This window comes from Borostomias antarcticus, assembly GCF_949987555.1.
Source record: "Borostomias antarcticus genome assembly, chromosome: 1".
Taxonomy (NCBI): Eukaryota; Metazoa; Chordata; class Actinopteri; order Stomiiformes; family Stomiidae; genus Borostomias; species Borostomias antarcticus.
Window position 1 is genome coordinate 53,047,697 of NC_140234.1, and position 72,089 is coordinate 53,119,785.

Here is a 72,089-nt window from a genome sequence, read left to right on the forward strand (position 1 = left end):
AAATTTGCCATGGAGGCATATATCCAGGCCTTGCTGGCTTAGAGAGATTTACCCAGGCAATGAGAGATACAGCCAGGGGTTCACAGTGGGCAAACCCACCCGTCATGTATCGCAAACACACATCGTCCAGAGAATTGTGTAAGATTCACTTTCCCTATCTCTCCGTCTGCCTGTTCTCACTCCCTGCTCCACCCTCTACTGTACCTGCTTTTGTTTGTACATACTGGTACCTACAGCACAGCACCCAGCTCCATTGTCATCCGATGTGTCATTATCAGGAAATAAGGGATAGTGCCTAATGGGGGGAAAGTAAGAGTTGACTAGTCTGGACAGGACCTGGATGTGTCGACAAGATTACACCTGAGAACCATCCAGGGGGCAAGTAATCAGGATGCTGCATGATGCACTGTAGGAATGAAATGAGTGGAACAACCAGACTCACAGCAATCAATAATGTAATGACATTACAGGTCCAGAAATGGGAGTAAAACCCCTTGTGAAATCATTGCAAAAACGTAGAGGCAGTCTCCAAAGCAATTTATCACATTATTTTGACATAAATAATGCAGAGCCAGATATTATTGAACATTTGAACTCCAATGAGATTCTACTGTATACAGTAATATAACGGTTATTCCATCGTTTTACTGAGAGCTGTAGAACTCACAGATGACTAAGAAATAAGAAACAGTGAGTTCTATGTTCAGATTCATGAGAATCAGTTCTATTGACACTGCCTTGGGGGATTTAAACATTGTTGAAACGAATGCGGGAGTTAATGAGCACCTTTGACATTTTTAAGATAATTTTAACACAATATTGTTTATCGCTTGTTGCCCTCTATTAAAAAAAGGGCGACACAAATGGTAAATGGACTGCACTTATATAGTGCCCACCTTAGCGGCACTCAAAGAGCTTTACAATGGCCTCTCATTCATCCATTCACACACACATTCACACACCAATGGCGGTAGCTGCCATGCAAGGTACTAACCTGCTCATCGGGAGCAATTTGGGGTTAGGTGTCTTGCTCAAGGACACTTCGACATGTGGACAGTCGGGGCTGGGATTCGAACCACTGACCCTTCGATCATTGAACGACCCGCTCTACCAACTGAGCTACAGCCGCCCCAAACACAAGACTTCAACATGGCAGAGTCGGACAGAGTTGAGACAGCACAGGGGCTTTACAAGAGTTCATAGTCCAGTGACAGAAGTCAGACTGGCAGAGAGGAGGGGAGAGAGGAGAGGAGAGGAGAGGAGAGGAGAGGAGAGGAGAGGAGAGGAGAGGAGAGGAGAGGAGAGGAGAGAGGAGAGAGGAGGAGAGAGGAGAGGAGAGGAGAGGAGAGGAGAGGAGAGGAGAGAGGAGGAGAGAGGAGAGAGGAGGAGAGAGGAGAGGAGAGGAAAGAGGAGGAGAGAGGAGAGGAGAGAGGAGGAGAGAGGAGGAGAGAGGAGAGAGGAGGAGAGAGGAGAGGAGAGAGGAGGAGAGAGGAGAGGAGAGAGGAGGAGAGGAGAGCGTGACAGAAAGATGGAAATCAGGATAGGGGCTCAACAGGTCAGCGGGACAGTGTGTGAAGTTGAACCCATCTGTAGAGCACCTCCACAGTGGCAAACTCAGTGAACTGACTGACGTGCTCCTCTAAGATCTGACGCAGGTCTGATTGCATGAAGAGCCAGAGCATGGGCAGAGAACAGGAGGGATTTTACTGCAGACTCGTCCACCTGCCCAAAGAAATCCCTTCAGCCGTGCTCTAATCCACATCCAGAAGGGTACTGTGCCGGCTGTAGGATTAGTGATGGTCTCACCCTGACGCTCTTAAAGGAGCAGATCATAAAGGTTTGACTCCAGGCCAAACACAGGGGACCCTAAAGGCGGGCTTGTGTGTGCGAGTGCACAACCAGAGTCATGGAGTTGAGTGACTTTTTTTCATATTTTTTTCTAACAAAAGTAGAGTACCGGTAGACAACATGTTTAAGATGACTTGAAGAAACATCTAATGAAATAACGTTTAGGATATCTATCCAGATACTAACATCTATCAGGATACTCTCACTTCAGCGTAGCTGGTACCCTCTGAGCTATTTCAGAATGTAATTAAATACCCCAAGTCATTGTTTCCCATTGTAAGTCATATACATACAGTAGGCTACTTGTCTACCCTTTGTCTACATGGCAACATCTTCCTGTAAATAGTGGATCAGCCTCCTCCTCTTCCATGTGAAATTAAACACCTCTATGCAGTGGTGTGGAGGTATACGAAGCTACACAGAGTATACCTGCTTCTTTATCCATGGACAGTATACCCACTACTTAAAACAATATAAAAACTGTAACATTTCAGTTACAGTATACCCACTTATTTAGTATTCCCTGCCTCTATGGTAACAAAAGCCCAGTGTTAGTCCCAGGTGAAAGCCTTAAGATCCTGTCTTGTAATGCAGCAAGACGCTCTGTTGGATTATGGTAATTGCCCTGTACAAACATGCAATATTGATGAAACAAATATGAGGCACCACAACAAATTTCATTCTGAATCGAAACTAGACGAAGATACGGCGTTTGTAAAATAAGCAACAGCAATGCATCCGTCAGATATTCATCCACTACATTACAAAAACCAGGTGTGCAAAATTAGACGATTAGATAATTAAATGTACAATGACAGCAGATATCCAAAAGCCCCCCCCCCCAAATATCAATAATAATAAATAAAAAAAATAAAATAAATATATATATGTTTTTTAATTAATAATAATAATATATATATTCACACAATCTATTATGAATTGTGCAACCGTAATATAGGGTATTCGCTTATGGTTCAGTTTGACCGAACACCATGTGGGCGAGTATGGAAACTTTCAGCACCACAAGGCGAGGACAGCTCCAGACGGATCAACTGTTGCGACACGACGCAGATTACAGCTTGTTGAGCTGCGTCGCTTACATCCTCTACAGGAAAATGACCAAAGGCATTACAATGACCCAAAACAGTCCAAACTGTTGCAAAATCACTAGTGGAGACACGATATCAAAATGATAACTTGCAAGGCGCTACATAAACTGTAGCGTGAAACGAAAACTAAACTAACGTCTTTTGACGTTGCCTTGAAGTTCTCAATACATGTATGGAGGCAGAAAGGAAAAGCCCTGAATGGACGGCACGCTGGCGCGAAAGAAAGGTGTTGCGCTTTTACGCAAAATAGCCGATACGGGCTCACTGCGCACCAAAGATCACGCGAACCCAATATCGGATATAATCTCTGTAATAAAAATAAAAGTCACCATCAAAAGCAGGGCCGTAAAATCCCGACAAAAGAGATAATTAGATAGGTCTATACGCCTTTATTTAGACAGGGAAGAATACACTATGACCAGGTCTCTTTTACAGATGTGCCCTGCTTACAAACAACATATTCAGTGGCAGAGCACAGAACAAAAGAGCATCATCACCCCACCAATGCACTGATAGCCTAGGCTATAATGTACCATGCATGCACTGTCACAGCTTTAAACCAATGTGGCGCAGTGCACATCACACTCTAAAGTAAATGACAACTTACCCAGTTCAGCAATCTCTTCTGTATTGTCCTTGTTTGCTCACCTCTGACTCAAAGGACGAATTGGTCCATGTTCAGTTATGAAGCTTAAGGAAACTTTTTTGCGACACACCTTATGCAGTGTGAATACCATAGAACTGGAGAAGAAAATACAACTGCAATTGAACGAGTTAAATTAAGTGGATAGTGTTATTCCCTCCCTGCAAAAACAAATGAGTGGGCACTCAAACCAAAGCAGAGTCCTTAACAGAAACCTAATCCTTCAGAAAATACGAATCCTGGACCGTATCTGTGGTGCGGTTAACGCAGCGATGGAGCTCCAGCGCATACAGATATCCATGCTTCTCGTGTCCCTCTCTGCGGCGGCCAGCCAGCCTCCCTGGGTCCTAAAGCTGCGCTAACTTCTAACACGTGCGCGAGAATTTGAATAGCGTCCTATTAAGCTATAATGTAGTAGGATATAGTAGTAGTAGGCTACTGTTAAAACTTTGTAATCAGCTATGACGATCCATAATCATGCATATCCGTCAAAAGCTAAATTTGATTGAGGGCTCAACTTTGAAAACCAAAACATGTTAGGTATCCACTTGCAGCGAGAGCTTCCAGGTACTCAGATTCGTTCCACAAGAAGGACTTCAGGACTTTACAGCTTGGCTAAGTTGGCCTTTGTGCATGTGAATAACTATGAAAGCTGCTGGGATATGCATCCAAGTCTTCTTGAAAGCTGATCTACCCTTGGGAAATTGGGAGCACAAGGCAACTGCTAGGAACAGAAGCTGAGGTGAATCCAGCCATATGTGGCCATTTCATATTGTCCATCTTTGAATACATCATGTATGAGTTACACAATTTCCTAAAGGTGCACTTCACCCATTAGCATTAAGCCTTGTATCATTCCCAAATGTGCAGTATTTTACAATAAATGTGTTTGTCCTTCCCTCTGTGTTTCCTGAGGCTATTTTTCTCACTTTCAAAAAAATAAAAAACTCTACAGATGATGTCAAGGTCAATTGTAGAGATTTGGTCCTTCCTGCTCAGAACCCACGCTCCGGCAAGAAAGCCACAACACCCTGTGGACGAAAACAGACAGGATCCGCTTATGACCAGGTGAATATTTTCCAGCTGATATGCATGAAGAGGATTTTGAATTGACAATTGGTCAATTGAAAGGTCAAATAATGCTTATTAAGGGGTTAAAAAGTAGTCATATTGTCACAATACTGAGGAAAGCTTGTGTGCAACGAGCGCAAGTATGCTCTCCTCTCACTTAAGAAACTGGGCTCAGCATCATGATCATGATCACAAGTTTATACTGTTTACATATTTTTAAGCAATGGTAGTGTTTACTTTTCATGTCAGTGAGTCTAACAAAATTGATCATGCATGGGTTGTGTCTTTTGTCTTTTCTCACGTGACCATCATTCCTGTCTGGGCTGATCATCGACCACTATGTTCCTGTGATCTGGAATAAATAAGTGTAGAGGTAGCGTTGTTTTCTCTTTCAATGTCTAGTTAATGGAGTAAACTGAACAATTCACCAAGGGGTGGATCAGGATCTGCTTCAATTAGGTCCTCAGAATTTTTACCAGAAGTGGGTATTACAAAAGGTTGAGAATCCCTGGTGTAATGCAATAGTCTGTTTTAAATAAATCATGTTTAGAATTTAAAGCATGCCTCGAATTAATGGGTACCTCGGAGCATGAAGGTGTCCCCTCCTCTCCCAACGTTCCTGTCCTTTTCTACTGTCGCTGTGCCAATAAAGCAGAAATGTGTTTCTGAGCTAATAACTTCTTTATCCCTCTTAGGGGCTACGTGGAAAAACCCAGTCACGAGGGGAACCACTGAGGAGGCACTGCAGCAGGAGGCTACCAAGTACCTGAAGAGGGCGTCAGACAGGGAGGGTGGCTGGAGGCAGCGCAAGAGGCTAGCAGAATCACTCCTAGCCCCACAGCAACTCAAAATACTGAACTGCTTAGGAGCACCTGGTTCCATGGCCCCAGACAATAGGCTGACTGTGATGTAAAACAAGTCTGCATGTTTTTTTTGTTTTTTTAAAAGGAAATGTACTGTACAGTCTGTTTTGCAGATTAATTAACTGTGTCAAACAGATCGCACAAATAAGTCCCATTGATATACTAGACTTGTGCTTACTGTTATGTTTCTATGTGTATGCAACTCTGTGTTTTGTTTTCTCCTCCTGTTCTCGGTCCCACTCCCAGATTCCTGAGTGGATCCAGTTATGATTAATATAATTCAAAACATTTTAATAAATATGAGCATTGTGATTTGTCATTTATGTTTGGCACTGTATGTTATAGAAGTTATGTAAAAATATGGTTACATGGTGGTGCTATGTCAGTTATTGAATTAATGTGCAGTAATTGAACATTTGAAATACTCCTGTTTTGAAATTACTATAGGTGTCTCAGTAATTAACCATTATATATTAGGATATACTTTGCATGTATTTACCAGATAAATGATTAGTAATTGGGGGACTATGAAAGGAAGGGTTACCCCCCAAAAAAATTCAGAGTAAGTTAATTTAGCAATAGAAATCCATAAGCCTAGGGCCAATGGGTCTAGGATATAGACAATAAACTACCGGTGGAATGGTGGTGGAGCAATAGCGGGAGCATTTCGGATTACTAGCGGACCGCTGTCCCTGACGCTAATAATTCGCCAGACGTCTGCTTGCCATTCAATGTGCAAATGGCCAGGAACCCTGTAGGAACGCTGTAGGTCCGCTAGCCTTGTGTTACAGTATATTCCGCTGGAGGTCTGCCAACTTGTCCATCGGGAACCCGCTGTAGGTCCACTAGCCTTGTGTTATCTGGGATCCCTTACCTTTGTCCAGAAACAGAAGTTGAACCAATTGCAGCAAAATAGCTAATGCTACAGGAATCATCAGTGTAACTGCTTTAGCTACTGACCGCTACCATTAATGTTATGGAAGCTGCTGCTAGTTGTTGTGAGCTCATGAGCTGACTGGCTATCCTGCTCTTATTGTGCTGGATTAGCAATGGAAGCATTGGAACTGGTGTGTCCAGGCGACAAGACCTATCTTAATTTATCAGACATTATGTCATGTCATTTAAATTCACAGCTTTTTCAGTGGCATGAATAGCTTCCGTCCTACCAGTCCTGAACAGAAACAAGCCAGCCACGCACATAAGCCAGGCTGGACCTGGCCTGATTTGTCGAGAGTTGGAGGGAACAGGGGCACGAAATTTGACGGAGGTGGCTGCCTTGTAATTCTCTATGCAGGAAAAACCCTGGGCATTTTGATAGGCCTTATTTGGCCTAGTTGCGCTGTCTATTTGAGCCAGATCAAGTGAATGATTCGTAATCGTAATTAATAGGCTATATTGGTTAGCCACATTTGTATACAAGTAGTGTAATACAGTATTCATACTGGTTTATATACAGTAGCCCACTCTAAACAATTTGATAGAAGCCTTCAAGGAATTCCCATATCCCCATCTTTGCTGAGCAATGGTTTTATGCGAAAGGAACTGGCCTGTTACGTTTACATGCACACCATAATCCTGTATTAATCGGAATATGCTCAATATTCCGGTTGGGCAAGAGTCATGTAAACATATGCCGAACCAGGCCATATTCCGATTAAATAATATTCCGAATAAGACCCCTGGCATATGCCTGTTTGAATCTGAATATTTTGACATGTATACACCTTAATCGGAAAATGACATTTACCGGAATATTCAGTTACGTCTGCGCATGCTTATTCGCAGGAAATCCTGGGTATTGTTGTTGTGGTGACAGCACAAGCGGCGACTAGCAAGAGCCAGTATTTCTGGAGTGAGGTAGGGGACTGCAGTCCTACTTCAGATAATGACAGATTTAAACATAATGGAGTACATAAGCTGGAGGGCGATAAACTTGTTTGCTATTTCTTCTCGCTCTTGTCTTCCATTGTTCAGGACAAAGTGGATCAACAAGAGTGTTGTAGCTAAATTGTGGTTCAAAAGAGCAAGTAGGAGAACACAATAATGGAGGACTATGTAGGAAACAAGCATTATGGCCTAGCTGGAGGACGCTCACTCAACGACCACAGCCTAGCTACCAACACTAACGTTACTATAGTAATTACTATTTTCCGGGCGGATTCATCAGATTTTCCAGCTGAACTGTGGGAATATGCCAATTAACATGTAAACGGAATATTCCAGTTGCTACAGCGCATATAAACACCTTATTCAGAATATTACATTAACCAGAATATTGACCTTAATGGGAATATGGTGTGCATGTAAACATAGTAATTATTCTGTAGGCAGGTTGAATTCAGCGCTTAAAGCAAGTTTGAGATTTTGAGCTGTATGCTTTCTGACCTGCTTTTGAAAGTAGCAGTCTATATTGAAAATCCCTAAAACGTTCCCCAAATGACATAGGCCTTCTTGTATTTGTGCTGCTAGTTCCAATATTCTATTCAGCAAATTCCAATTTCAACTCGAGCATGCAATCACCCTCAATTGCCATCGACAAAACTGTTTGCGCTTCTCACTCAAATCTGCTTCTCGCTAACATTAGCCACGTTGCCTATACAGCCACGTAGCCTATACAGTGCTTTATTTGGATTAAATAAAACAAACAAAACAAAAACATGGGGCTGGTTTGCCTGCAGATGACCATAGTTGGGAGTTATTAGCTTTAAAATAATGGGATCAAAACAGGCAAATGCGTTTTGCTTGAGGTTGCGCGCAAGACAGCCAGCAGCCGGTTCCTCATCTGGGTCGACATCCAGCCTGTTTTCACGGCTTCAACCTGCCACCCATTGGGTGTGGCCACGGAAGGCAGCGAGCGCAGTGCATTGTGGTAGATGTAGGTTTCTTTCATTTGAGAAAAAAAACAAAAACATTTTCTGTCTTTTCTCTGGCCATAAGGCACAAATTGTACAACAACTGCACATTTCTACAACATAGGTGATCCAATTTCAATTGACCTTTAGATTCCCGGCGGTGAAGTACTCCTTTAACTATTTGTGGATGACTATCCACACAAGTCCAAAATCATGATTACAAACACTACACTGAACACAGCAAAATCCAATAAATTGTCAATATTATGATGAAACAATCTTTTCTTTAGTTTAGCTTTCTGCTGAAAAGTGAAATCTTGTCAGGATAAAATTTTCTGTGAAATTGAATTTCACAATGCATTTTAGTATTTCATGATTCCCTCGGATCAGCCCATGAATTCATGCATCAGTCTTTCCGTTCCCCAGTGCTATAAGGGTAAGTAAGAATACGACCTCAGCCCCTGTCAATCAATTTGTGGGTTGACGTTTGGAAATGGATGGACCAGACACCCAGAGCCCAGACTACAAACCTGCTTCTGCTTGCATTTTAACAGGCCCATCTGGGCTGACCAGTGTGGGAGTGGGGTCATGTCCAGGGGGAATGGAGAACACCAATCAGTCCTTATTCTCCCCACGTACTCATCACACAATGCACAGCAACGCTTTATGGTCCGATTCTTCCTGAGGGTGCTTACAGTTTATTTATAAGGTTGTAGTCAATACTGGGTTGCTATTTGATGTTCAGACTGAATAGGTTCTCTGCAGTGCTTTAAAGGAGTAGTAAAGGGAAAATGCATGTTTAGCCCTGTTTTAAGGTTACTTATGATCATATACAATGGTTCAGATCAAAACGTTGACAAAACTAGCACTTTTGAGAAAGTCTGATAATTGTTCTACCACCGTTTTGGTCATACAATGGATGTGGGTGGGCACCTTGAAAAATCTTTTAAAAACATGTTAAACTCTCAATTTCATAGACGAGAAGCTCACCGAGGGGGTAATTGGTGTCCGTTGGTGTTCTGACATCAATGGATGTGGGTGGGCACCTTGAAAAATCTTTCAAACACCTGTTAAACTCTCAATTTCAAAGACGAGAAGCTCACCAAGGGGGTAATTGGTGTCCGTTGGTGTTCTGACATCAATGGATGTGGGTGGGCACCTTGAAAAATCTTTCAAAAACATGTTAAACTCTCAATTTCAAAGACGAGAAGCTCACCAAGGGGGTAATTGGTGTCCGTTGGTGTTCTGACATCAAATTCGCCGCAAAGTATGAATCCTGTAGGGTTTTATTGATCATTTCATGAAATCCATTGACTTGTATTGAAGCGACCGTTGTAGATGTGTAGATCAATCCGCAGAGGGGATTCAGGAAGCGGAACTACTTACGGTAGCTATTGTTGTTGTTTATGTTGCTAGGCTACCCAGTTTGCAGAAGTTTACACACGTATGTGCTGGCGAATTATATGTTAGAACGCCAACTAACACCTCGGTGAGTTTCTTGTCTTTGAAATTGAGAGTTTAACATGTTTTTTGAATGATTTTTCACGGTGCCCACCCACATCCATTGTATGACCAAAACGGTGGTAGAGCAATTATCAGACTTACTTAAAAGTGCTAGTTTTGTCAACGTTTTGATCTGAACCATTGTATATGATTATAAGTAACCTTAAAGGACAATGCTCGTTTTTGACAACCTGGACCTTATTTACGACATATTATAAGACGTTTTACTCACCGAGATCACTTTGGTGTAGTTTGGAGGCATGTAGTAGAAATTTAAAATCCAGCGCGAGCCAGTATATCCATGTAATGGCGGTGGTCGGGGCAACGAGAATGCAGTTTCTAAAAATCTATTTTCTGCCGCGAAACGGTTGTTTTCATCAATCTGTCTTGATGAATCGCTAGTTGTGCTTACATAGAGAGCATAGGCCTGTTCTGGTATTTCACATGCCTCTGTAATATGATCTTTAGAAACGTTGTTAGACACGAAATAGCTTCCTCACTTGCTCCAGCACGCATGCGCACAGCGTGCTGGAGCAACGATTGCGCGCTGTGCGCATTAGTGCTGGAGCAAGTGAGGAAGCTATTTCGTTTCGAAAGACGTTTCTAAAGATCATGGCATGTGAAAAACACAACATTCATTCATCAAGACAGATTGACAGGGCTAAACATGCATTTTCTCTTTACTTCTCCTTTAAGAAGTTCAGTCAGTTTGTTATTTAATAACAATTATGCCTGATTATGTTGAATAATCAGTTTCAAGGTCTCTGTCAAGGTAGCTGATGAATGACTGTTAGCATTTCTGATTGATGGTTGGTGATTAGTGGGCAGGAGTGCATCACACAGTCATGTTGACGTAAGTACTGAACAGGAGGATGACTAACAGCTAGGATGCTCCTCATCAAGTTCCAATGTACCTTTCTGGGGCAGGCAAGGTGAGCATGAAGCCTGATACTGTATGTTTGGAACAAAAAGACATAAAAGTTGGTCTCTCAGTTTACATACTGAGATAAATATACATGGATACATAGTTATCACCGATGTTGTAGTGCTGTGCCAGTTCTGTTGAATGCTGATCGGAGAGGCTGACCGATCAAATACATTTACATTCATCTGCTGTGCCTGGACCAGGGAGAAAACAGAGGCGTCAGCTGCTGCATCCGTGTTTGATATTCCGAGGACAAGTGTCTACATCTTCAACTCGCTAATCATATAAGATGGAGAATACAATGACTAATCATATAAGATGGAGAATACAATGACTAATCATATAAGATGGAGAATACAATTACTAATCATATAAGATGGAGAATACAATGACTAATCACATACGATGGAGAATACAATGACATGCAAAAGGGTCAAACATGGCAAATTGGTACATGGACAGCACTTATTACCCTTACTTAAGTATACAGGTGTTGTTTGAGAGCGCTTAGTTTAGCAAGACTAACGTACAATATTTCACCTGCTGGCCTCGTAGATCTCCAGTATTCTTAAAAGCGGTCAACACCACCCACTGAACAGATGACAGGGGGGGGGGGGCTGTCCTGGAGGGGGGGGGGCTGTCCTGGAGCTGTGTGACAACTGGCTGCTGGGAGAGTGTGATGGGGAGAGTGTGATGAGGAGCGTGAGCTTCTCACTGACGCTGACTGGACTTCCTGTGCTCCTCTAAAGCATGACTAGCGGCCTCACGTCAACAGCATCCCGAACAGCCTCCTGAGTTTGCCGGACGCTCTTAACTGAGGCACAGAGGACGCGCGCCGTACAGCTCTGAGCCTTCGCCTCTGCGTCGAACGGCCTGCAGAGGTGTTCCTGAGAAACGAAGGGGTGAACGTGAGGAGAGAGCAGGGGCGCAGTCATCCGGATGGGACTGACAGACCGGAAGCTAGTTCCACTAGCATAAACGACACCTCCTATTGGTCATCTTTGCTGTCACTGAATGGCACTTACTGTACTTCAGGACAGGACGCATGTTGTAAGACCAAGAGTTTATCGTTGCAGTACCGACCGTGTTACAGATGCCATTGTTTCGCCCATCGGTATTGCCACCTTCCCACCCTTTGCTCCTCGCTGGGTTCTTTCTCAGGTCCTCTGACTTAAGACTTAAGGCGTTTGTGTTTGTGTGAGTTTTAGTTAGTCGAGCGATCGCCTACTAAGGACATCATATTGGAGCTTCCACCCTTTTCTTTCTTTCCCTGAATTCAACAAGTGATGTTTTGGAGTGTGGTACTCTTCTTGCATGTACGAGTAGAATAGAAGCCGCGAGACCAGGCTCATGCCGTCGAGCTGGGGTTTAGACAAATTAATTTATTACAGAACACACCTGACCACCTCTCATAAACAACAGTACTGCAGCCTGATATGCCACAGAAAAGCTAACCATTCAATGGCGCGGGCGGGCGGTATTTATTCTGAGGAGTGAGTTTAACCAAATCAACACGGTTACATACTGTAATCAAGATTTTAAAAAAGAAAATACTTACAGAGGAAATTAAGCAGTGTCAATGGTGCATTTTCTGTAGCTTTATACAATTCCCCGAAAACTCCCCCATCTCCCCTCCCTGTCCTGCACTTCCTCCCCAGGTCTAAAGGAAGGACACACTCCTCAGTGAATGGAGAGCTATTAGGTACCTGGTGGCTTGGAGCGCCTTGGGATAAAGAGATGAAATGTGTGTCAGAGGTGCCAATCTACTGTACCTGGTATTCCCAACCACCCTCTCTCTCTCCCTCTCTCCCCCCTCTCCCTCTCTCCTGCTTTCTCTCCCCCTCTCTCTCTCCTGCTCTCTCCCGCCTCTCTCTCCCTCTCTCAGCTCTCTCTCTCCCCCCTCTCCCTCTCTCCTGCTTTCTCTCCCTCTCTCTCTCTCCTGCTCTCTCCCCCCTCTCTCTCCCTCTCTCAGCTCTCTCTCTCCCCCCTCTCCCTCTCTCCAGCTTTCTCTCCCACTCTCTCTCTCCTGCTCTCTCCCCCTCTTTCTCTCTCAGCTCTCTCTCTCCCCCCTCTCCCTCTCTCCTGCTTTCTCTCCCTCTCTCTCTCTCCTGCTCTCTCCCCCCTCTCTCTCCCTCTCTCAGCTCTCTCTCTCCCCCATCTCCCTCTCTCCAGCTTTCTCTCCCACTCTCTCTCTCCTGCTCTCTCCCCTCTCTCTCTCTCTCTCTCTCTCTCTCTCTCCACCCGACCTCTCTCTTTTTCACTCTCCCCCTCCCTCCCTCTCTCTCTCTCTCTCTCTCCCTCTCTCCCCTTGCCTGCGTAGCAGCTCTGAGTTCTAAGCCCCACCTGTGGCATTCCCTCTCTCTCCCCCAACAGCTAACATGATTACCAGGCATGGTTTGGGGCCTCGGAGACGATTTCCCACTCTCGGACTCCCTGCACCAGCACCTACGCCCCTAATTGCTTGTCCCGTTATCACTGTGAGGCTGTCGTCTCGCCTCACGCCAGGCTCCAGCGAATCCCATTCAGCCGGTGATGGCGTTTGATGGGGCACAGGAACGACGCCCTGTGATCGCTCCTCAATCTCCCAACCCCCTGGTACATGACCTCAATGATCCTAGTCTCGCATTCTACCACCTCACAGTACATCAACCAACAATTCAGGCCTTGGCTGTTCAATCATTTCCTTATTGATCGTCCTCTAAAAAGAACTTAGATCATACCATAAATAAATACAGGACACGAGGCAGTGTGAGCCTGTTCATTGAACCGTGCTTGTTTGAAGATCAGTGATTATATAGCCTGTATTAGATCTGGAACCCCACGGCTGCCATAATACTGTTTATGTGAAGGATCTTGTACTACATGCCTGTACTGTTTTCTAGATATGTGCTGCAGAGTGAGATATAATTTTACAGGTATAGTCCCTTCAAAATGACAGCGCCCTCTCACAAAACACACACACACGCACACACCTACCTCAGAGAAAAGATAATAGGCTACTTAGGAGTCTGAGCGCAGTCTTACTGGGGGGTGTGGACAGAGAAAGCACTTTCCATTCTCGTTAGTCATTAGCAAAAACTGTAAAATAAAGCAAGCCCGACAGGGGAGGGGAAATTATACTGCATCATATTCTTATCACAAATTCTCCTCAAACTCATTTTTTGGGTTGGGTATTCACTGCCGTTTTCCACAGTGCAAAATCCATCGGTCTCTTTACACGACAGGACGCTTTACCATTCACCTGGGATCATGGCACCATCTCCCCGGCTAATAGCTTCTAGTATTGGAAGTTAATTCTGCAATGGAATTAAATTATAAACCATGTCCAAACAAATGAACGTCAAGCCGCAAGCAGGTGCTTTTTTGACAGGCCGAGGGCATAGCAATCTAGCGCAGGAGCCCTTTCTAGTCTTGGCTAGGGGCCCCAGCTTGGATGTAATATGCCACCATTGCCCCCCCCCTCCAGTTCCCATTTCAGAAACCATCAGGGTGGAGACACGTGGGGGACAGAGGTAGGCAGCAGTAGTGAAGCAGATTAATGTGCTATTTGAACCTGAATACATACAGGGAAGGTTTCATCCACATCCCCTGAATTAAATCAGAAGATAGGATCAAACACATTTCACAGGATGATTAAGCTATTAAAACATTAATTCTCACTTTCAATTAAGTTTTTTTTTTTCTTTAGAGAGGATAAATCATTTATGTTTTATATTACTGGGGGACATGGAGACCAATTGAGCTTGATATGACTGAGCAAATAATTCACATACTGTAAAATGTTTAACCTAGACACGTCTGTGAGCTGGATCTGTATGGTATATCTTCCATACTGCAAAGAGAGAGAGGGAGAGAGAGAGAGAGAGAGAGAGAGAGAGACAAGAGAGGAAGAGAGAGAGAAGAGAGGGAGGGAGAGACAGGAGACAGGACTCAGATAGAGAGAGAAAGAGAGCGAGAGATTGGGGGGACTGAGAGAGAGAGCGAGAGAGAGAGGGACTGACAGAGAGAGAGAGAGAGAGAGAGAGAGAGAGAGAGAGAGAGGGGGGGGACTGAGAGATACTCTCCCGGGGTCTGCTCCTCTGGGACCAGGCAGTGTCCAGCTATTGATCCACCAGGGGGAAAGCAGGGGAATATAAGTGTTTAACTGATAGTCAATAGGACAGGACTCTGTGGGACTGCTATCACAGGTGTTGGAATGAGATATTTTAATCAAATTCTCACACTTGGCCGCAGGTCACTCAGCTCCCAAACAAGCGCTGTGTATGCCTCAGAGTGACCAGAGGGGTTAAGTTATCATCACAGTGTTCAGGTTATGAAATAATTATTCTGATGACAGATCGGCGATAATCGACCTGCTCAAGAGGGGATTTGAAGGAAGTCCCGTCACAGTCTTCTCTCCCCCTGATTCATCAAAAAAAAAAAAAGCTATTATAAAACCCGATCACAAACTGCCCGTCGGGAAAACGCAACAGGCAGCGGTGTGTTGTAAACTCAACAGTGAAGGTCACTAGTGCCCCCCGCCCCCATTCTATTCTTCTCTTAGAAGGGAGACGTGGGGGTGCAGGGAGACACATGCATACTAACAGACGCCCTGGTGGAGGGGGTTGGGGTCAAAAGAGGCTTTCCATTACCGTCAGCAGAAGAAAAGCACAGCTTGTTAAGTAAATAAGGCCTAATGAACATGGCAACGGGAGAGTTGTGCTAGCAGGCCTGCTGGCCCACGGGAGGTTGGGGGCTTTACACATTTAAACAGGCAAATGAGCCTCTTTGGGAGGACTTTTTTGTGGGGGGGGGGGCATTTGTGCTTTATTATAAAGGACAGTGTAGAGTGACAGGAAAGGTGGGAGAGAGAAAGGCGAGGACATGCAGCACAGGGCCCAGGCCGGATTCGAACCCAGGCCGCTGTGATAAGGACTAGCCTTAACATGGTAAGCCCCTTAAGCAATGAGCCACCGGGGCTCCTCCTCTTTGGGAGGATTTCTAAACTAGAATACATTAGCAATTGATGGTTATGGAGCATGAAGGCAGAAAAATCCACTCGGTCTATCTTCTCTTTGTGTATCAACTGTTTGTCCAGCTCTGAATATGCTCTGTTTCCTCAAACAAGAGGCAGATGTTGGTCCCACTCCCATGTAAATAACCAGGCTAGCTAAGCTGGCTTACATTTGCAGCCTCACAGCCTCCCCATGCACTGCAGGGCAACGGTAGTGAGTTAAAAGTTGAAGCACGAACTGTATGTGGCATGGCATTAAAGGCGAGAGGATTCTGGTGAAATGACAATAGACAAATATTTTTCAGGAGCTTTCTCGATCGTCTCATTGAGAGAGGTCAGGGAAGAATTTTTACAGCTCACCTTTCTGGCGCCTGGGTGAAACTGTTTTTTGCTTCCCTCTGGAATATGTAGGGGTGGGACCTCTGCCCCCCCCCCCCCCCCCCCAATTGCTCTCTGTAAAGCACATTGTGTTTCCTCTGTGTATGAAACGTGGCATACAAATAAAGTTTTATTTGATTTCATTGATATGAATCCTGAGTTGCTGGGGTAGAGACTGCTGCAGGACAAGACAGAACCTGGACGGATGGGTGCTTCTCTGTGGCAGGATCACGTGTGAAAAGGAGATTTTACTCTTTGATAAAGAGCAGATGAAGGGTGAGGATAAGAAATGGTTATTGATCGACACTCACTCTATCTGGCTCAGCCCTGACGACTAGACGACGCAATCAAGCTGGGTTGAGAGGCCACAAGGGTGCCAATGGCTTTTCAGAGCACTCCATTTTCATTTATACTACCAGTTTGTGATCCTCCATGGCAAAATGCTCAGCTCTGCTCCAGGTCTGCCTGCCTCCTCCTCCCCTCCATCCCTGTACGGAGTCCGGCCTTCAGGGGCTACAGCTTTTTAAAGGAGCACTTCATCAAAAATTCATCCAACCAAATCCAAAATCAATACTACAGATATTGTGTTTTATTTTGATTGCATTGGATCGATTCATTAAAATTAATATGTCTGAGGTTCTGAGTACAGAGACGGCCCAATCCACAGTTTTATACTGGAGCTCCATGAGAATGTATATCATCATTACTGATTAAGCAGCGCAGGATTGGATCTACACACATCTATGCAGCCTGCACTTATCTAAAGCATGTTAATGCGCTTGCATGGATGCTCTTCTTGGAGAGGATCTCATATCCTCTAAAACAGCACTATTCAATAAACAGAGAGCATAGCCACCAGGGGAGCAGTATGCTTTATAATGAGCAGCCATTCTACTGTTCCTCAAAAATCCCCAAGCTCACACAAAAGCATAAAATAATACTGGAACACACACACACACACACACACGCGCATGCACACCTTTCTCTCTCTCTCTCTCTCTCTCTCTCTCTCTCTCTCTCTAACACACACAAACACGCACGCATGCAAGCATGCATGAACACCTTTCTCTCTCTCTCTCTCTCTCTCTCTCTCTCTCTCTCTCTCTCTCACACACACACACACACACACACACACACACACAAACACACACACACACACACACGCACTTACATACACCTTGAAGTCGATGAGAGAGTTTCAATAAAATGACTTTACTCTCACCTCAGAGTTCCGCCAGCAAAGATGATTTTGGGAACTGATGGAACAGTGAGCCCGTGTGACACGAGGGGGATATCAATTACCATGATGTATGGGCACAGTGGTTTCTAATTGGGACATGACAATGTATTTAATAACCCTAATTGGAAGTAAATGGATCTGCATCCTATTGTCTGCTAATCAACACGGTGGACAGAGTAGATAAACAGCAGGATATTTTAAAAACCTTTTACTTTAAGAGGAAGATATTTGCTTTCTGTTTCCCATCTCAAGTCAGTCTTTTTAATTAGTATGGTAAACCTACAGGGTGATATGACTAAATTAAAAGCAGTGCTGCAATGAACAATCAATGAAGCGCTCAGAATACTTCCTCAGATCCTTTATGCCTGGTTTCCCAAACCTTACAGCTTACTGTGGGTACAGTCATCATCACTGTTCATTTTAGGAATAGGCCTACAGTACATAAATGCCACCGAAATATCATATTCCTCTCCCTGATACGTAGGTTATCTGTTGGTAACCAGTCATCTCTTCACCAAGGAGAGTGGAGAATATTCAAATCAATCACACTGGTGATGACAACAAAGCAGCACAACCTTTCCACTTGACAGGAAGAGGCCAGCGTCCACATTAATTGGATGGTGCTTAAAAAGGATATACAAGTGAAAAGGGTCTCCATTACCTTTTTACTGGATACAAATATAAATATATTACCCCAGTGCTGTCTGAAAGTTGAGCACCCATGCAAAGGGACTTAACAAAATTGCATGTCAAATCGAATATGGCTGAACAAGCTATTTAAACAAATCAAACAGAATTATATCAGAGATAAATAAGTTATAAGTTGAAGAGAGTGTAATGCAACCAAGGCTTTGTTCTATTCCCATATGTGCATTAACTATCAACATTGATATATCCGTACTGTAGATCTCAGTACTTTAGGTGCCATTAAAATGTTATTGTGCAATATGTTTCTGTGAAACTCACATTGTTGCTTTGGGTTGTTACATTCACACAAAAATAAAAGCCTTCTGACAGTATAAAGGATTGTGTGTTTTATGAAGTTAAGTTCAAGCATCAACACACACACAACACAACTACAATTCAGCCCAAAGCCATGGACTGGAAAGGTTATCCAATCTTATGATCTTTCTCTAACAATGAATGAATCTGGTGCAGCTCCAATGTACTGTAAACAGTAGCAGACAACAGAACGGCGCAGACGTCTGTCGCCAAACAGCTGCATGTCTGTCAAAGAATTGACAATACTGCTGTTGGTTTATAAAGCACTGAATGGTTTAGGGCCAAACCCAAAATATATTTCGGATCTTCTGCTACGTTATGAACAGGCCTGCTTTATGTCCCCAGAGTTAAAACAAAACATGGAGAAGCAGCGTTTTTTGTTTTTTTTGTTTTTATGCTCCACATATCTGGAACAAACTTCCAGAAAACTGCAGGTCTGCTGCAACTCTGTTTTAAAAAAAATCAAGACTGAAGACTTTTCTTTTTGTCGCTGCTCTTTATTAAATCAAATAAGTATTCATTCATACACTGCACTATAACTTTTATTCCTGTATTTTATTTTTCCTGTATTTTGTTTTAAATACCCTTTTTTACATTTCATTTTATATGACCTTTTATGTGTTTCTTGCACTTTGTCTTGATGCGTTTAATGTCTCATGTAAAGCACTTTGAATTGCCTTGTTGCTGAAATGTGCTATACAAATAAACTTGCCTTGCCTTGCCTCAAACAGACACAAAATCCATCAGCATTTATGAAAAATGCATTTTGTGATGCATCAAAATGTGCGTCTTCTATTTAGCTCATCTATTTTATTTTATCATGCACAAAACACACACACACATTCGCTTGTATCTTACTAGTAATTTACACAGTAATATAGGAGTCTTATTTTCTTATTTCCTCTTCTCTGTCTTCTCATTGCAACCTTTTGGACCTGTGAACATACTCTGTACTGTATATAGAAAAGGCTATTTCAATGGATTACACATTCTACACACAACCGATGGTTATCTGCAAGCACACTGGCATTCATCATTACACTTCTTTAGTCTGTAACGTGGTTAGACTGACCACCCAAAACATTAACTCAAAATAATCCATCTGTACTGTAGATGTTTCAGTATGGAATTGTAAGTTCCTGCATTATACCCATGTCAGATAGTGAACCGTTTCCTCAGGCCATCACTAAAACCCTTGCTTATACATACTGCTCAGACACGGAGGTAGCCTGGGAGGAAACCTGGTCCCTTTGTGTTGGACAGCATAGAAGCTATAGCTTCTAAAGTACCCCTCTGCAAACTGCAGTGTAATCACAGCTGGGATATTCACTGACTGCCCGCACATTGATCCCAGCTCTGACCTCTCTTTCTCTCCCCCTCCCTCCCTCTTTCTCTCTCCCTCCCTCCCTCCCTCCCTCCCTCCCTCCCTCCCTCCCTCTGTCTCTCGTTATGTCCCTCAATACATCTTCAACTTACCAAAGCTCCACTGACGCCTGCTTAAATGGCATGGAAGGCTCACCTGTGTGAGTGTATACAATTTGATTTATTTTTTTCTTAAAAAGCCATGTTGACAAGAGTGTGTGGGAATTTTTTTTCTAATCCTCAAGGTCCTAAGGCTCTAATCCTAAAATGCCATCATAACCCAGTGGTTCTAATACAATATACTGTAGATATCAACAGCCCATCAAATTCAGCATACTATGTCCATTACACACTACTGCATATTACTAGATGAATGTCCACACTCAAATACGTGCATGTGTTGTTGTAGGTCTCTCCAGAGGAGTGTGACGCAGCCACACTGTACTATGCTGCAGGCCCTGTGCTAGCGGAGGTATATACAGCTAATTACATCCTCTTTATCTAAACTCAGCACGTCACAGCACAGCCCACCCAGCACTTCATTACCCCGCTCCGAGCCACAGCAGAGGCTGTCTATTCTAACCGCCCTCTCAAATTGCCTTAAAACACTCCGCTGCTCACTCCAAGTACATACTGTCGTAGGCAATGAGTTGCATGTTTTCATCTGTTTAAAAAAAATAAATGTCCTTAATCCAGGTCCCTTGGTTGGATTGATGCATAGTTGAAAATCAACATGGAAGAGTGAAATGAATGGCCACATGACTCTTGGAAACGGCACACCTACAAGCCTATAAATCATAGATCAATTTCCCTCTTGAATCAAATCCAAGGCAGAGCACACCTGACATTTCAACAACGCCACAATCTACCCACCAGCCAAGCCGACATTTAATCAGCTGGCTATATGTGTGCATTTGTAAGCATGCATATTTAAATTAATCATACAAATCTGGAATGCTTTATATTTCATCATTCATGGGCCGGCAGTAAACCATTAATCACATTACAAGAATAATCTAATTATGTTTGGCAGGGGGACTTGCAATCTATAATGCCTGTGGCCTGGAGCTGTGTGGATGTAAAGGTCATTTGTAAGCCCACTGCCTCCAGATGCAGAACACTCTGTCCTGACACTGAAGCCTGTTAGGCTAGCCCAATCAGAGCTGACTGGACAACATAGTCTGGACACTCAGTCCACAGCCTGGTAAGACCAACACATCTGACAAAACAGAACGTACTGCAGGCCATCGCTTGGAATGAGAACACAGACGCTCCGTTGAAACATACAGTAGATAAACCCAAACATGTACACATTTGAGAAAAGGTTAATCTGCAACAGGAGCTAAATGGATGGAAAAACATGTTGGGATTAAATAGGCAACTAAGGCCGGTGGCGAAATAACGAATGGGCACATTTGTACTCAATGTGCAAAATCTCCTCATCCCTGCCACTCCCCACACCTTCCACAGTCCTCTCCTCCTCCTCCAGCTCATTCACATTCCACACACACACGCACACACACACACACGGCTCCAACCCTCCATATCCCTCCTCTTCTTTCTTCTCATTTTCCCCCTCAGTCATCCGGGCTCCCTGTGGAAAGTGGAGGTCAGTGGAGGTATGGGGGTGGGGTGGTGGAGGTATAGGGGGGTGGGTGGCGGAGGGAGGTGGTCTGTGCTGGGGAGAGAGAGTGTGGAGATACAGGTTCTGACCTCCGTGAATCTCATCTAGACTCACGATTCCGCTCATCTCTCCGCTACTTCACATCTTCCCCCCGGAGCCCCCCCCCCCCTGCAGAGACCCATCTACAGACATGAACACCTCTCCATTTCAGTTTCTCCCTCTCCCTCTCTCTCTCCCTCCTTCTACTGTATCATGAACCACTCACATATTCTTCTTTCCTCTTTCATTCCGTTTCAAACAGCAGTGCAGCAGTAGATAGCACTTTTAAATTGCCTCTGAAGTACGTAATGAACATAAATCATTCTCCCAGGCCTACATTATTGTGCTATGCATGGTTGTGTTGCCCCCTTGACAAACCAGACGACACTGCTGTCTTCTCTTGGCAACTTGCTCCAGTTGTTTATTTTTTCAACAACTCAGTAATACACATGGACAAACCGACTTGACTGTTTTGGACACGCTTCGGACTCATTCATCAACTTTTTCCTTCTTTTTCACTTTCACTGAGCGCAAAATGATATCATCGCATCAGCCACATTCTTAAAGCTACAGTGTACCAATAGAGCAATCAATGGGAGCACCAATAAAACAAACATTCATCCAGATTATGAACAAAACAAAAGACTCCCGCTCCTTCTGCACTATACTACAACCATTACAATGCTCACACAAATTCTAGATTGCAACACCCTCCCCCACTAAAAAAAAATAAATGTTGCCATACATTTTCTTTTATAACCATAACTAACAGCATAGCTCAAAGTATTAGAACATTCAGAAAAGGTGAACATACAGGTATTCTATACAGTATTCTAGTACAAGTTACTCTATAATTTTCTCTTCAGTCTTTTCTCTTTTCTTTGTCCATAAACTTAATTGGCACTCATACAAGACTACATCCTAATAGTCCATCTGTATTTAGAGATGAGTTGTCCATCAGAGTGCTGATGGGCCCAATCAAACCTCCTGTAATGACAAGGTAACTACCACATACAATACACCTCACATAATGTCTGCACATTCTCTGTGCCATGCATTCAACTTAAGGGTACCCAACGAAACGTGAATCAAAACAATCCGTTCTTTGTTTATTTTCGAAATTCCTCGATTATATGGTTCCTTGTAGTCTAATAAACATGTTGAATCACTTTAATGTATTTAATACCTTGTAATTTCTTCGCAAAATGATATTTAGCTAATGTTTTGAAAACAACAAAGATGTGTGAAACGTCACTATTATGTGCTCCGCGTATTGACGGGGACCACCTACTCAAATTTGCTCTAGAGCGCATACTAGTGGTCAAAAACTGCATTGGGTACCTTTAACTGACACCCTAAGATGGGTACACCCTCTATCTAGTGTTGATCGTTACCATGTAAGCCTCAATGTCTTTGCTCAATTAGTAACTGTTCTTGTGCCTCCCCTAATTTAAATAAAATGGTCAGAGTTTCTTAACTGTAATCTTACCATATCACCATGAACTAAGTTATACTCAATATGGACACATTTTATCACCTTATCATCATCTTTCCTATTTCTATCTATGATGTAGCCTATTAGAACTGCAAGGATATAGGAATGAAGATCCGCTGGCAGGATCACCACTGGTTACTGGGGATCTCCTACGAGTTACTTCCCCTCTACCCACACTGTAGACATCCAGCAGCTCGTAGGTCGACTGACCTAACTGGTCATATGTGTATCTGCGTGTTTCGGCCATCTGACTCTTGCTGATCTCTCTCTCTCTCTCCCAATAGCTACGCAGCTTTCCTGGCCCTCCTCTAGGTGTGAGGACGTGATCATCAGGACGTGATCATCAGGCTTGAGGTCGGAGCTCCATGCATACTGTTTATAGATTTTCTGTCCTCTCACTGCTGCCTTTTTCATGTTCCCCATTGCTATATCATAGGCTTCTTGCATGGCTTCACTCCATTTCTCTGCGTATCCAGCCGGTGATTGTCTTGCTCTTGTTTCTTGTCGTTGGAACAGCAGGTCGACTGGCAAGGTTGGCTCTCTCCCTAAGATGAGGAAAAATTGAGAAAACCTTGTTGACTCATGCACAGTTGAGTTGTTGGCATGGACCACTCTATTAAGGTGCTCCTTCCAGCTTGTCTTTTGCGTCTCTTCCAGTGTGCGCAGCATATTCAACAGCGTCAGATTGAAGCGTTCAGCTGGATCTCCTTGGGGATGGTAAGGCGATGTGTGAGAGTGCTTGATTCCACTGTAGGTCTGTAGCTTGTGGAAAAGATGGTTCTCAAATTCTTTTCCCTGGCCGTGGTGTATCTTGGATGGGAACCCAAAGCGCATGATGAAATCATCAAAGATCTTTCTACAGATGTGGGAACATAAGAATGTAACTTGACCCGCGGTATTCTAACAGGCGCTTTACGTCATTCCGCACCACCGCTCGCCTGCCCATAGGGGCGCAGTAATACCACTCATTGACCCATTGCTGGCTCGCACATTAGATGAGCCTACCGTTCTCAAACTCCTTGTTGTCTGTCTGGTTGTAATTTAATTATTACGAACAAAGCCTATCTATTTATAGTTTCTATCTCTGTAACTGTCGCCGGGTCTATATCTGTTAACTGTCGGGACAAGTAGAAGTTTAATACATTAGGCTGAGTGTTCTCATATGGAACATGGCATCAGGACGAGGAAGATGGCTAACGGAGATGACCAGAGATGTGTTTGAAATGGTTCACTCACTCCCTCCCTATTACCATGGATGTATTGAGTGCGACTCATAGTGAACTACATGGGGAATGATTTAACAGTTTTGGGACACATGGAATGTAACTGCGTAAGATATTCATGACTCAAACAAGCAGACGCGCCGATCACTGATGGCAGCAGGTTGAAATATCAGGTAGTATTCAGGTTCCATGTTTAGTTGAATGATAAATCCCATATAAATGGTTGGAATTCTAATGATGTGCAAGTGTGATTTTGTCAACTTAATGCTGTCTGCTAATAGCAGGCTGTGAAGCTGCACGATGAGACCGTGATAGCACGTTAGCTCACGACAGCAGCTTCCATAATATTAACGGTAGCTGTCGGTGGCTAAAAAGCAGATAGATAACTTTACAACGTTGATTCCTGTAGCTATTTTGATGCTATAAGTTCAACTTCTGTTTCTCGGGCAGGAACGGAGACGAACTCGCATTAGCAGCAAAGCAGCTAGAGGAATGATCGCGCGGTCTCTTTAGCCCTGAGACCATCAGGCAGGCAGCAGGAGGTCGTTGAAGGCTTTATATATTATTATGATATTATGTCTAATAATACATTCGTTGAAAGTAGGCTACACAGGCTGATCTACTATACGGAATTGGACCGAGGAGTGTTCTCATATGGAACTATGCTGCACACGCCCGCCCGCGACAAGAGCTGAATTGTAGTCAGCTTTCCCCGCTGCGCGCAGGACGCGTGCGTCCCCCGCTCCGAGCAGAACGCAGGCGGAATGTCGCTCCCCGTCTGAAACGGCCTTGACTCCTGGAATCCCAAGGTCTTTCATATTGAAATTATCTTGATGGCCTGGGAAGAGACGTGTTAAGGGAGTGCATCAGTCGTGAGCCTTGACAGTAGGCTACCAGCCTGCGCTGCGCTCAGAACAAAGTTGGATGAATGGATGGACTTTTTGGAATCCTGCAAAAATGTTTATTGCGCTCTAAAATCATGAAAGCATAAATGTAAAAATGCAGCAACAGAAGTAGGCCTAGTCTAGATGAGATGGTGGTTTAAATGAATGGCAACACATAAATTCAATGGCCGGTCATGGCAAAGCACCCGCTAACGCAGGCTACCCCCCTCCCACGATCCAGGGAAACCGGTTCCTCCAGTTTATTTGAATATAAAAGAATTTTTGGGGGGGGGGGGGGTTACAATAGTCTAGTCCAGGTTCGCTGGAGGACCTGTATTTTCAGTGTTTGCTGGTAGCGGACTGCATCGATCAATGCAATGACTCTTCAGTTTTACCCTTTTCATCAATAAAACATCATTTTTACAACCATGTCTCATTGATTGGGAAGGCATTTAGAGCTGCCGGTCTATTAGCCTACATTCGGACTCAGAGGATGACATAACTGTTTATTGAGAAACAATTGGCTATATAAAGAAATACCACAATGCATGTAGTCTAGATATATTAGGCTACATTATGGTTATACACTTTATGGTAGACTGCCCTCTCGCTCGCTAAGCAGGCTACATTGTGGCTGTTTTGTTCATCGCCTATAGGCTACACATTAGAAAAATGTTTTTTTTTATATAGACCTAGAAGGAATCATTTCCTATTTTAATACAATTCAAATTCTGCTTAGAGGGAATTATTTTCAACGGACATTATGACCTGAGCATAATTAATAATTATCTAAGTTAATATAGGCCTATGAGAACGCAACGCTTTTTACGATAGGCTAGGCCTATGCGTCTTGTGATTGTAGGCTACTGTAGCCTAGGCTACAACTTAAGGCTTGCCCTATTGAATTCATTTTATAGCCTACTAGGCTACTCATTATTATCGAATTATCTAGTTGATATATGAATAAAACAATAAGCCGTTTTAATGGCTATGGGCTACTAGTTGTAGCGATGCGCTCTGCTCTTACGCACGGTTGAGGCGGCAGCTCAAATACACAGCCAACTGGAGATGTCGCGTCTGGGGAGGCTCTGTGTCTCTCCACCAGTCCCCAGCGAGTCCAAGCTATTCCCAATGAATAATACTTAGGCCTATTTATAATAGCCTACATAGCGCGAAACTGTTCATATAATAGGCTGTAGCCAGCGCGAAACTGCGCATTCCCTATAGCCGTTCATTGAACAGCTGGCGGCCGGTATAAATAAATTAAAACATACACGATATTTTGTTATTTGAATGATCTTGAATATATATATTCAAGATCATTCAAATAACAACATATTGTGTAGCCTATGTTTTTTTCATTTATAATTTAACAATAGGGGGTGCAACAGAACACAATTTTAGGGAAAGTCATTGACAGGCGGACTTCAATGTTTTATTAAAATATAGTTATGTGCAAATGAAAACCCACAATCGTCCTATGGACCTTACCCCGATTTTGGAAATCAGATAAAGGCGTTCACAAGACCATTTCAATAATCGCATTATTACAATTATCGGTTGATGTCTCACTGTCAAACCTGCCGCTATGCACAAGATAGTTAATGTCCGGATATGATTGGCAATGAGTGATCTTTACTCATGGCGACTATTTCAATTTTGTATGGATCCACAAGTCGATCAAGCTTATTTTTTCTTTGTATCGTGCTGAAGCCATATAGCCTACTGCGCTCAGACTTGGCTACATTATGCCCTGTCTTCAAATTTACTTCCGGGGTTTACGAGTAGCCTAACAGTTGAATGCGTTCCAGAAACAAAACGCAAAACCCTCACGTTCACCATATCTTTACTAACAAATATATTTACAATACTGTTATTTTGCGCATTTGACCAAACAGCCTCCACGTCTTGACCCGACGTCAGTTGCCGAGATAGATAGGCTACTGTAGGCCTAGATATATTATAGGTGTTCGTAATAATTAAATTACATCGAGGTGGATAAAACATGTGTTTGAGAACAAGGTAATAATAACAATTAAACGTTATTTGTATAGCCCCTTTCATACAGATACCTTCAGCTCAAAGTGCTTTACAACAGAGCATTTAAATTAAAGAATGTGAAATTTAATGATGCTTCATTCGTAGACTATAGGAGAAAAACAGAGCCCAGCCTGCTAAATCTACTCAAAGACACCACCTGGCGGTAGTGCATCACTAAAACGAGATAACACCCGTCTGAAATCCCACGAGATTTCCAACGGGATTTCCCTGCCAAATACCGCGACGTGAAATGCTGCAGCAAGTTACATTCTTATGTTCCCACATCTGTAGCTGCCGTGTTGCCAGACTTGTTTCTGGTTGCATATGCCTGGGCGTACTTGGTGAAATGATCTACCACTACGAGGATATATTCTTCACCCCCTCTGCTTTTCTCTAAGTGGATGTAATCTATGGAGATCATTTCAAATGGCGCAGATGTCTCAATGCTCTGGAGAGGTGTTCTGGTTATTCTGTTAGGCTTTTTCTGTTTAACACAGCGGCATACCTTGGTTACAGGGTGTTCCATTTCCTCTCTCATCTTGGGCCAGAAGAACCGCTCTCTCGCCAGTGCAACCATTCGATCAGCTCCAAGGTGTCCCAACTCTTCATGCAGGTGCTTGTAGATGACATGCTTGAGTGACTCAGGGATGACCAGCTGTCTCCTGGAGGCTGTTCCTCTCCACAGGATCCCATCTCCATCTACCTGCAGGCGGGACCACTTTCAAAGGAGCTGTCTTACAGTTGCTGTGCCTCATGTGATCATGGTCTTTTTTCAGGGTTAACACTCTCCTAAGTACTGGGTCAGCGTCTTGTGCACATCTGATGTCTTCCACAGTTAAGGGTTGGATTGGCACGGAGACACTGTCCTCTGTAGGCAGCAGGTCACCACAGAGATCCAGTTGATTTCTCCCCTTTTTGCTACATCCAGAGCTTCACCCACCGACTGCAAGATATCTCATTGACACTCCTCTGTGCATTTCTGCATCACATCTTCAATGGGTTTCGGCCTCCTTGATAGGAAATCTGCATCTACATTTGCTGATCCAGGTCTGTACTTGAGTGTGAATCTATAATCTGCTAGTTCAACCACCCAGTGGTGACCTGTGGTGTTTAGTTTTGCTGTCTTGTTGACATATGTAGCATCCGCACCGAAAGATGGTCAAGTTTCTTGTACAAATGGTGTTGATTTATTGAAGCCTTTGGTTTACATACATACAACGACCACCGTGAAAGCTTGTGCCGATACGGCGGGTGCTAAATAAACTGAACGGTAACGTTTCAATGACTGACTGTGTCTTCTGTCTTCTTCGTTGGACATAACTGCGCGGCAGGAAATATCTAAGTAAACTTCACAATAAAGGTCCCGAAAATAGGTAGAATATAAAATCCTAAGAAACTAACTTAAATTCACACAGACATTTAAATTGACTATATACTGTATCACAGTCAACATACGTCTATATACTAATGACAGAATATACTTAGAAAATATACATTAATAAAAGTATACTAAGAAAAATGGAAATTGGGTCAGCTACACTCCCACCAAAATTAAGAGTATTTCGTTACTTAACATGAACTATGAATAATTTTCACAATAGAGATGACATTCACATTGAACTTGAAATCTTCAAAGTCTCTCGAAGTCTCTAAGACTTACACAGCCTCTAACAACAGAACTAGTTTCTGTACTGGTCGCTCTAATATGGAGAGCTTACTCAAGCGTTCACCTTTCTTATTCAGTCTCTTATCTCCTACTGAGATTTTCACTCTTCTTACAAGTCCATCTTTTCCTTTGACAGTCTCTTCAACCCTAGCCAGTTTCCACTCACCTCGAGGTGACAGCTCATCAACGTCTATGACAACGTCACCTACTTGCAGGTTCCTCTTAGGTGCATGCCACTTCTGTCTTACCATGATGCCCTGCAGGTATTCTCGTTTCCAGCGGCTCCAGAACTGCTCCGCCAGATGCTGAACTCGTCGCCATCTCCTGGCTCCATAAAGATCTTCTCTCGGGAACGTGCCAGGTGGGGGCAGTGCTGGGCTGGTCTTCATTTGGACGAGGTGATTGGGGGTCAACGGTTCCAGGCTGTCGGGACTGTGCAGGTTGTCCACAGTAAGGGGTCTGCTGTTGACTATGGCCATAACTTCATACAGCAGTGTTCGTAGTGCAGAGTCGTTGAGTCTACTGTGGGCCAATGACAGTGTGGAGTTGAGGACACTTCTGACGGTTCTGATCTGGCGCTCCCACACACCGCCGGCATGACTTGAGTGGGGCGCGTTCATCACAAAGTCACACTGCTTTTGAGACAGAAACGTGGTCAATCTCTCAACATTGAGCTCTTGGAGGGCAGCCTTGAATTCATTCTTGGCTCCAACGAAATTGGTACCTTGGTCGCATTGGATTTGACGGACAGCCCCTCTAATGGAGATGAAGCATCGCAAGCTGTTGATGAATGCATCAGTGGACATGTCCTCTAGCATTTCCAGATGAATGGCCCGTGAACAAAAGCAAGTGAGGAGTAGGCCGTACCGTTTATGCTGTTTCCTTCCTTCGGTGGTGACGAACGGACCGAAGCAGTCCATCCCACAGTATGTGAATGGAGGAGAGGGCTCTAAGCGTTCTTGCGGCAAGTTACTCATTCTTTGACCTTCTGGTTGTCTCCTTAGTCTGCGACAGGTGATGCACTGGCGAATGAATGAAGACACGGCTCTACTCATACTTGGTATCCAATAGCCACTGGATCTGATTTCGTTGGCTGTAAAGCCCTTGCCTTGATGTTTGGTCTTTTCATGGTTGTGGCCTATAATCAGCTTAGTGACGTGATGCTCTTTAGGAATGACCATGGGATGTTTCAGGGAGTCGCAGAGAGACGAGTCGTGGAGTCTCCCTCCCACCTTCACAATATTGTCCGTGTCGATGTAAACATCAAGTTGGTAGAGTTTGTTGCCTTTTGTTAATTGATTTCCTTTCTTTAACTGTTCAATTTCCTTTTCATATGTTTGTTTCTGCAGGTCTCTGATGATGACACATTCTGCATTTTTCCTTTCACTCACTGTGGTAGCCGCGTTTGACTTGATCTGCTTAGCTCGTCGGACGAGGCGGGCCACTGCTTTGATGGCTCCGGACCACGATGAGAACTTGACTAGACGATCTGCGATGCTGAATGGCTCTGATGTCTGTGATGCAGATGTCTGCAGTGCTTGAACCTTTCTGATCTCTGGATCTCCAATCTCAAGATCCGGTGTCGCATCTTCTGGTGTAGGTATTTCATTTTCCCACAGGAACAGCGGACCGGAGAACCAGTCGGAGGCGAGTAGCTCTCTCACCGTTCTTCCCCGGGATGCTCCATCTGCCGGGTTCTTGTCCGTAGGTACATAATGCCATAGCTGAGGGTCAGTACTGTTGCGGATCTTCTGGACCCTGTTGGCTACGAATGTGTGAAAACGTCTTGAATCATTGTTAATGTAACTCAGCACGACTTTAGAGTCCGTCCAGAAGTGCTCCTTAGCCTTAGCACAACTGAGCTCTTCTCTCAGCATGTTGCTGACCGAGACTGAGACTACTGCCGCTGTCAATTCGAGCCTTGGTATTGTTGTCAGCTTCGTGGGGGAGACGCGTGCCTTTCCGATGACCAGGGAGCAGTGAATCTCACCTTTCAGATTTTTGAGCCTCAGGTAAGAGCACTGTCCGTATCCGCTAGTGCTGGCGTCAGAGAAATGGTGCAACTCTGATTCAATCACTTCTCCAAAATTGATGGGCACGTAACATCGAGGTATCTTTATCTCTTCAAGATTGGCGAAGTCACGTGACCAGCTCTCCCACCGTGGTTCCAGCGTCTCAGGTAGGGGATCGTCCCAGCCAACACCTTGACGGCACATTTCCTGCAGGATCTTCTTCCCGGTGAGGACGTATGGGGCCAGGAAGCCAAGAGGGTCGTAGATGGAAGCGACAGTTGCCAGTATGCCTCTCCGCGTGCCTGGCTGGTTGGCCAAAGTGTTGCTGAATCTGAATGTATCTCCTTCTATGCTCCAGTTGATTCCTAGAGCACGCTCAAGCTGTGAGTCTGAGAAGGTCAAGTCCTTTGTTTTTGTATCTGTGGCTCGTTCTGTTTGAGGTATACTGTGGAGAACGGCTTCGTTGTTTGAGACGAATTTGTGGAGGCGGAGACCCCCTTTCGCACATATTTCTCTTGCTTCGTGGGCCAACTGAATGGCTCTCTCCACTGTGTCTGCACTGGTGACTCCGTCGTCAACATAGAAGTCTCTTGCGACAAACTGTGATCCTATTGGGTGCGTAGATTTGTTCTCATTGGCCAGATATTTCAATCCATAATTGGCGCAGCCAGGTGACGACACTGCACCGAAAAGATGGACTTTCATTCTATAGACCTGAGGTTGCAGGCTCACATCTCCGTCTTTCCACCACAGGAATCTTAAGTAGTCACGATCCTGCTCTGGCACTTGAAATTGGTGGAACATTTTCTCGATATCGCACATGAGTGCTATCTGGTGCTGTCTAAATCGCAGGAGCACACCTGTGAGGTTGTTTATCATATCCGGCCCTGGGAGGAGGTGTTCGTTCAGGCTTGTGCCACCACTCTTTGCAGAACAGTCGAATACAACTCGCAGTTTGTCAGGTTTTTTAGGGTGATATATTCCATGGTGCGGAATGTACCATTGTTCTCCTGAGACTCCATTTTCTTGTACTTCCTCTACATCACCTCTCTCTATGATGTCCTTTATGTATGTTGTGTAGTCCTTCTTATATTTGTCGTCTCTGTTGAATTTCCTTCGCAGATGTTCGAGTCTTATTTCAGCGAGCCGCCTACTGTCAGGTAAACATGGTCGTTGTCTGAAGGGGAGTGGCATCTCATAATGTCCCTGTTCGTTTTGCCTTATTCCTTCCTTGAGCTTCTCTAAGAAGACAAGATCCTCTTGAGACACGGCCTTGTCATCCCTTTTCGTGTCTTGAAAGTCTGACTCTAGGGCGCTGATCACATCCATTGGGGTTACTGGGGGGAGTTCTTTTACAGCCACTTTGTGACACAGGCTGGTGTCTGTCCTGTTTAGCCCTGGTGTCGAGCTGCCTACGACACTCCATCCTAGATCAGTGCAAATGGCGTAGGGCTCGTTGCCTTTTCCTGTTAGCACCTGTCTGGGTGTTAATGCTCTGGGACAGTTGTATCCGATAAGGAGTCCAATATTACAGGAGAGGATGGGAGGTACCTTGTCAGCGATGGATTTCAGGTGAGGCCATCTGCTTGCAGTATCGTGAGTTGGTATGTGCTCACGGTTTCCTGGAATGCAGTGTTTCGTATATGCAGGAGGAAGGTCGATGTAGATGCCTGAGTTGTAGCCTCTCACTCGCAGTCCAGAGACCCTTTCACACTGCACAATGATGTTCTCTCCAAGCATAGTGGTTAGTTTCAACTTCACAGGCTGGGTATTTGCTTGTAGCTCGTTGCTTACCTCACTGTCTATGAACGTGCTGTCGCTCTGTGTATCCAGTAATGCGTAGACAAGCTGTTCTTTAGCTGGATCTGTAGTCACGGACACCCATACTGGAACAATCATAGAGGTGTTGCATGACTGATCTCCTCTGGTGACGTTGAGTGCCATGGCTGGTGTGGATTCGTCTGGAGTGCTCACTGATACTTTTCTTCCTTCATAAGCTTTGTAGTTCTCGTCATGGAGGCAGGTGGGGTGTCGACCTTTACATACATCACAGGTTAGGCGGTGACGGCAGTCTTTGGCATGGTGGTTTGGTTTAAGACACCCGTAACATAGCTTATTTTCCTTTACATGTTTCCGTTTTTCATCTAACAACTGTTCTTTGAAGTCTGGGCATTTGGGGAGTTGATGTTTATCGTTTTTGCACCACATGCATGGGGGTTTTGATTTGTTATTATTTGCTGAGTTATCACTTTTTGTAAAGGTTTGCGTAGTGAAAACACTGACTTTATTTCCCTTTGATTCTCTTATGCCTTTCCTTTCACTGCCTGTGTTAGAGTAAAGCGCATGTAATGAGGTGACAGGATTGCACGCTATTTCTGCTTCTAGAGACACCAAGCGAGCGAAATCCCTGAAGTCGGGAAATTCTTTGCCGTCCATGAGTGCTACTGTGACCTGGCGGTTCCAGCGTGAGGCAAGCCAGTCGGGGACTTTGAGCATCAGCTTCTGGTTTTCTTCACAGTCGTTTAATATGTCTAAGCCTCTTACATGGGGCATCGCTTGTAGGCATGCGTTTAGGAAATCAGAGAATGTTCTTAGTCCCTCCGCATCCTTAGGCTGTATTTTTGGCCATTTTGACAGTTTGTCCCTGAAGGCGCGCTGTATCACAAACGGCTGACCGTATCGCTGGTTAAGCTTAGCCCATGCATCTCTGTATGCCTCTTCGTCATTTCTGTAAAAGTTGCCCTCAATGCATTTTTGTGCTGTCCCACTGACATATTGCTTTAAGTAGAACAGTTTGTCCGCAGGGGCAATGTTCTTTTGGTCAATGAGAGACTGGAATGAGGCTCGCCACTCAATGTAGTGGATTGGATCGCCACTAAAGACTGTGGGAGTTGGCATTGGTAGTCTATTTGTAGCTATGCTCTGTAGAATGGCTTGGGCTAGATAGGTAACATCAGTAGGGGGCGCCAGATTATCATTTAAAGAGAACTGTCCGTGTGGCTGTATAAGCTGAGGTGCACCTTCCCGTTGTATTTCTCTCTCATACGTTTTGAGTCTTGCGCGAGCTGCTTCCATATCTTTCTGTGCTTGTACACGTTCTAAGTGAGCATGCTGTGCTTCCATATCTCTTTTGTGCTGCTCTTCCATTAATCTCATTTTTTCCTTTTGCTTTATTTCTTCCTGCATTGTTTTATATTGAACTTCTTTTACAGCTAGTTCTGCGGCTGCTTCTATTCTTTTAGCGGCTATGCTTGATTCAGAATGACTGGCTCGTGACAGAGAAGCAGTTCCATATATTGAGCGCGCATATTCATGGGCTAGTAGCTGATGAAGATCGTGCTTGGCCTCCTCATCATTAAAATCAGTTGCTGACAGGCGCTCTAAGACTATTTTCCTAATGTCCTTTGTTACAGCCTCACATGCATCAATTTTCCTTCTAAGTTCCGTGGATGGCGTGAACCGCTCTCTTAGTTCCTCATAAAGTTTCATTATGTCCTTTTTTCCATTTTCTATGTCGTCTGCCATAGCAGCTAGATCCGTGTCTGAAATGTCTTTCTTTAAAGTTTCTCTAGCTATTTTGATGAGAACTTTCCATTGTTCAAATTGACTGAGCAGGCGTTTTTCTTTTTTATTTAATTCCTCTGTTTGATAAGCTTGCATTTTCTCTGTAGGCTTGGAAATGCGGTCTGTACGACGAAGTAGTCCTAGGTCCCCGTCATTTTCCTCCTCCATTTTATCTTGCAGTTCAGCTAGCCTTTTTCCTTTGCTTTCAATTCCTTCCTTTAATTCTTGTCTAGACATACTTTCACATTCGCCTTGATTTAGCAAAACTCTGTATTCTTGTATTTCGGTCTGTAGCTTTGTTATCTGCTCTTTAATTCCATCCATTTTGCAAATAACGATAAGCTAGCTTTGTCCTACCATCTCCGTTGACCATCACACTAGCCCCAGCTCACTGTTTTCGCGCCGTTCCGTCCGTGGGTTGCTAGACAGTTCGATGAAGCAGGTGCAGGTTAAGCTTTCACTGTAGCATCCCCACCGAAAGATGGTCAAGTTTCTTGTACAAATGGTGTTGATTTATTGAAGCCTTTGGTTTACATACATACAACGACCACCGTGAAAGCTTGTGCCGATACGGCGGGTGCTAAATAAACTGAACGGTAACGTTTCAATGACTGACTGTGTCTTCTGTCTTCTTCGTTGGACATAACTGCGCGGCAGGAAATATCTAAGTAAACTTCACAATAAAGGTCCCGAAAATAGGTAGAATATAAAATCCTAAGAAACTAACTTAAATTCACACAGACATTTAAATTGACTATATACTGTATCACAGTCAACATACGTCTATATACTAATGACAGAATATACTTAGAAAATATACATTAATAAAAGTATACTAAGAAAAATGGAAATTGGGTCAGCTACAACATATGTAAGCGGATTGTTATCACTATACACTGAACTGTGGTGCATGAAAGAGGTAGTCCCGAAAACGTTCTGTTACAGCCCATTTCAGGGCTAGGAACTCAAGCTTTCCAGAATGTAGTTTGTAATTTCTCTCTGTTGCGGTCAGTGTCCTGGACCCATAGGCAATAACTCTGAGTATTCCTTCTTGTTGCTAGTACAAAACTGCTCCTAGGCCTTCCTCCGAGGCATCAACATGCAGCACAAAAGATTTCTCCAGGTCGGGGTATGCCATGATAGGTGGGTTTGACAACTGGTCTACTATCTTAGTCAGGATCTCCTTGTGGGTTTCAGTCCACTCCACTGGATGGGATGGTGGTAACTGAGCTGGTCGACGGCCACCTTTCTTCCTCTTCGAGGTTCCTTCTTGTTCAGCCTGTGGTTTTGCCAACAATGCATATAAGGGCTTGGCCATTCCAGCGAAGTTGGCTATATCTGATCGATAATAACTGAGGAAGCCCATTCACTTTCTCACCTCTCGGAGAGTGGCTGGTGTCTCCTGCTTCAGAGCTTGCACTGCCTCTGCTTCCTTTGGATTCATTTTGTATCCCTCGGCTGAGATGACACGGCCAACATAACAGACCTCCCGCTTGAAAAAGTCACATTTTTTTGGTCTTAACTTGATACCACATTGTTTCTGTTTCTGGAGTACTTTCCTGACGTTCTCAACGTGCTGTTCTAAGTCACGGCTGAACACCAGCACATCATCCAGGTAAGGCATACAGATGCTATCCCACAAGTCTCGCAGACATCCCTCCATGTAATGCTGGAAAGCGGCTGGTGCGTTGATGAGGCCAAAGGGGATCCTGACCCACTCATATAACCCCCATGGTGGGATGAATGCGGTACATGGTCTGCGGCTCTCACTCACAAAGCTTTTCCCTGGTCCAACACCATGAACCAGGAGTTACCACCCAGGTTGTCCAGAAGCTCTTGTATTCTGGGGATTGGATGATGGTCAGGCAGTGTTTTCTCATTCAGTTGTCTGTAATCCACACATAAGCGTAGACTCCCATCTTTCTTTCTGACACATACCACTAGTGAAGAATAAGATGAGTGTGATTCTTGGATCAACCCTTGGTTCAGTAGATCCTGGATGTGGTCCTTTACCTCCTGGTAGAGGTGTTGAGGGATTGCCGTGTATGTCTTCTGAACAGGGATGTTATCTTTTAACTGGATGTCCATCCACAGGTCAGGGATACATCTCATGTCCCAGTCATCCCTGGCAAACACGTCACACTCCTCCCGAAGCATCAGCTGTAACTGTCGTTGTTGGTCCCCTGACAGATGACTCAGGTCCACCGGACGGTCCCATGGCTCGTTTCCCGACAGTTGGAGATGCTGTTTCACCTGGGGTTCAACACTTTTGGTAACTGACTGACTAACTGACTGTTTTCATTTTCAATGGATAGGCTGTGTCAACAGCATACAACCAGCCTAGCGTATGCGTCCAACCAATATATCATTGTCAGTCATGTTTTCGACGGTCACCGTTATCCTCTCATTGTCTTCCTGTGGGAGTTGGATGAGCTGTTCTCTGACTGACAGTCCCTTGGGCCATGATGCATCTTGGTTTGGTTCTAACATCACATGTGACCCATTCAGTATCTTCTTATTCAGTCGCCCACACCCTACATTTACCTGTGTGTTTTGGGATCATTACACGCTGTCTTCCCAGTCTTGCTATGTGGTGCTCACCATCACACTTTTGCTGCTTCAAGATGGATAAAACTGCCCTTGCCTTTCTACGGCCCACTTCTAATGCTGAGCACAGTTTCTGCACCAAGTGACCGGATGACCCATCTTCTCCAGCTGCATCCCTCTGTGCCAGTTACTCGATTACATTAAACCCAATAATGGGGCGAACAAGACCACTACTGGCAACCAGAATTGGCACCATGAGTGGTTTGTCACTCATCCCAGCTACTTAATTTTTATACAGGCTGAACTCAATTCCCATCGATCCTTCATAGGGAATAGCTGTTCCATTTGCAGCGGAGAGAACTAGTGTCCCCTCCTCTAGTACTTCAACATCTGGCAGGTACTTTCTTTTCCAACTACTGCCCACAATGGATACTTGTGAGCCCGTGTCCCCCAGTACTGATGTACTCACTCCCCCCAAAGAGCCTCTGACTAGACATCATTTTCCCACCAGTCTAGCTACCTGCTGCTGCTTTCTCCAGAGAGAAGTTTTGATGTGGAATAGACCCACTGGGTCGATCTCGACTTCAGCCGGACAAAGAACCTCAATTTTGTGTGAAGTAGCTGTGTTTGTTTTCTTACGGCAGCCTGCAGTCCAATGTTCACTGCTTCCACACTTCCAGCAATGGTTACACCTCCCATCTGGGTTCGACATCTCACATTGCTGACATCGTCTCATGGATGTGGTAATGGTAAATGGTAAATGGACTGCACTTATATAGCGCTTTTCAACCTTAGCGGCACTCAAAGCGCCTCTCATTCACCCATTCACACACCAATGGGGGCAGCTGCCATGCAAGGTGCTAACCTGCTCTTTGGGAGCAATTTGGGGTTAGGTGTCTTGCTCAAGGATACTTCGACATGTGGACAGTCGGAGCTGGGATTTGAACCGCTGACCCTTCGATCATTGAGCGACCCACTCTACCAACTGAGCTACAGTCGCCCCAGCGGTGTCGGGTTGTGGCTGATATCTTCTAGCAGGCCGCTCAGTTACTCTCGTTGTATGGGGCTGGGGCACAGTGGTTTGAGTGAGGCTTGCTATTTGCGTTGTAAGGTTTTGTAGTGCCTCACATATTGATTTGTTACCCTCATCCATTCTTTCCATCAGTCACGTTTTGCTAGCTTACATTCTCTACGCTACGATCAGCTTGTTGGTGCCTTGAATATTGTGTGCAATATGGCTGAATATTTATCAGATTTTGAGGATATAGAAGATGACTTAGAATATGATGGAAGCCGATCGTAGCGTAGAGAATGTGAGCCGCGAGTGTAGCCTACAGACAGAGAAAAGCCAGTCTGCTCGCTGTGTGCATGCGTGCTGGAGCAAGTGGGGTAGCTTTATTTGTTCCTAAAGACATTTCTAAAGATCATATTACAGAGGCATGTGAAAACCACAACAAGCCCTCGCTCTATGGAAGCACAACTAGCGATTCATAAAAATAGATTGATGAAAACAACCGTTTCGCGGCAGAAAATACATTTTTTAGAAGCTGCATTCTCGGTACTGTCCACCGCCATTACATGGATATACTTGGCTCGCACTGGATTTTAAATTTCTTCTACAGGCCTCCGAATTACACCAAAGTTATCTCGGAGAGTCAAACATCTTATAATTTGCTGTAAATAAGGTCCAGGTTGTCGAAAAAGAACCTTCTCCTTTAAAGCTACAGTGTACCAATAGAGCAATCCAAACAATCAATGGGAGCACCAATAAAACAAACATACAGATTATGAACAAAACAAAAAAAAAACACTCCTTCTGCACTACTACAACCATTACAATGCTCACACAAATTCTAGATTGCAACAGTTGCCATCTTCAGGCATATTGTGTTTACATTATGCTCCAGCAAACACAAACCTGGCTTCCTGCTATGTGTATTTCTCGCTCGCTGCCTCTTGCTCGCTATCTCTCCAGACAGTCACAGTGGGCCTCATCTTCATTTGGATCTCTCGGCTGAGAAATAAATCACATTCATAGAGCACCTGAGCGAAGGGTGCACTGGGGTCCCAGGTGGACCAATTCGAATAGCATTCAATTCTGGCTCGGCAAACACGTACAGTACACACACACACAGCACAAAGGTTGGGCTCAAACAATCCCATGTGTTCATAGGTCACACATATAGCCTGCTACACATCAGTGATCTTTCTCTTTCTCTCTCTCTCTCTCTCTCTCTCTCTCTCTCTCTCTCTCTCTCTCTCTCTCTCTCTCTCTCTCTCTCTCTCTGCCATGTGAGAGTCAGTGTTTGACAGCACAGGACTCCATAGTGGAATTTGCATTTGTATTTTTCCCATGCTTCCTCCAGAGAGGAGATCATTGGCTTTCCATGGGAAGCAAATAACAATGGCCATGAATCCTCTGCTGGATTGACATATGTTAAAGACATGCATCATTCCTCTCCTTGTTGTAATTTAGGAGATGCCGTCTACCTGGGTATGTATGTCTCAAGGGAGAGTATGGAGAGACGTGCGTGTACACACAAATTATTGGATTTATAACAAGCAACCCCAGCCCCCAGGCCAAACCTCCCCATGACCTTATTCATGACCATGTGGTTCAACACACAAGGTCACAATCACCACTGATGGTCAGCTGGGGCTTGCACTGCAAACCCAAACAAAAAAATCTGACAAACCAACACACGCACACACAAACATGTAAAAATGAATGAAACATAAATAAAACAGGCACATTTTAAGAACCAAGATCTTTCTTTAACCCCCTCCCAGAGCTGAGCTACATCACTGTCACCCCCCTCTTCCTCGCCCTCTTTCTGGGTTTTACTCCTCTCCTCCGTTCTCTCCTCCTTACACAGCAAAATGTTGAGATGGCACCTGGCAGGTCGATACGAAGAGGAATCTGCACTCCACTGCCACACCGGCCCGGTATGTACCAGACTGCAGGCAGGAGGAGGAGGGGGAGATGGGAGGGTCTATCGATTGTGTCACCTCCCTAAAGGCTCGGGGCTGTGAAGGCTCTTTGTGGGTCCAGTTCTCACTGGAGGACTGGCAGGCCGGCTGGCAAGAACGTCAACATGAAAAGAGGCGTTCGGAGAAGCAGCTGGGGCTGGAGGCTGAGGTCGCTCAGAGAGCTGCAGACCTGCCCCTTCATGTTTTAACTTCACTTGGCTTTTTCTCTCTCTCTCCATCTGTCCCTCTCTCTCTACCTCTCAATCTCTCTCTGATTATCTGTATTATGTCTCTCCTCTCTCACACATACTGAACATGTTGATCAGCATCATCTTTGCTTATGACAGTACTGTTCTTGTCTAAAATATCCTCACCTATATGGTACTACTATGAACAAAACTACTATGTTTATTTGTGGCACATTTGTATTATATGTTAAATTGTGGCCAAGTGTATCACATTCTCCCCACAGTCTGCCGATACACTACAGCAGTTTGGTTCTAGTTACTGTGGCAACAGCAGTACAATATGAAGATTGCAGCCTAGCTGGCCACTCTGATTTCTGGTTTCATGGGGAATATTACTCCAGCGGTACATGCATACTCTCACTTCATTTAGTTTGGTATTGGCCCTCCAGTTGTCTGAGAGTAGCAATTCAAACACATATTCATTTTAACAAGAAAACAATTTAACCATTTCAGAGAGCTGTCATAGTTACAGGCCCGAATTAGCTGGACAGTATCTGCATCTTATCTGAATTATCATGCTCATTTTCTAGTCAAAAAGCAAAATTCGTTCACTTCAGAGTGTTTTACTGGAACAGTTCAAGTGCTTATAGAAAGTTAACAGGCTACAATCCTGTATGTCTATCTGAGGCATAGAGGGGCCCATTGTTCATAGCACACAATTACACCATAACATTAGCTAATGGTTCTGAAGAGTCCAATAAGACCCTGGACCCCTCTCTGCACCAACAGCTGGTGACAGTTGACAGAGAAATACACAAACGTTCAAGCAGAGACTGCAGATATGGCATTTGCATGCTAGGTTGGTTGGTAGGTAGGTACTTTATTAATCTCCAGAGGGAAATTGCATTGTTACAGCAGACTGTATATCGGTGTTATGTTTGCAATTTGAGGGAGGAAATGAGGGTATTACAACTGGTTTATGGCATCAGCTTTGAGACAGGACAATATTCATATCTGGATGTTTTTGGTCTCATTTCCAATGTGCAAAGGCTAATACAACAAAGTTTTAGACTTACTATTGAATTAAGAACTATCTCCTGAATCTGTTACTAAACTGAGAACTATCTCCTGAATCTGTTACTAAACATAACTATCTCCTGAATATGTTATTAAAACAGAAGTATCTCCTGAATCTGTTACTAAACAGAACCATCTCCTGAATCTGTTACTAAACAGAGAACTATCTCCTAAATCTGTTACTAAACAGAGAACTGTCTACTATCTCCTGAATCTGTTACTAAACAGAACTATCTCCCAAATCGGTTACTAAGCAGAGAACTATCTCCTCAACTCAACTCAAATTTATTTATAAAGCACATTTAAAACAACCGAGGTTGACCAAAGTGCTGTACAGCTTCAGAGCAGCAAAACACAGCATGCAACAGAACACTACAATACATCATACACAATACACAATAAGCAATATAAAATACAGAACAATACAAGGGCCATCTGGTGTCCAGCTCAACCTGAGTTGAAGGCTAAAGAAGACTTAAAAATCTCTATGGTCTGGGCAGACCTAATGTGCCAGGGCAGACTGTTCCAGAGCCTGGGGGCCGCCGCCCCAAAGGCTCGGTCACCTCTGGTCTTCAGCTGAGTTTTTGGGACAGCCAGCAGCAGCTGATTCAAGGATCTCAGTTCTCTAGCTGAGGCATGGAAGTGCAGGAGATCGGCAAGATACTGAGTTGCCAGTCCATTAAGAGCTTTAAAAAAAAAAAAAAAATCTTGAAATCAATTCTAAAATGCACTGGGAGCCAGTGGAGGAAGACCAAGATTGGGGTGCTGTGGTCGCGCTTTCGCTTGCCAGTAAGGAGACGAGCTGCTGCATTCTGCACAAGCTGCAGGTGACGCATCAGTGACTGGTCAATGTCGACGTACAAAGAATAATCAAGGCAAGTGTTGATGAAAGCATATATTACTCTCTCTAAGTCTTTGGGGGAATGATAGCCCTTTACCTTGGCAAAGGTAAAGGGCTATCAGTCTTATTTTAAGTCTAGTCTAGTTAAGATTTATCTCCTGAATCTGTTACTAAAACAGAACTATCTCCCAAATCTGTTACTTAACAGAGAACTATCTCTCTAATCTGTTACTAAACAGAACTATCCCCTGAATCTGTTAATAAACAGAACTATCTCCTGAATCTATTACTAAACAGAGAACTATCTCCTGAATTTGTTACTAAACAGAGAACTACAGTATCTCCTAAATCTGTTACTAAACAGAACTATCTGCCAAACCTGTTACTAAACAGAGAACTATCTCCTGAATATGTTACTAAAAAGAACTATCTCCCAAATCTGTTACTAAACAGAACTATCTCCTGAATATGTTACTTAACAAAACTATCTCCCAAATCTGTTACTAAATAGAACTTTCTCCTGAATCTGTTACTAAACAGAGAACTATCTCTCTCTGAAAAGCTGTAGTACCAATGCCAATGCTTTGAAACGTTACGCTCCTTTGAATTTAACACAGAACAGATCACTCTTTCCTGCTTCCTTTACAGAGGCATCTCCTATTAATGTCTGCAAATTAGCAGCGTAATCATTCCATTGGAGAGACCATAGCCTGAAACATATCCCTTTGTAATCATCCTTCACCCTGTGGCAAGCGTCAATGAGGAGGAAATGTGTATCAAGCCAAAAAATAATTGCACAAAGCAAAGAAGGATGGATCAATAGTGTGGCAAGACCACGGAACAAAAGATTAAGTCTGTTTGTTAACCAATGAGAGGTGTGTTAATCCTGGATCGTTCTGTTTTAATTTCATTGAACTAGGCTAATTGGATATGTTGAATGATTAGCAGCTAAGGCCATCCACTTTTTTTCTTTCATAGCTCCAGTGGAACACTACTGAATGGCTAGGCCAACAATACAGCATCCTTGCAATATAGCGATCCAGTTTTATAAAAGCACAGTAGGTGACTAGTTTTCATTTTCCTACTTCTGGATATCACCATTAGGACTGCTCGTTATTTGTTTACAAGGCCATGGGAAGACTGTACAATATAAATGATAAAGCACAACATCCACTGTCTTCACCACTGTTAATGCATCAGCCCACGTATTGTATATACCCATGTCAGTGCTGTACACACACAACAGACCAGGACAAAGAGCTGGTTTTCTCTTAAAGCAGAAGCCTCAATCTCATCAAAAGAGCCACTTGAGGAGGTTGCAGAAAAACAAAGGCTGAGCTGATTGAAAGGAACCTGCTGGGTTTGGCGGTGTGTGTGCGTGCTAAGAAGCGAAAGGAAAGGCTGGATAGTATTAGACACCTTGTCAGGCTGGAGACACAGTCAGTCCACCCACTGACCTGTTGTGAGAGATGTAATTATCTGATGCATTTGCTTCGCTGCGTCACAGGTAATTGATGCTTATTTCCTCAGGAAAGGTTGAAATCTGTATTGATTGTCAACTTAAGTAGGCCAAGTTTATCACCGGGCCCTCTTCCTCCTGAATCAATACAGTTTTCACCACACAACAAGGTGGAAGCTGGCCTTCAGATTCTAGGCGCTAAAGCCCCATTTGTGCCTATCAGCACGCAATGACACAATGCCTTCACAGCACTTTGTTTTGTGGATAAGGCTGGTTTGCAGCCCCCTTCACATGAAATCTAATTACAGGTCCACTCGCTAATCTGAAAATGAATTCACCTTTGATGAAGGTGATTGATAAAGGCCGGGGGGAAGGAGCAACACCATCACACATCTCTCCTCACATGCCTTCCTTTCAAGCAGAAGGGGGGTTTTGTATCTAAAAGATTAGAGCTTGTGGGCTACAGGGAATCATGTACTGTAGGGTAAGCAGGCATCTGTCTCAACATCAGAACATCCTTCAGCACATTCAACATGTAATTCAACCTGATTGATGCTCTACACTGTGTGGCTCTCCTCACAAACTCACTAACATTTAACTCCATCTAGACAGGTTCACCAGTGTCCCTTTCTGCTCCTAAACAGCCTTTCCGTCCTGTAGGTGACCGATAGTGACAGAGGTACAGCCCAGCACACAGAGAATGAGACTGGTCCTCCATGGTGACACCTTTTTGTGCTGGCCATCGCCTCAGAGGAACAGGGGTGGCTCTGGACTGTAATGGTGTCCATTGAGCCAGAACCACACAGAGGAACACCGGGGTTAGGGAGAGGGGGGGTGAGCACCTCTCTTTGTCTTGGGGATGGAGCTTCACTCAATTGGATTTAAAGGAGAGTGAAGCAATAACTCATGAGAGGGTGTGGTATATGGCCAATATACCACGGGTTGTGCTGTGGTCATAGGCACGAGGCGCAGCTGTATAAATACCTACTATTTTAGTCTTAATATTGATTTTAGTGAACGCCGCCAAGAAAGGTAGTTCATAAAACTATCACGTTGCTATGAAGTTTCAAAACGACAAACAATGATCCCTAGTAACCAAAACCAATACTCCTGACCAACCTAGCTAGCCATGAACGAAGTGTAGCCTACCTTTGCTGTGTTACTGCGAGCTGCAAAAGTGGTGATGATAAACCAGAGTGGTAGGCTACAGGACGGATAGAACATTGAATGTTTAAATTTTTCTTGAGGAGAAACTGTAATGTAACCAACAGACACTTACACAATGGAACTAACATTTTTGCAGGCAGTAATAATTGGCACAGTCAAATTTCACATATAATGGTTTTAAGAGGCTTTGCCTGCGGTATATGGTGAATTTACAACGGCTCTTTGCCAATCAGATTGTGAGGTCGGAACTACCCGTTGTAACAGGTGCTAAAAGACAGGGCCAGGGGGTCGGGCTGTAAGGGATGACAGTCAGCTGGTTGGCAAACAACACATTTTCAGTCGGGACAGAGCTGCATGGAAAACATACTGTAGTGTACAATATGTTAGTATAAGTATAAGTACCTATTCTATACTGCATGAAAGATTAATCACTGCAGGCCAAAAGCAGGAGTTTAAAAGATGATGGGCAAATGGCAACACATTATACTTTAGAGGTACTGTACAACAGTAATGGGTTCTAATTGACTCCATTTAGCCACCGCATTTTAGCACCATTCACTGACTGAAACAAATGCTATTTTGGTAAGGGCTTAGAGACAAGGAGGCCAAGCCAATTACCTGGCAGACATCAGACAAAAATGTAGTCACTCCATGGTTAAAAAAATGCAGGAGATGGCATTTTAAGCAGATGTTAAAATACTGATGTCATCACAGTGAAATCATGTTCTTTCTCCAGAGCAGTTTCTATAGCCCTGCCCATGACTGGCGAAGTGATACTGCATTTTGAGGGGGAGATCATAGCCTACAGTATATAGCATTCTTCTAAAATGCTGCAGGAAGTAGCAATATTACCGTTGGGAAGTACTGTATGTCTTGGCAGAGAATGGCTGTTAACAGTGTAGCTTATGGCCCGGGTTTCATGAGAAGGATGAAAGCAGAGATGCCATCTCACTTAGGTCAAAGTGCTCATTGGCCTAGAGTGTATTTCAATGTTTTATACCCCAAACAAAGATACAAATGTGAAACCCTTGTTCTCAGGTGTCCTGAGTGGGAGGGAGCCAGGGGGCCAGCCGCATCACTCTCTGTCTGCTTTCCGGCAGGGGGAGAAGGAGCAGAGGAGAGGGAACAAAGATGGGGTCAGAGTTCACCTGTGGAGTAGTACAGCCTCTGGGTAACACAGGTGGGGCTGCTGAAGGGATCCAAGATCGACTGCAGGAGTGTAGAACTGCATTGTGTAATATGATCTATCGGTTTGGATGAACGAAGCCAAAGAAATCCACACTGAGACTCATGGTGTCACATTGAAGCCTACAGAAGTGTTGATTGATTCAAAAGAACATGGGCATGGTATTAATTTAACAGCACTGGACAGGCAGTGGAGGTAAATCTTTTTACGGCTATATAATACTGATTCAAAAAGGATGAGTTTTGGAGCCCTTCTTACACCCAGTGAGAGCTCTTTGAATCAGGGTGACCTCACCACTTAACTTCACTCACAAACGGCTTTGCCTGAATTCCTCATGCCGCTCCACATACGGCTTTGCCTTAATCTCTCATCTGCTCTCCAGTAGTGGTGTATTCTACGTGATATGCAGGACTATGCCGCACCCCCCCTAAGAACTGGTTAATCATCGTAGTACCCACTACTGAAAACTAGACTACACCTGTACCCCTGGACTACACCATATCCCCCAGTGGTGTAGAGGAGGGTATACAGAGGTATACGGAGTATACCCACTTCTTTATCCAAAGACCCACAGTATGCCCACTTCTTTAAACACCACTAATGTAAAAACTGTAACATTTCTGCTACAGTATACCCACTTCTTTAGTCAGAATATACCCACTTATTTAGTCACCACTACACCCCTGGTATCCCCACTAGGAAATGATCAATCATAACAGTAGCCACTACTCAAAACTAGACCACACCACTGCTCTCCAGCTATTGATGAATCTCTCCCGAAGCAGTGTTTGTTACAGTACAACAGAGTTTACACATAAGACTTGTTTATTTTCACCTCGATCGTTTACCGTCAGTGAAATATCCAGCCAATACGGGTAAGACTGCTCTGTTGCTGGTGAAGTAGATGTGCTCTCTGCCTGTCCCTAACTTTGTCAGTAATGAGGCCAGGGACCAGGGACTGGGGGGCTGAGAGAGAGGAAAGTCCACAGTGCAGGGGAGGGCTGGTGGGCAGGCACCCATTGATGGCTGGTGATGAGTGGGGAGCTTCTCCAGCCACTGGGGAGAGGGCTGGCAGGGCCTGGGTCTGTCCAGATGGGGTCTCATCTGGCCCTGCCAACCCTCCCCCCTCAGACCATATCCTCTGCACACAAGGGGACAGAGCAGCATCGGAAAGCCCAGCCCCAAATCACCCCAAATAAAGATGAGGTGTCTGGTACATCAAAAGGAGAGGAGATTGACAGGAGCCTCAGAGAGAGAGAGACATCTAACATTGACATTTAGGGTTTGAGAGAAGGCCAGATGGTGGAAAGGTTATATTTTGGGGTTTGAATAAAGTACAAAAAGTGATGGAGGGGGTGGGGGGGTTACAGGATGTGCAATGTTGAATTTCAATAGGCAAATACAGAGTGAAAGAATAAAGTTGTGTGATTGAACACCTTCCTTATCAATACCTCTCAAATCCCCAGGCAGGGGGAGGAGCTGAATGGGCTAGGGCTCTATACTCCATAACCACTTAGTCAGCAAATCTCCTGAGCTGACTGGAGAATAAGTAACACTGGATGAAAAGAAAAAATATGTTCTCTCCTCATTTGTAATCTCTCCTCAAATTGTTCAAATTTCTGCAAGAGAGCAATCACAAATTGGGTTTTATGAAAAACCTGCCCATGGACAATTTCATTGGGCACAAATTGGTGGATGGAAAAAAAATAGTGAATATTCTCTGACTCAGTAATTGAAATCTCATTACATTGCTCAATTGTTCTGTTGCATTCATAGTTTCACACAGATTAATGTGAGAGGCTCAGCTTTTGAAAATTGCCGGGATAGAACGGGAAGCTCATTTAATGGACAAGATGAGCAGTCTGACAGTAGGTAAGAGGCTGCTGCTATCTTGTTCATAGGAATTGTGCTTACCAGCTCAATCTTTGTAATTGTCCTGATTAATGGGAAAGCCTTTTTCAGCCTTTCTAACCAATAGAGAAAGCCTCTCGGGTGCAGAATGTGCTGACCAGTGGTCTGGTAACCAACGGTTACATACTGTAGGTCTTAAGATGTTTAGCAAAAACAACTCCTTAGAGTAAAGGGAGACCCACCACCACAACGTAATACAGCCCGCCTAGTGTTACTTTATAATATTCTTTATACTGTACGCCACGTATGAAACATTTGTATATAGATGAATAACTATTATACTAACATTTATTAACAAGTATTATAAATGACCAGTAAATGTATTACACAGAACCACAGTATAAGGTTGGAATCAAACCCAATCAAACCCAACCTATAGAAATGGACTGAGATGGGACAGGCCCCTCTGGTACAGTAGATTAGGCTCAGTTGGTAGGCTTCCCCTGAGTTTGAATGAGTTTTCACTGGCTATACTGTTTACATCAACTAGTGTATTTTTCGAAGGGAGCTCCAGACAGCAAAGATGTACGATGCAGGGCAGATTCACTTTCAGATCCCTCCCTGATTCCCCTCCCAGTGCAGGCTCAGCTAAGCAGGACTGCTGGCGGGAGAAGCAGGGAGTCAATCTATGCAAATCACTCTGAACCTCAGAGAACAGCCGCGACTATATGTGAGGCAGGCCTCTGTACCTAGCACACCTCTCAGATTGAGAAATCAGTCTTCAACGAGTGGGATTTTTTTTAAATATCAATGGTACAATATTAGTAAGGTTGCATGATGTCTGCAAAGTAAATTATTAGTGTCCATAAGGAAAATATTGGAAAATATTAGTAAAATCTTAAATGTATAATAAAAGACAAACTCAGCATAATTTAAGAACATTCATCCCATTTGAATCTAGTGATGCCTGATGACACATAAGGCCACATTGTGCAGCAAAGAGATCACACAATTAACCTGCTGCAAGGAACGAGAAGTAATCAAGCCCCTGCAAATCAAAAACACATAATTAAAATGCAAATGCTCATTACTTTTTCTAACACTAAATGGGTTACTTTAAATTAAGTGTAATGAAAAACAACATACATATGACATAAGCTTTTAAAAGCTTACAGGAAGAGCATATGTAGACGCCTGTTGAATCTGAAAGGGTAAGCATAATTTTTTTTTTTTTTAAAGGGTGTGGTGTGTGCATGTGCGCGTGTGTCTATGAGAGAGTCTGTTCTATGACAAATAGGGAATCACAGGGAATTTAAAAGCGAGTGCAAAACAAAGCATTTCATTTTGTGCAGTCCGAACGCTCTGGAATGAGGATATTATCCACTATCATGTAATAATGTAACCACATGCAGGCCGATTCCACATGGCCATATTACTATCCCTCACTGTGTTGGAGACAAATTGACTGCTCACCACCCATAGCATTGATCATTCTATACGCTTCAATCTCCTTGCATAATGCAAACCAAACAGCATAATATGTCAGTGGCTGGCTTCCTAGCCATCTGCTAATGCTGCTGATGAAGCTATGATTTAAACAGAGACATGGAAGACTGTGTGTGTGTGTGTGTGTGTGTGTGTGTGTGTGTGTGTGTGTGTGTGTGTGTGTGTGTGTGTGTGTGTGTGTGTGTGTGTGTGTGTGTGTGTACTGGGTGTGTGTGTGCATGCGCCCGCGTGTCTCATCCTCTCCTGATGGTGAAGACAGGGGAGGGTTGCTGTCTCTTGTCTCATCACTGTCATCAGGGAATTGAAATGAAGCATGTTTTTAGGCTGGGGGGAGGGGGGCTCAGCAGATAACATAAGGGGTTCTGGGTATTATGAAGAGTGATGAGCAGGACTAGGAGGATCACTAAGATGTAACGTAGTTCCTCTTGTGGCTCAGTGAGCAGTGAGGAGAGAGGGACCTAACAGGTGGTACAGCCCTCTATCTCTGAGACTTCACACACACTCTGATCAGGGCGATGCAGTCTGCTGTGTGGGCAAGCGAGCTCCATCTGATTATCTCCACTTACACAGGAGGCTTCGACCGAAGCCCTATCAGCAGTGCAGGCATGATGTGGTTACTGTGTATTATCTTTTAATAACATCAGTACTTGGAATGAACCTCTCTCTGCTGGATACTAAAGTTGCTTTTTTTCTGTGCCATAGGTCTACATGCTGTATTATGCAGGGTCAAGATGAGTTCAACACAACTGTGGTCAGATCTGCATAGCCCAGCCGTAACCCAATATGACACATCGCAGTCATAGTGAGGTTTTTACAATATGTGAGAGAAACCTATTTAAATGTCCTGCCCGCGTTAGTTAAAAGGTAGTCAGACACTGTTCTCCCCTGAAGCAATTCTCAAAACAATCATGATTTCCTCCAAAATCCACCGGCAGCTCTTGAAAATAAGTGAATAAATATAGCTGCAGTGTATGAGTTGACTTTCAATAGTCTGTGGGTGACAGTATGTGCATGCAAAGGTCTAACCCAAAGAGACACCAACATACTGTACTGTATGGGAGACTAATTCATTTTGGTACTGGGGTGTGAAGATGAGAAACACACTTGTGCATCAGATATCAATGTTGTCTCTATGTTATGCCCCAATGACCGAAAGCAAAACTGCATAGCGAGAAATGAATCTGATTCTGATTCTTGATAAGATAAGATAAGATAAGATAAGATAAGATAAGATAAGATAAGATAAGATAAGATAAGATAAGATAAGATAAGATAAGATAATATAGGATAAGATAAGATAAGATAAAATAATATAGGATAAGATAAGACTTTATTGATCCCACCAGGAGGAAATGTGATGTTTCAGGAGTTACATAAAGGTTGGAAAGGAGAGAAACACTAGATACAGAGTAACAAAAAAGAAAGAAACACTATATAAGGGGGGGTAGCAGCATAAAAAGGGATATCACTTCAGTTTGTCCCTCATCCTCCTCTCTTCCACTGACTCCAGGCTGTCCAGTTGTTGCCCCATGACGGAGCAAGCCATCCTCACCAGCTTGTTTGTCTCCCCAGACACGATGCTGCCTCCCCAGCAGGCGACAGGCTACGACAGACTGGTAGAACATCCTCAGTAGCCTGTTACACAAGTCGAAGAACCTGAGCCTCCTGAGGAAGAACAGTCTGCTCTGTCCTTTCCTGTAGAGGGCCTCAGTGTTGTCAGTCCAGTCCAGTTTCCTGTTCACTCCCAGGAACTTGTATGAGTCTGCCATCTGTATGAGTCCGCCATCTCAACCCCCCCCCCCCCTTGATGGTGCTGGGGGTTGGCGGCCTCTTGTTCTTTCTGAAGTCCACCACCAGTGCCTTTGGTCTTGCTGATGTTGAGTTGGAGCCAGTTCTCCTCAGACCCATCAACAAATCTCCTGACGACGTCCCTGTACTCCTCCTCATCGTCTGCTCTGATGTAGCCCACAATAGAGGAGTCGTCCGAGAACTTCTGGAGGTGGCACGCTCCAGAGTTGTGGCTGAAGTCGGAGATGTAGAGGATGAACAGGAAATGAGACAGCGCTGTTCCTTGGGGGGCGCAAATGTTGCTAATCACCACATCAGACAGGCAGCCCTGCAGACGGACATACTGTGGCCTGCCAGTGAAGTAGCCTGTAATCCAGGTCACCGAGTCATGGTCTACCTGCCTCATGGCTGGGAGCTTCTCCGTGAGCTGGAGGGGGAGGATGGTGTTGAAAGCACTGGAGAAATCAAAGAACATGACTCTCACTGAACTTCCTGGGCCCTCCAGGTGTGAATAGGCTCTGTGGAGCAGGTAGATGATGGCGTTGTCCATGCTGATTCGGGCCTGGTACGCAAACTGCACAGGGTCCAGGAAGTCGCTCAGCATGGGTCTCAAGCGCTGCAGAACCAGTCTCTCAAATACCTTCATGACATGAGATGTCAGTGCCACTGGTCTGCAGTCGTTGAGGGCGCTGGGACGTGCATTTTGGGGCTCTGGAACAATGCATGGCAGTGGCACCTTTTTCAGCCCCAGGGAGAGAAGTTGAATACAGTAAGCAGGGGCATCATGCAACCCAAAAAAACGAGGGGGGGGCGCAAAATTTGAGTGTTTTTTGTGCATTTTTGCAGTTTAAAATCAGGACACAGCACACTACCAGTTGCCACTCAAGCGGTGTGAAATTAAACTTACCAGTAGCGTTCTTTCAAGGACTTTCAAAATAAAAGTGAGGGAAAACAAATCTTTTTTTTACTCACTTGGCATTGGTCCAAATGATATACTGTATACTGAAGCATGAAGTATATTGAATCTGATATACTAAATAGCCTAATATTTGGAGGACCTGTTCATCAGTTAAGGACAAACTTAATCTAAAAGTATGCAAGCAGACCATGAAAATGTGTTTATCTGTGACGAGGTCAGGGGGGGCTTCAAGGTCCATTGTTAATTTGGAAGAAACCAAATCCACCAGGAAAGAGGGTGTTTGGCTTTTTGAAAGAGGTGATTTTCGAGGTGGTCTATGACATAATTAAAATAATACATTCAGCTCAGTAGAGAAAATAATCATAGCTCTGCATTGTAAAATGCAATGGTAAACAAACAATAACAGAAATGTAAAAAAAATAAAAATAACACCCACAAATCTGCATGTGCCCCCTCAAGTTCTATAGGCATGACGCCTCTGACAGTAAGTGTTGGAATATGCCAGCTATCTGTATATAGAATATGCCAGCTACTGTAGATGTAACACATTTTCTTAGCTTGGGCTTGTATTATTGCCTAAAATATACAGTACAATTAGAAAAATGGGTATCTCTTAGGAGTAGAAAGGCTCTGAAATATCAATACTCCTCCTTCAGACCCTGGAGTCTGTATTAAAGTGCTGATGCTATCAGCATGGTGTCTAGACAGGTGAGGAGTGAAGGCCAGGTCCCGTTGTGCCTGAGGCAGAGTGGAGGACAATGACTGTGGAGAGAGAGGAAGAGCATGTACACACACAGGCGTGCAACAACACAAAGTCAATGCTCCCTGAGGACACACACACACACACACACATACGTACACACACACTGTCAAGGTCACTGGCCTCATCTTTTCTGGAGCAGGGCTGTCTACCTGAGCCCAGCTGTGACTCTGTTTGTCAATCGCTTACTGCTCTTTATATAACACTGGTTTCATGTATGTATGTATATTTAATCTCAACTCACCCAACTGTCCCCCAGGAGGGAAGATCTGCCTCGAGATCTCAGCCTTCTGATTCTCAGCGCCAAAGGGATCCTGACTTCAGCTTGGCCTCTCTGGTTTTTGGTAGCCTACTCAGAATACTTGATTCAGACAACATTCTAGAAGTAAAAAAAAGCTCAATTTTGCATTCACAATGCCACAACGTTCACAGCCGTACCGTTTTCACCCGAGTCTCGATAACATCAATCACTCCTCTGGAAAATAATGATGAAAAGAAAGTAATGGGGTGAGGAGTGATGTGAGGAGGACGGAGGTGTGACAGGGAGGCGGGGCAGAGGAGGACCGCTTTGAAGGGGATGAATTCAGGTGATCAAGTCAGGGAGGCTAGGGGCCCGAGTGGGGGGCAAGACAGGGGGTCAGCTGTGAGGGCGGATCATGTCTAAGGACCATCAAGACACTGGACTCTAGCAGATAGGGGCTATCAGCACTGATATGATGGGCCCGGTGGGCCAGGCTGGCCTGGCAGCACAGAGATCTCATTCCAAACTGACGCTGATCCAGTCCATAGAGATGGAGCTACTCTGGGCCGGCTAGGCAATGAAAGAAAGGCCGAAATGCTCTACACTATGCTGAGGATTGATGATCAGCATGACTCGAACGGCTGTCAAGCAAAGCAGGACCACCATTTTATGTTCTGATAAGCATGCATTTACTTATTTCCCCCCATGCTTCTGAATGCATTTTCATGGCTGCATACCTTTTTGAGACGTTCCCCTGAGATGACAAAACTATTAGGACTTGCTGGGTGGGCTGAGGTGTTAACATGGATAAAAAATATCTGCTATTTGACAAACCATCTATAACCTGCTCACTGACCTTTTTAATGCAGCACTCACCACTCTGCTGCAATTGATCAATGAAGCACAAGAAAAGCCTGTCATATTACTTATTCGAAAAAACAGTCATTTCATTTGTGCAGTAAAAAGCTTGTAAAAAGAGTGGCTCATGCAGTCTTCCTGCCTCTATTGTATTGATGCTTGCACTTCTCAAGTCTGTTATCATGTTGCGCTATACACCATGGAGTTTATGTTGGAGTTGTTTGAGAAGCCGGTGGTTGGGTAAATAAATAATGATCTCTCTCTCTCTGCTGAAAGCAAGCGATAATCAATCATGGACGAGTCGCACCGGCTGTGTCTGAGTTATACAAAGTAAATTACTCACTGAAAACAAGATACAGTATCAAGTCCCACATTCCCACATCAAAGGAAGCCGAGAGCAGAGCAGCTTGCTGAGGATGGAGCAGCCTCTGAAGACTCTGGCACAACTGAAGTCAAAAGAACATGAAAACACGGCTGCAAAACTCTGACACAAAACCTACAGTATTGGAGCCTCTGCCGGCATATCTGTGTCCTATACAGTTGTTGGTTCATGGAATAGCTTCTGTTCTCTCACAGTGTATGATCAACCACAAGCTCCGACAAGAGAGCCTTTACTTAAACAATAGAGGGCATGTAGATAATCCATGTGACCTTCAGCATTGATAGAGTCTCGCATCTCTTAAAGACTCATCACATATTGAGGGGAGGGCTAATGAACAGATTAGTCCTCATAAACTAAAAACTGTAGTCGTAATTGAAGGTTTTACTGTATGAGCTAATTGGCATCAAGTTGGCTGATGTGACTTTATGAAGTCGCAGGGTTTGGTAATGTGAGGATGTTTCTCTTTACAAGGTTAATTTAGCTCTGCTAAAATCATGAGGGATCATTAAGCTCGAGTTCAGGGGGGTGGCCATTAAACCAATGAGAGCTATTAAATTGGAGGGAGGACCATTTTCAGGCCTTCCTCCCCGTCCCTCATCCCAGCTCCTCCTCCTCCTCCTCAGGGCCAATGCTGCATGAAGAGAAGACGTAGCTTCATCAAGACAACAGGGGCCGCATCACGCATCCTTGCCTCCCATAGACCTTTTGCGGCAACCTCCTCAATTAACTTTAATGGCCAATAATATCATTGGATGCTTTTCATTCTACTCTGTCTATCCCATCTTCCCTCCACGCCCCCTCCCTCAGTCTAGAACACACCCCCTTTCTTCTGCTCGCCCCGTTCTGTCCACGCCAGGCCGAGTGTCGATCATTTAAACGGATTGCTCGTCCAGCCAGTTAACCTTCCCATCCTATAAAAAGTGTAATTGGTTTACTATAGAAAGGAGACTTTTCCATACTGGGGATGATCCCTCTGCTTGATTAATGCTTCTATAATCTATTGATGTCTGGAAGGCCCGCCTCTTCAGTCACATCCTGTAAAGGGGAACAGCTGGCCTTTCCAAAGGTCAAGGGGGTGGGGGGGGGCACCTGGGGTCAGTAGGGCTGATGGATCAACCAAGGGGTGTCACACTACTTATACACATTAGCAAAAAAAAAAAAAAGGTCAGTCTCAATTCAAAGGCTTTGGTTGCTTTGTCCGCGTCTTTATGCTTGAAGCTGTATGTATGTGTGTGTGTGTGTGTGTGTGTGTGTTGGTGTGTGTGTGTGTGTGTGTGTGTGTGTGTGTGTGTGTGTGTGTGTGTGTGTGTATGTGTGTGTGTGTGTGTCCGCGTGCATGTGTGTGAAAGAAAGAAAGAGAGAAAACAATAATTTGATCTTTTTTTTTTTTCAAAGACACATTAACTGAAATTGCATTGATAGTACAGGTGGCTTGTGCAGTGACATCACAGAGAATCTCCTCACTGGAAGAAGAAAGGCCCAGACTCATAACTAAGTAATGTTCTCTTCCAACAGGATGGGATATGAACCTCCCAGCCAGAGATCTGTGGGGTATTGTGCTCTGGTCAGGACAGATTTTAAATAAAATGGAGAATCAACACACAAGCGGCTGGGAATAATGAATATCAATGTCACCGCTGACAGCTTAAATGACAGTGATAAAATACAGACACAAATGTGAATTTAAACTGTGGGCATAATACACCAGGACACTGGCCAATGCTGTTCTGCAACACATTCTCTCCCAACTGTCGACAGCTAAAAGATTATGTCATTTCTGATCTCAGAAAAGAGGTTTGGTGAAGATGGACAGTTATCTGCTCCAAAAGCTATAATCAATATGCAATGTGCCTTCATCAGACGCATGTCAATAGACGGTGATGCAGTAAGTGTTAAATAGATGTCTCTTTTAGGCTGCCATATACTAATGAACCCCTGCTTTTCAGCAATCTTTACTGTATACATTAGCATTCAAAGTGGACATTTAAATGAACCCACATCTGTGTCACCTGTCACATACAGTAGATTGAAGTGGTGCATGTAGCTACTCCCTCTGTAACTGCTCTGACTGCAGAACACCTCCACATGTGTACGACTTGAAACATAACAACAGCATGAGCTATGTGAGCCAGGAAAGACTCTCATGTAAAACTGGAGATGAAGCATTAATCTTTCAGCAGTCTTGATGCCCCCGCTAATGACCTCAGGCTCGTGATGTGATCTGTCCAGGCAGTGATGAATGATCTTACTACACATTTATTACAGACGCCTCACAACTATCCGTTTTCCACCCCGCCTCTCTCTCTCTCTCTCAACTTTGTTCAGGGTGTCATGGATGATAGGCTGGTGATTTAGTTGAACTTGTAAACAACAGCGGCCATCTGTCTCCATCGTCTTTAATAACAGCTCAATGCTTACTTGGTTATTTATAAGAACAGGAGAGCAGGCAGCCAGGCGTTGGTGTTGGCTTATGGGGCGTCTGGCCCTGCCTGCGTTAGTATGCATGCACATGAATCTCCTACACACAGACTCCCTGGAACAACACTGCAGTCAAACGAGGGGGGTAAGGGGGAGATGTGGAGGGGGATGGAAGAGGTGACAGGAGAGAGAGAGAGAGAGAGAGAGAGAGAGAGAGAGAGAGAGAGAGAGAGAGAGAGAGGAGAGGAGAAGTGAGAGAGACAGAGAGAGAGAGAGAGAGAGAGAGAGAGTGAAGAATAGAGAGAGAGAGAGGAGAAGAGAGAGAGAGAGAGAGAGAGAGGGGGGGGGAGAGAGACAAAGGGGGGAGGGAGTAAGCTCTTCCCTAAGGTCAGTGGTACCTCTACACCAGCACACACAAATACACAGACACACACAAAATACAAGCGTACGACACCAACCACACAGGAACTCTTTAATTAGTGTGCAGCACAGTGTGCAGAATGAGTATTTCACACACACTCACACACATAAGAAGCCGCAATTGATTAGTAATGGATGTGCATCCCAGCAGAGGACTGGCCAGCGAGCCCCTCATTGTGTTGTTTTATTATTAATGCCCCCCAGCCAATGGGCTCTGGAATATGCATTGAGTGGCCTGTCCTTCCCTCTTGTTATGCTAATCGTCACTGCACATGGCACACCCCTCCTGAACATAAAGAGGGACCTTCTGCAATGCACCATAAAACTGCTGAACATTAAAGGCAATAAACGCCTTAACCAAACTACTATCACAGCCATACTTTAGCTATTGCCTAATATGCTTGGACATACTGTAGGTATCGCTTTTGAGAAAAGTCAGATTTAGTTGTCATAAAAAGGTTATTTTCTGACCAGACATAATGGTTTGATCGTGAAACGCACCAATATGTATGTATGTGCCTCTCCCCATCTAGCCTTCCTGTCTATCTTTTTTCAGTCCCACATCCATCCATCCATCCATCCATCCATCCATCCATCCATCCATACATCCATCCATCCATCCATCCATCAAATAAATTCAAACTTTATTTGTATAGCACATTTCATACACAATGCACTTTACAGACAGCAATGGGGGGGGGTGGACATAGGTACCCCTATATATTCCAGAGAAAAGCAAAAAAAACAGTTAATCCAGGGGCCGAGAAAGTAAGCGGAAAATTCTTCCCTGACCTCTCTCAACAAGACGATCGAGCAAGCTCCTGGAAAATGTTTGTCTATTGACTAAGGACATTTACAGAGCAATAAACATGGGTTAAATACTTCATAGGAGAGACATGGCTATCAGTAGAGTAGATAAATAGTTACAGAGATGTTGCCTACATGGTATGTAGGCCATTATGTGTCAGTTATCCCTGTAGTCCATAATAGGATATTTAAGTGAATCATATGACAAAGCACAATAAGCACTTAGCAGACAGGCTCTTAAAGAATGTATAGTAAACTAGGTACAGTATAGCCGCTAAGCATAAGCAGGGAGACAAAAAGCAGAGAGGGGGGGGGGGGACATGACAGGGACAGCCAGTGACACACAGTGGGACAGAGTTGGACATGAGGATGGCAGGAGCCATGGAGAGCCATTAGGAGGACCTCGGCCAGGAAAAGAGGGGGGACTCTCCAGTACCTGGGTGCAGCACCAGGGTTATAATAGTTTTGCTTTTTTCATTAGTTTTTATATCGTTTTATAACTTTTAGTTTTCAAAAGTTTTCATTCGTTTTTAAAGCAGGTTTGCTAGTTTAGTTTTCTTATTTTTGAAAAAACTTAGTTTAGTTTAGTTTTTATTAGTTTCAGTATTAGTTTTAGCTTTTTTTTCTGTGCAAGCCTTGAGAGACCATCCTGATCTCTCAAGCTCATGCTGTTTCACTCTGTGTGAAACAAACCATCTGGTGTATGTCAGGCTACTTCTGTGCAGGGGCACAGCTAAAATAAAGTGGAGGATAGATTTCATATCCACCCAAAATACTAGGCTTATGTATGAAATTAAAAAGACTAAAACTAAAGAATGTTTCTCTATACTAGTTAGTTATCAATAGAGATTAAGTTAGTTGTCATTTTTTATTATTTTTTTTCAGCTAACTTAAATGTTCTTTCACACCTACTGTAGTTTTGGTTTTTTAGTTACACTGTAGTTTTCATTCGTTACCTAGAATAACCGTGTGCAGCACAAGAGGGGGAGACACCAGGGAGGAGAAAGGAAGACAGGGCCAGCAGCCGCCCCGGGTCCCCCAGCAGCCAGGGGACCTCCACCAGAGACAGGGTGGCCTACAGGAGACAGGGGGACCTCAACAGGACCTGATTAGAAAATAGGATCCAAAATAGGACCCACCAACCCATCCATCCATCCATCCATCCATCCAAACATCCAGTCCACACATCAGTCCTAACCCTCAAACGACCCGTCATATCGTTAGCCTACATGTACAGTACAAACTCATGCCAATCCATTTAAAAATTATTAAAACAAAAACGGACCTACAGTATCTCTAGAAAACGCATCGTAAGGTGAGTAACAAACAAGCATATGCATCGTACGTAATAAATAATCAGAACACAGTACAACACAGTACTGTATCTCAACCCTATTTCGCAATATCACTGTCACGACAGCCTCCAGACAGTGAGAGAAGTTGGGTCATTGCTAGTGGAGGAGACGTGTTGATTCTGTTATAGGTTGGTTTCCTGGTATCCCACGTCCTGCTCCTCCTGCATTGGTTTGGCTCTGCAGGAGGAGGCCAGCACAGCTACAGTCTGTTTCTGGTTCAGAGAACACACTACTGAACAGTACCTCTAGCTAGTAGTAGCCTCAACACAGCAGCCTCAACACACACACCGCCACTCTTTTCCTCTCTGGCCATGCAGGGTGCAGTACAGTCCTTTCTATTCTACCCACATTCATCACATAAAAACCATTGATGTCGATAGTAGACCGATTGTGTAATCCCTGATGGGCCTTGTAAAAACAGTTTAATTCATGATCAAAACAGAGGGATCGATGAGTGGACTGAGATGGAATAACAGCCAAGTTAATTGGATTTCCAGACTCCAATTCAAGCCAATTAACCTTACAATGAAACAATTAAAAGTGAATTGAGTGGTTCAATATCACAAGACTGAGAGGCCAAAAGTTATTTCTGGCATTATAGTCCATCTCCCTAAGACTGATTAACATGAGTCTGAGAGAACAACAGGGGTTCTGAGCCCAATCTAGTCACTGTGGTATAAATGTGAACCTCTGCTATGGCATCCTTTTAATGATGATTCACTCCTCCTGCCCCTCCACCCCTACAGTTGGACATGGCTGACATTACTGTGCATGTTAACGACAGCTCTCTCCTGTGTAGTGGGTCCCTCAGGAAGCAGTAAGGGTGGAGTACAAGGAGCAGGGCAGGCTATAAGCAGCCTTCCCCGGGGAAGGGCCACGGAGCCACTAGTGATAAACACATGATTAGGAAGACAAATGGTATAAGAGCCAATCATTTCCACATACTGAAGCAACAATAGATCAGTACTAATTGGATGCGGAATTATGACAACACATCATAGCTATCAATCACAGTCAGTCTTTGAGAAGCACTTAAGGTGACCCCATGATTTACTTTACCTGGATGGTAATATTTTGCATGAGGGAATGTTTTTGAAAGTGTCTTTATTTTGTGCTGTTTGCTGAACGGCATATTAATGATATACACACCCCCCACCCACCCTAGGAACAGTCAAGCCAGAAGATGAGAGGGGAAAGGCGTTAGACCTACACACAGACCAGCTTACTTCCCTCGTCAACGTATAATAATCAGTTGTCAGTATCCACCTGTCAAACTGTATTGTACACCAATGAAATATGGGAATTCAATAGTGAGACAGTGTGAAGATGCTAGCGGACCTCTGTCATAAAAGTGACAGCCAATAGTGGAAAATCCAATATAGGATGTGTCAAGGATAGACCTGCATTGATGGTATGACCACACAAGGTCAGAGGTCATAGAAGAAGTCAAAGTTGCAGGACAGAGTGATTAAAAACGGAATGTGAGAGCTAATAGTGATTATAGTATTGACTGAGATGACTGACCACAGACCTATGATTGCAGGGGGAATGTGATAAATGGATGACAGATGATGCTCGACCTCCAAAGAGAAACTATTTACAGAACATCATCAAATAAGTCAGATACACTGAGGGGCAGAGAAAAGTAAATCATGAGGCAAAGAACAGTGTTGAGACTTTGAGAATAACAACAGTAATGCTAGACAAAAATGAATGAACATTATACACAAACTGTCCCTGAACATGTGATGGAAAATGAATGCGATAGAACTAATGAACTAGTGGGAGTTCAATTAAACTGGTTGGAGCTGCAAGCATTCATTTTTAATTCCATAGTAAACTAGTAGTTTGCAGAAATCAGATTAATCATGCAATTTCCACTCCAAGTAACTATTTGAGGAAAGCTCCTAGGGGCCCAATCTTGCTGCAGCAAAGCAATGAGCAAACCCTTTAATAATTCCAATAGAGGTGAAAGCAAAAAATAGATTTATCAGTGATAGCATTTTATGTGTCACTTTTTTATATAATTTACGCCTGCAGTTGGCTGATTAGCGTCTGTAGGAATATTATGAAATCATTTTTCAGGAGAACAATGCAATAATTCCACAGAAAAGTATTCTGCAGTGCACTTTGCTCCAATTTGACCAATTTCTCTTCAGCTAGAGTGATGCCTAAGAGAGGAGATTGAACCGCCTGAGTGTGGACTGGCTCAAAGTGCAAACAGATTGACTGATGAGACAAGTGAAGTTAAAGAAAGAATTTGAGTGGGAGTGTGCATTAAAAGTAGTGGCAGAAGGCCCTCTAAATTCTCAGCATGACCTCAGTCTATTAGAGGAAGGATGAGCCACCTGAGAGAGGTTGACACCGACTACTCTCCTTGCATACCAGTTCCACATAACTTACCCAGGGCACATCTTGGACCTCTCTTCTCTCTCTGGTACTTTGACAAGCCAGGGGATGGGGTTTTAAACCAGATTTACACGCATGCTTAAGCTGATTCTACACAAATTGATGTTTATCACATGCTTTATGGTGCTGTCAGAGAGGCAGAGCTGGTGTATGAACGGCAACAGAATTTGAAGGACACACCAACGTTTGTGATAATTTTTGAATTGAGTGAAAACTATACATCAAATGGCACATGGCTCTGGTACTTAATACCTTGCAGGTGCTTAACTCGCTCACTCAAGCAGTATGCCCTTCAAATACTGTTGCCAACCAGCCGAAGGCAAATATATACTGCAGTTTGAATGGAAAACAAATGTATTAGTATTAAGTACCTACTAGTATGTACTACTATTAAGTTTCATTAATAAAATAGTACTTTCTCCTCACTGTCCCTATTTGAAACCTCTCTTTTTCTCTGGGATCTAATGGGCCTCTGGGGGTTCTAATTGGCAGTTACTCTATATCCACTGTCCTTTGAGACACAGTTGCTATGGGAAACTGACACATTCAAACCAGCTTTGAAGTCCTAATAAGAGAAATTTCTCTTTGCTGCTGTAGCAGGGGAAAAAAAACAGTACCCCGACCCCCCTCCACCCCCACCCCTTCTATAAAACATCCAGAGAACTCAACCATGGGTCCAAAAGAGTGGTCTGTCATTACTGATGGAGCTCAAAGAGGCTAGCTGCCACCCACACGGGCCCATGCCCCTGAGCCTCCCATCCACTATCCTTCATGGGCCTTCATGTCTTTGTCTGTGCATTGAAGCACCTGATGTGCGAGTGTAGCGGTACAGTACTCAGCTCCATTCAGCACACAGGACACTTTCATGTTCTCCTCCCCCTCCATCTCCTTCCAACTAACTCCAACCTCCAGTAATTACCTCCCTCTCCAGTAGCACCAGACCAGCTCCTCTAGAGATCATACGCTCCCCTTGACCCTATATGCCCCTTGGTTTCTACTGTACTTCTGCACAGACCCACTCGCTGAGAGGGGCCATTGACGCAAAGAAGAGAGCCCCACAAGACTGTGAGCATTCACACCCTCATATTGCTCTCTTCTACTCTTTCCCCTTTGTCCTTGTCTTTCCATAAGACTGATAGGCATGATAATGCAAATGAAAGGTGCTTTAATGGAGCGTGCATGATGAGCAATTAGGTCCTTGGCCAAACACCAGAACACACGATGCTGTACAAAATGGTACTCTTCATGTGGTACATCTCCAACGGTGTTCTACATCTGCTCACATCGCACTGCTTAAATTGACTGTTCCTTGCCAAACATGCTATCAGAGGGGAATCATTCACAACTGAGTGGCATTTAGGAAAATATAAAATGTACCAAGACTGTATAAACTAACTCTAAAATGCATTGGCTGAAGGAAAATGTCTTGTCTTACCATTAGGAATAGTCCATTCTATTACATTATCAATTGGATAATAAAATACTGTAGAAAAGTGCAAACAGCACAAAGCAGGTTCTGCCATTCAAATACTCTCCCAATTGAAAGCAAAAAAATGCAACCCACTTATTCTCTGCACTCTATGCCTTGACCCACCCTAAGACTCCAGCAGGAGTAGGGCTTAAGAGTCTGGGAATCAAAGCTGAGGAAGGATTAGGGTGTACGTCTTCAAACAGCTCCTCTCCTCTGGCACAGTTCTGCTCAGACTGGCCCATAATGCCGTTTCATTCTTTTATTCTACTTCCTCTCTCTCTGACAGTGTGGGTGAGTTACAACGTCATACAGTATGGAATACCAACACAGAGTACGCCATGAACTCACTGCTGCAGGAACAGAGGGAGGAGAGTTAGTGATGGAGGTAGCTCAGTACTGGCAGTGTTTAAGACTGGCGTCGGGGAGGGGGGGTCTTCAGTGCAGCATGTCAACCTGAGGCCAGGCCACGGGACCCCCACCTTGCTCTTTTCAGACTGCGGTGAACACACTTCTTACTTTAATGAAACACACACACAGACGCACACACCCACACACATCCTGACCAAAATAAACATTGAATCAAACATTTATGTAGTGTCATTGTCTGTTCTGTCAACCATCATGTGTTCTGGGAGTCTTTATCATTCAAAAATGCCCTCTGTTCCTGAAATAGTTTTGTGAGTAGCTAGTGGGTTTATTAATAGATTTTTAAACATGACAGTGACTTTCATTTACTGTAGGTTTAAAAGCGTACATTAATTCAGCCAGTCAGTCAGTCATTGTACAGTAAAGCAGGGGAACACCCTTCAAATATAGTACACAGAGTTGTCAAACATAGAAAATGTATGGCCAGTGGAATGACGAGCAAGTGATCTAAATTACAGCTGATCGGTGTGTGAATGTGACTCCACCACTGAGGTGACTACACTGTCCTCTTTCAATGTGTGTGGCACGGGGAACCAAGTGGCCAACCAGCAAATGTAATCCATATATATAATCAAGTGCAAGGCTATGTATTTCACACTCTACCAAAGGTGCTTAAAAGCAGGATTTAAGAGTCCGATAGCCAAGAGTCTCTGCAGAGAAAGCCATCACATAGTGCCCTTTGCCTTTGTACCAGTCATAATTGCGGTGGACTTTTTTCCTCCCAGACCATAGTGAATTGGTAAACCTATTGGCTGTGTGCACAACGTCTGATAATGGCACCGGGGGGTAGTGGGGTGAGTAGAGCAGCGTTATGTAATCAATATCACCAGTCACTCGGAACAGAGAGCTGTGCCGAGCTGTTGACTGAAGTACTGTCTACATACATATTTTCCCCCGTTAGCAGGGTTCGAAGAAAAACGTGGTCGGAAAGTAAAATAAAATAGAAACCTTCCTTCACATCTCAGATTGTGCAGTATAATCAAAAGTAAAGCCAAACTGATTGAAGGCACCGTGGACAGTGGTAAGGGCAGTGACCCTCGTCCAAACAGAGCTTGGTCAAGGCAAAGTTGCTTATCCCTGTAAATTCAAGCTGTCAGCCTGAACAATGGACGGACGACTTCGATTAAATGACGTGCTGAGTTTGTAAAGGGCTTCAGGAACCATTCAGGCTCCATTCATTGCTTCCAATTATTCTACACAGTGACTAAAAAAACATTGCTTCCTCATGCCTTGTGGGTAAAAGAAAAAACTGAGTCACCGAGGTTGTTCCACTGCTCTGTGATGTGGCAGACGTTCTGTGCATTTATTCAAATCAAGTAAGCTGTATGGCAATGTGTTCAGAAGAAATTCATGTTATTGCCTCTGTGAAAAAAAACAACCAAAAGATTATTTTGATTTTGGTGCATGTAAATAGTGGACTGGAATAAAAGGGAACAGCGAGGGAATATGCAAGGGGAATGAGTTTATATTGCCTTTGTTGTATTGCCACTTGAAATTTCACTTGCAAAATACAAGCGCTGGATTCTTCGGTGTGATGAATAGGATACGGAGAGAGATTCGAATGTATGTCATCACAGTGAAACAAGGACCAAGGAGATGAAGGCACTTACACTCATTACAGCCAGTGAACGAGAGAATCATCCCAGCACATTGGATTCTTTCCTGCACTTCTATTTAAATCATCTGCATGAACACTCCTGTGTAAAATATGTGGGGAGGTATCGCTGGAATGAGAGGTTGTGATTTTTTATGCTGGTAGACTATTGCATTGCTGAGATCTAATGCTATGGCCTGATTGATTGACCTTCATTCAAAAAGAGGCAGTCACTCTACCCATCAGTCACGAATGCCGTGACCTTTAAACCCTGCCTCTACTGTGTTAACATGGGCTCTATTCAAACCCTGCCTCTACTGTTTTAACATGGCCTCTATTCAAACCCTGCCTCTACTGTTTTAACATGGTCTCTATTCAAACCCTGCCTCTACTGTTTAACATGGCCTCTATTCAAACTCTGCCTCTACTGTTTTAACATGGCCTCTATTTAGTAATCTACCTTCAAACCTGCCTCTACTTGCCTATATTCAATATCTCAAACCCTGCCTCTACTGTTTTAACATGGCCTCTATCAGTATTCTACATTTCTGTGAAATCAATGCTGAGGATAATCTAGACATCTAGAAATAAGTAGTCTAGTCTTATTGTTCATTCTCCAAGCTGTTCACCAAAGGGATTCAAAATCATAAAGAACTCCACTTTCACACTCAAGGTTGTGGCAAGTTAGTGATTGTCACAAGGGCCCAGTGTATTTGGAGACACCAATGGATTGTTAGCTGGTCTAATTAAAGTGATTTCATGGTTGCCGCACATTTGAGGATTTTAATCTGAAATGCACTGCCGTGTTTATGCAAAAGCTCAAAATTAAAAGCACATCCCTTAAAATTAGCTTCATTGGATTTTCTCTTCCAAGACTGGAAGCCTTGCCTTAGGTAAACTGATGTGTCACCCTCTAGTGAAGCCAAACTGCAGCATTTATTCTTTATAATCACATTTGGGTAAAACCTAATTGGCAGAGGCAAGAAGGAATACATTGAGGGGTTTCATATTGAATGGGAAACAGAATACATTCCCAAATGTGGAAATTCCTCTAACTGAACTGTAAAAGCAGGTATAACATCCAGCAATCAGCATCAACAAACCCTCCACAATCAGATAAAACAACAATTAAAGAAGCTATCGTTTACTGTAAGGGAGCTAAGTAATTAGACGAGCTAACTTACAAACGTAGTGTTCTGTCAGGAAGCAGCTCCTATGAGCCACCCCACCCGAGCCTCGCTTTCCCCTTCGCAATTAGAGGGTAGCGCATCAGTTAACCCCCATACATATTCATAGCACGTCATGTGGCAGATTCTAATCCTGCTGCAGTGCTGTGCAGCCCTAGTGCATCAAGGGTGAGGGTGTGAGTACTGCAGGGAGGAGAGAGGAAATCAGGTATCGCAGCAAGAAGCACCTCCCCCCTGCAGATAGAGGCCTCAACGTTTCCTACAGATAGAGAGAGAGAGAAAGAGAGACAGACAGAGAGAGAGAGAGAGAGAGAGAGAGAGAGAGAGAGAGAGAGAGGCAGACAGAGAGAGAGAGAGAGAGAGAGAGAAAGAGAGAGAGGGAGAGACAGAGAGAGAGAGAGAGAGAGAGGGAGAGAGACAGACAGAGAGAGAGAGAGAGAGAGAGAGACAGAGAGAGAGAGAGAGAGAGAGAGAGAGAGGGAGAGAGAGAGAGAGAGAAAGAGAGAGAGGGAGAGAGACAGACAGAGAGAGGTGAAGGGAGAGAGGGGTGGTAGGGGTTCTGCAGGCCAGGCCCATTAGAGGTGACAAGGCCCTCTGATGGGTGCCTCCTTCCTCTCCCTCGAACGCAGCCACGGCCCCCGCTAATGAAAGAGGAGCTTGGCTCACTCCACCCGGATCAGCAAGGCGTTGAAATGATGCAGGGGAGCCTTTTTACAATGACTTGATGTTAATTGTGGCTAATAAATCCACCTGTTCCCCTCCCCTTCCCCCCTCACAGGCAGGGGTTTGATCTGTGCCCGAAAGCCATTGGATAGCAGCCAGAGAGGATAGAGGATGGCGCAGGCACACACACACACACACACACACACACACACACACACACACACACACCTTAATTATTTGTTTATATAGATTTGCAATAATTCCACTTCCTGGACAGATTAAATATTATCCATCTCTCTGCGAGTCCCCAGAATGACCGTTGTGGGTTGTTGGGATTTTCATTGTAAATGATTTCACTGTGCTGCTGCATAAAGAAACATTTAGTACTAATCTCAATGGGTGGATTTTCATGTCTGCTACCGGCATAGAAAGCCAGCTGAAATCCTCTTCTGTGTTGGTCCGTCTGAGGGTACGTTTAATCCTTATCCTCCATGTCTGAGCAGTGGCAAAAAGAGGCATTGGAGACACAAGCCCACTCCTTCCCATTCTGTCTGTCTCACAAAAAACACCCAGGGCTTTGTGTCTTCAGCTCTCTCCTTCCCCTCTCAACACCCAGCTAGAACCTTGACAAAGGCTTTTCCATGGAAGATTAGGGAAATCAGAGAGTAAAAGAGCACAGACGATGACAAGGACATGCAGCGATTAGGAAATATTTCCTATTCTTTACTGAAACTGAGCATGGGGTATCTAAATAGATTACACACACTCGATTGTGGTGCTGCATCAGTCTGAGAGGGTGATCAGCTGCTCCTCCAGGACCTGCACGCCTCCAGGGCCCTGAAGCAGGCTAGAAAGATTGTCATCGACCCCTCCCACCCCAGTCACAATCTCTTTGAGCCACTCCCCTCTGGCAGGAGGCTGCGGTCCATGAGGACCAAGACCTCACGCCACAAAAGCAGCTTTTTCCCAACTGCTACTAGCCTCATCAATAAGACATGTCCCCCTCTAGCTCCCCTACCCCCTCTGACTTTGTCTCTGTTGCACTACTTGCACATGACCTCTGATTGTACTGTACACATAGACCCCGTTTACACCTTGCATTAAAATGTGTCTCCTATCGAGATTGTATCTAGATAATGATTTAGCCTGATTACATTTACACTTGGCATTAATATGCGTTTCGATTACCTTCAACCCGATCCGTTTGAGATCCGATCGACTCTGTCCAGCTGACAATCGAACGTCACATCCTGTTTGTTATTGAATATTTTCGTCTGACTAAATTGAGAGTAGACACTTTTGTCTCGTCTGGACTCCAACCTTACCAGGATCCATTTTAATGCTTTCTTGCTAGCTGCCATGGAAGCCTGCTCCTTGCTGGTCTGGAACCGGCGCGTTCCAACAGCTACGTATTTCCGCCCACGTTGTTGATATGTGGATTAAAAACGCATTTCCATGTACACTTCTATTAAATGTGGTCGAAATGTGTCCCTGACCACCTCCGGAGGTGGTTTGGCTGATCGGATCGCAATCCGTCCTCAAAACGTTTTGGGCGCATTTACACCTGTATTTTCATGTGGTTTAGCACGATCAGATTGCAATCTGATCACCAAAAATGCATTTTAATGCCAGGTGTAAACGGGGTCATACTGTATATCACAGTGCACATACACACATATTGTATAAAAACATTGGGCTTCATTCATGAATGAAATTAAGAATTTCTTAGGAAGCATTACTTCTTAAACGTCACTTACACCATTTCCAAGAAGATTCTGGCATTCACCAATGTTCTCACGTGTGGGGAACTAAGAACAGAATCTACGAACACGGAAGAGCAGTCTTAAGTAGGCTACGGACTATTTGTACAAATGACATGTTCATTTAAAATAATTTGTGATTGCGTTTACTTCAAATGACCTATACGGTTGTATAACATTATAGGATTGCAATACAATATTATTTGTATCATTTATAATATCTTATAATAATGATTTTCATTATTTTACAAAGCGAGAGGGCTGTCTTTCCATTAATATCCCAGATGCGCCTGGTCCAATTGTGTGCCCTTCTCCGGATACAGCGCTCAATGAATGAGTGGGCTAATATCATCCCATGCATCTTACTGCTGCTAAAGATGACAGGTGGAGTCCAGTCAGGGGCGGAGCTAATGGTTCATTGCAGAGGGGGTGGGGACCTCATAATGGGCCCCTATAGGCTGTATGGAGATGCAAGACAGATCCAAGAACAAACTTACATAGACTTAATGGAAAGAAATGCAGTTTCAGCACTATGGTTGGCACCATTGATAATTTGCTCAATCCTCAGTCAGATAAAGGATAAATAATCTGAGAAACTAGCGGGCGACCAAGGATAGCAGGCAAATAGACTGTTTAACATTCAATGATGTTGTTGGATGTCCAGCCACACAGCCCTATAGCCTACACGAATAAGCCACACCTACCTGTACACACAACAACAAACTACTAAGTGTTCAAGCAATGTGTCACCATAATAACAGTAATCAAGAATACACAGCGGTCTACAACACAAGCAACAACATTTTTGAAAAAGGTAGCCAGATAGCCAGCATCTATGACAAGCCTACAAGTATCACCCAAATTACGAATAAACAACTTACCAATGATGTTTTCATCCAATGGCTCATCGACAACATTTTCAGCATCTGTATTTTCTTCATTTTATCTCATCCAAATCTGCATTGTTTTCCACAGCTAGACTACCTGTAAGTTGCTAGCTGCCTCGTTCTCCTCATCCTCGCTAGCATCCCTTGCTTTGGTTGTTTGGCTAATACTAGCAGCAGTTTTGGAGGGTTGAGTAGTGGGAAACAAATTTGTCAGGGTAACACACGAGGCCACCAGATTTTTCCTCTGCTTTTCCTCTTTACACTTCAGTGCACCTGGCTTGTATTTTTTGCTTTTCAACATTTTATTCACAAAATAGGGCTACTACTAATGAGTTACAGCTCAAGTCTAACCGATCCTCACAGCACTGCACTTTCAAACAGTCACTGCTCACGAGCGTCTCACATAGGCGTGGCCCCTATAGAGTGCCTACTGCTCACGAGCGTCTCACATAGGCGCAGCCCCTATAGAGTGCCTACTGCTCACGAGCGTCTCACATAGGCGCGGCCCCTATAGAGTGCCTACTGCTCACAAGCGTCTCACATAGGCGCGGCCCCTATAGAGTGCCTACTGCTCACAAGCATCTCACATAGGCGCGGCCCCTATAGAGTGCCTAAGCGGAAGCAGGAAGAGAAAACCGCCATGGGACCTTCAGAAAAAATATGAATGGTAGTGAAAGGCGTGAGAAAAAGTATTTATTGATCCCGACTGAATTGTGCCATGACCATCACATACTGTATGATGTTTGTCAATTTAAAACATACATTTTACTAATCTGTTAACTCGTAAGTTAGCTAATATTAGCTAGCCAACATTACAGTCGTTTAACACGCAGCAAAACCTTGTAAAGCTGATCTCGCATGCCAGCTCTTACAGAAATTAGTAACTCTCCTTTCAAATTCCTGTAGCTCTCAACATGGCCAGACTAATAGTGTTTTTCGCCTCTTTTAATAATTTTAAACTCATTCTGGAATAACTGCTTTACAGTATTACGACAAACTGTGACTTTCTTGACTTTATAAAAAATTATATTCTAGATTCACAAACATTGCATGTAATGGTCATGGCACAATTCAAAAGGAACCAATAAATTATTTATTTATCACCATTGACTACCGTAGCCTACATATTTTTTCTGAATTAAGGTCCCATGGGATGGCTCTTCCTTTTTTCACTTAGGCACTTAAGAGGGTATGCTACTAAGGGGTGTCAACGACAAAACGTTATTTTAACTTTTTATTTTTTGCCGCAATCAAAACACTAAACAAACTTTATTCAAAATATTCAACTACTGTATACAACAAAAATGCATATCAGTCTTGGGTCCAAGGTGGGCCCTTAGGACTGTGGGCCCGGGGCGGGCGACTAGGGTTGCCACCCATCCCGTATAATAAGGGATCGTCCAGTACTGAGAAATTAAATTCACTGTCCCTTACTGAATCAATACGGGACACGATTTGTCCTGTATTTTCGTGCACACCCCACTCCAAGGCGCTGGAAAGGAGGGTCTGGCTGATAGTCAAACCTCAGATTGAAGAGGAACAATGCGGATTCCGTCCTGGTCGTGGAACCACCGACCAGCTCTTTACTCTCGCAAGGATCTTGCAGGAGGCTTGGGAGTTTGCCCAACCTGTCTAACATGTGTTTTGTGGATTTGGAGAAGGCTTACGACCGGGTCCCTTGAGAGGTCTTGTGGAGGGTTATGCGGGAGTATGGGGTGAGGGGGTCTCTACTGAGGGCCATCCAATCCCTGTACACCCAGAGCGAGAGCTGTGTCCGTGTCCTCGGCAGTATGTCGTCTTCCTTTCGAGTGGGGGTTGGCCTCCGCCAGGGCTGCGCTTTGTCACCAATCCTGTTTGTGATTTTCATGGACAAGATATCGAGGCGTAGCCGTGGGGAGGTGGGTTTGCAGTTCTGTGAGCTGGAGATCGCATCGTTGCTGTTTGCAGATGATATGGTCCTGATAGCATCAACTGCCTGCGACCTCCAGCACTCTCTGGATAGGTTCGCAACTGAGTGTGAAGAGGCTGGGGTGAGAATCAGCACTTCTAAATCTGAGACCATGGTTCTCAGCAGGAAACCGGTGGTCTGTCTGCTCCAAGTAGGAAATGAGTCCTTACCCCAAGTGAAGGAGTTCAAATCTGGGGGTCTAGTTCATGAGTGAGGGAACGATGGAGAGGGAGTTTGGCCGGAGAATCGGAGCAGCTGGTGCGGTTCTGCAGTTGCTTTACCGCACTGTTGTGACGAAAAGAGAGCTGAGCCAAAAAGCAAAACTCTCGATCTACCGGTTTATCTTCGTCCCCAACCTCACCCCCACCCTTAAACTGTGAGAATATAAAACACTGGTATTTCACTGTAAAAAAAATAAAAAATAAAGTGCTTTTGTTGTATCCTCTAAGGTTTTTACTTGACTCGGCATTACATTACACTTCATAATGCATATTCAGCAATTTCTACCATCCTAAAAGAGCGTTTGTCAGTCCCCTGAGCCAAAACACAACACAATCTATGAGGGAGACAGGTGGCCAGACTGTAGATTGATGTTTATTGTTGCAATATCAAACTGTAGAACCGTCAATAAATGTGTTTTAAAAAGCTTACAAAGCAGTAGGAGCTGA